The 71852-nt window shown below is 41.5% G+C and overlaps 3 protein-coding genes, 3 long non-coding RNA genes and 1 other non-coding gene across 9 annotated transcripts; 4 read left to right on the top strand and 3 right to left on the bottom strand.

Moving 5' to 3' along the window:
* Positions 1–9554: 9554 nt before the first annotated feature.
* LOC138925863 (uncharacterized) lies at positions 9555–10489 on the top strand. The gene is made up of 2 exons (XR_011442113.1): positions 9555–9953; positions 10017–10489. It is a non-coding gene; the product is annotated as an uncharacterized lncRNA (long non-coding RNA).
* Positions 10490–14465: 3976 nt separating this feature from the next.
* Positions 14466–16187, top strand: LOC108125326 (serine protease grass-like). The gene is made up of 4 exons (XM_017241457.3): positions 14466–15006; positions 15065–15287; positions 15348–15387; positions 15446–16187. The coding sequence occupies exons 1-4, from the start codon at positions 14689–14691 to the stop codon at positions 16074–16076; spliced, it is 1212 nt and encodes a 403-aa protein (XP_017096946.3). The 5' UTR covers positions 14466–14688; the 3' UTR covers positions 16077–16187.
* Positions 16188–19358: 3171 nt separating this feature from the next.
* LOC108125330 (uncharacterized) lies at positions 19359–21290 on the bottom strand. Of its 3 annotated transcripts, XR_011442111.1 has the most exons (8): positions 21276–21290; positions 20884–21071; positions 20665–20715; positions 20453–20615; positions 20209–20338; positions 20029–20153; positions 19679–19940; positions 19359–19605 (listed from the first exon to the last, which is right to left on the bottom strand). It is a non-coding gene; the product is annotated as an uncharacterized lncRNA (long non-coding RNA). The 3 variants fall into 3 exon arrangements; XR_011442112.1 differs by lacking the exon at positions 21276–21290 and having other exon boundaries at positions 19360–19605; positions 20453–20623; positions 20884–21013; XR_001773287.3 differs by lacking the exon at positions 21276–21290 and having other exon boundaries at positions 19361–19605; positions 20453–20560; positions 20884–21011.
* Positions 21291–23563: 2273 nt separating this feature from the next.
* Positions 23564–23635, bottom strand: TRNAP-AGG (transfer RNA proline (anticodon AGG)). Its single transcript has one exon. It is a non-coding gene; the product is annotated as a tRNA-Pro (tRNA).
* A 1652-nt stretch (positions 23636–25287) lies between these two features.
* On the bottom strand, positions 25288–28295 carry noc (no ocelli). The gene is made up of 2 exons (XM_017241725.3): positions 27790–28295; positions 25288–27633 (listed from the first exon to the last, which is right to left on the bottom strand). Exons 1-2 carry the CDS (start codon positions 27877–27879, stop codon positions 26095–26097), a joined length of 1629 nt encoding a protein of 542 aa, XP_017097214.2. The 5' UTR covers positions 27880–28295; the 3' UTR covers positions 25288–26094.
* A 12030-nt stretch (positions 28296–40325) lies between these two features.
* LOC138925780 (uncharacterized) lies at positions 40326–41118 on the top strand. Its single transcript, XR_011441992.1, has 2 exons — positions 40326–40436; positions 40499–41118. It is a non-coding gene; the product is annotated as an uncharacterized lncRNA (long non-coding RNA).
* Positions 41119–65996: 24878 nt separating this feature from the next.
* On the top strand, positions 65997–66651 carry LOC108125314 (succinate dehydrogenase assembly factor 4, mitochondrial). Its single transcript, XM_043211537.2, has one exon. It carries the CDS (start codon positions 66086–66088, stop codon positions 66443–66445), a length of 360 nt encoding a protein of 119 aa, XP_043067472.2. The 5' UTR covers positions 65997–66085; the 3' UTR covers positions 66446–66651.
* The last annotated feature ends 5201 nt before the right edge of the window (positions 66652–71852 follow it).

The following is a 71852-nucleotide window of genomic DNA, read 5'->3' on the forward strand; positions in this document are numbered from 1 at the left end:
GACGGTGGCAAGCAGGCAGGTCCTTATCTAAACGATGCATGAGACGACGACAACTGCGGTGTCATGGCCTTTGAAAGTGCATGGTGCCAAAATGGTCAGGAAGTCGTGCCATAAGCAGCCAAAGTCGTTTGCTAAAACGAGCGAAACATAGCCGGGCAAGGACGAAGGACGAAGGACGAGTGGAGCGGTGGCAGCCAGACTGCCGTAATAAAAACGCAAAGTCAGCAGGAAATTCGCACTGGGGTAGTTTTGGACACTTTTTAGCTGAGCACACAGGAAAAAGGAAAGTTTCAAAGACTATTTGGTTACAGTTTAAAGCTCTGATGAGAATGCTAGAGGGTAATGGTGCTTCCAAAGTTATTTAAATTTAAGCTTTAGCCCATAAAAAATATACTGAATGAAGCCCCTGAACTGTACAACATCCCAATAAGGTTATATCCACTTTTAAATAGAAACTGATTGGTTGATTAATAAGCGTTTGATTCGATAGAGGTATCATTGTGAAGAGAGGCCCCAAACATGGCGAGCTTAACTTTCGAAAGCCATATCCGATCCGTCGCTCCACATTATTGATGATGACACCCACTCAATTGGATCACCGACCAAAACGGCACTCCCCTCTCACTTCAGTCCACTCTACTCCACTCCGCCCAAGGTAATAAAATGTGCCCCACTGTGTGGCAGTGCTCGGCGTTCAAGACCGGCGCCCGTCATCAAATGTCGCGATCTGCGAGCCATGATCAACACAGAAGGAGCAAAAAAAAAAAAACAAAATAAATGCTGCTGTGCGTCGAAGGCGATGCTGAAAGTGGTTAGCCGGGTCGGTGGTGCGATGGTGCTTCGGTGCGGCTGGCTGTTTTGTGTTGGCTGTGAGTGCCTAAGTAGTAGTTGTCATTTGAGTGACTTTAATGGTCTGTTGAGACATAATCGCTGCCATTTTAAATGGAATTTTATTGCCACTTCACGAAATTTTTATTGCTGAACCAGCAAGCCAAGCCAAGCCCGGCCCGATCCAGACCAGACCAAAATAAAAACAAAATACGTTTATACAAAGACCAGAAAGAAAAAAAAAACAAAATATATATAAGAAAAAATACTAAATAATGCTGCATGCTGCGGTGGTGACGATGACGGGGTGCGGACTCTGTCGGTGGTGCCGCCGCAATGGCAACCAAATTGTTGCATTTAAAAGCAAATTGATGGCCGCAGAACTAAAGGAGGCCACACCACGGACAGTTGGCGGGTTGAGTTGCAGAAATTCAAGTTCCCCGCGCTCTGATTATGCGCTCCCCAACACAAAAAGAAATCTTTCTACCATAAACATGCAACCACCTTTAATTAATTTTTTAATAATAAAAAGACTTCATTAGATTTAACTTTAAAATTTTTCAATACTATATTATAATCATATTTATTTAAATTTTTAATTAAATTAAATGTCTTTCCCAGTGCATCAGAGATCGTGGCAAGGCCTAAACAACGACGTGTTGGTATAATTTTGTAGACTAGTTTATTGGACACATTAAATATGGCCCGATAATTAAGTCATAAATTAGATTGCAACCGCGACGACGACGTGAACGACATGGACGAGTGTCACCATATCAGGTTACGTGGCATCCACAGCAGGCGGCCTGCCACGGAGCGAGGGCCGGGGAATGCGTCTCATTTAAAATTGATGCCTAATCGAATTTCTTTATCGCGTGTGTATGTCTTGTCTGCATCTCCGGCTCCAGCTCCGACCACGTCTCCGTCTCCATCTACATCTCCGGGAGCAGAGGACCACGTCCCCACACCGTCTGTCTGGGTCTGAAAATTTATGGATTTGCATATTGCGACACTAAATGTTTTAAGGTCTCTGCTGTCGGTGGAGGCCGGCGGGCTACTCGGGAGGGAGAGTCGACGACGATCGTGTCAGGAAGCTAATGTTTAATGAATTCAATTTCTTTATGCGCTACTTGGTCGATTTGAAAGGCTAGTGGGTCCAGGGGCCGGGACTTGGGTAAAATCGAATGAAAAATGTTTATTTGTTGTCTCTTAATGTTGTTAAGAGTCTTAACTTAAGATCAGCTGGTAATGATTAGAATTTTTGCTATGGAAACCATAATTTTGTTGTTATTAGTTCAGAGTCAAATCAGAATCAGAACCAAAAAACATTTGTTTAGAGCTCTATATTTTCATCAAACATCGATATATTCTCATGTTTTAATAAAATGTGCATTTGTATCAATATATAGTTCTGACAATCTGAAATATTTCAGTTAGATTTTATTTCAATTTTGTTATTGATGGGAAACAAATTGCTCTAATTGCTATTACACCATTTTACTGTATTTTCAATCAATGAAGAAAATAAACCATTTTTTTAATGAATACAAATTGAACAACAAGTTCGAATGCAACATGATCAAAATTCAATGTAGAATTCAATTGAGTTTTTTATGGATGGAGTGATGGATTTTTTTAAGGTGGCGAATAGGCATATCATGTCGAATAAGCCCCACTTTTAAATTGAATACTGTTTCATCTTTTCTATATGGAAATCAATAATTATTTCCCTCAAAGATTTTCAGGTAATATATCCATCATATGGCACTTTAGCAGCTGCTGCTTGACCACAAGGGTCTTGAAAACGAGCCTCGGAATCGGGATTGACAGCTTTTCTGCGGTTCTGCCTGCCAAAACAAACACGATCGCCAAGACTCCTCAGCCTGGCACTATCACTTTTGCTGCCAGACCACGTCGGACGTAAGATGCCAGGTAATGGAGATCTCCTCTCGGTCAAGCCTCTCGTGGAGTGTGAAAGCCGCAGCCTTCAGAGACGCTCCCCTGCTACCCTGCCTCGCAAACTGGGCGACAGCTTGGAAAAATAAAACCTCGAGCTCGTAATTGAATATAAATTCAGGCCAACGGCCAAATGTTTTGCGGGAAGGCCCCCTCCCGGGAAGATGGGAACGAGATAGACTGGGTAGGCATGTAAATTCGAAATGCAAACAGCACATCCTTGCCATTCAATCACTCACCCAGACGACAGCAGCAGCTCCCTTGATGGATGACAATCAATCTCAAGTGTCAGGCAAATATCAGTTTGTTTTCACTGAAGCGCACCACGGAATCGTGCAACGTGGCTCCTGCCAACTGGCTTCTGCCTTTTCCCTCGAAAGTGAGTGAGTGACAACAGTCGAAATGAGTAAATGATCGAATGGCTGATGGATCGAAACCTTGACTGAGTGACTGTCTAAAAGAAAGGCGGGGACTTTTTCAGAAGGGAGTCTTTCACCAGTAATAGAAGAATAACGAAGAATATTAATTAATGCACAGTTCAGCTATGAATTTATGTTTTCATACGAGAATCAGTTAGTCATAAAAACATCAGACAGTATCGAAACTATAGTATCTATAGTTACTATGAAATCGAACCAAACCTTCCCCACGATGAGCACAAAGAGGTCGTTAAAATTGATATGGTACCTCCGTCATTTCATCGGAGACTTCCCATCTCATTAAAATTTGATAAACAAAAGGTACAGACCGCATCATCATCGTCATGAATGATGATCGTCGTTGTCATCGTTTTCGTCTCAGTATCTGTATCCGAGTATCTTGGAAACCAGGCATCCGAGCATCCAAGCATCGAAGCATCCAAGCCACAACATCAAGCTGCCGAATGATGTCCGTTGACAAGTCACGCCAAGAGTGTCGAGTTAGCGAACAGCTGCCGCAGCTCGACCCGTCGTCTCCCCCCACCAAGCTGCTGCACCCCTCTTGGACGATGCCCCCACTCAATCTGCAGTGCCATCACATCCTCCCGTCACTCAGCGCCATTGTTGTTGTCACTTCCATCATTGTCAGCCCCACCCCTCCCATGATTTTGTCATTGTCATTGCCCCCGCATCTCACCTCACCATCTTACCATCTTTTTTGTTTTTTTGTGAGACGGTAGCCAGCATCTCTAGATCAACATCAATTTATTAGTTTTATTTTGTTCGCAGCATCGGGCATTTATAATCAAGAACTTTTGTTCCCTTACTGTGGCCTGAGATTTTTGTTGTGTCACTTCCGTTGAAGACATTTGTCGTCAGCACGAGCGACAGGTTTCAGGCCTCAATGGCATATACACATGAAAAAATTGAGGGGTAATTAATAAAAAATATTTTATAAAAAGAGGTATAAGGTATAATATGTCCTTCAAGATTTCATAATATATATGCATCTTCTTAAAAAGGGATAATACCATTTCTTTCGGTGTACCTTTGCGCTTCCTTTTCTTGGGGAAGCACTACCTGCTGTGCCACAACCGATGTCTGATGAGTCTATTATCAAAGTCGGCCCTAACAGTTGTGTCAGCATTTATGGCCAACGACTCTTGTTTGAATAATTGGACATTACGCGGCCACAAGTTCCGAATGGAGCCCTAAATAGCAATTAGTCGGCGGTAATTTGAGTTGAGAACCGGAAGTTGTCCGGATAATTGGAATTAGTTTTTATAACCCATGAGCCATAATGACTGGGAAATTGAAAGAGACAGGAAGCCACTAAGGAATAAGAAAGAGTGGCGGCTCATCGATGGAAATGACTTGGCATCTTACAAATAATTGCTCATAAGACAGCCAATTATTATTACATTTTGAAGAAATTCTCAAGGAATTTCTAAGCATGATCACAAATATTAAATTGAAGTTTTCCTCACAAAAACACCCTCCTCATAAAGCATTCCTAAAAATCTTTTCAACTGGCTTCTCTTGGAAAACAAGATGAATTGCGATTACTTTCGCCGAGTCCTTTAAACTCGGTTGAGTTGAGACAACACCCAGCTGCATTGCAGACAGCCGGGCCATCAGTCAGTCAGTCAGACTGTTTAGACCCCCGGCTCGTCCGTCATTCAGTCAGTCAGTTTGTCATGCCTCCCGGGCTTCCCCCGGCTCTGGCTCTGGTGCTGGCCTGGTCCTCTCCATGTATTCTGTCAGCGGACGAGTGTGGTGGCCCGGGTGTGTGCTTGTGTGAAAGCTTTGAATTTATATGCCAGTGTCAGTTGTCAATCACATTTGCAAACTGTCACACATGCGAGCGGCAGCAAGCTGAGCGAGTGCGCACAGGAAACAGCACAGCGCCAACATATTAATCTTTGCCAACAAGAAGGATTCACTCGCCCCAGTGGGGCGTATGGACCGGAAGGGGCGTGTTGCCGCGAAAACAGGAAGAAGAAAGCGGCGAAAAGCGGCGCCCAACGTTGACAGGCATAAGTAATGTAAAAAAATTACTTTATAATGGAGTGCGAAAATGAAAATTGCTGCAACCACCGAAACCAAAAAAAAACCCTGGGTGGTGTGAGGGGCAGCTTTTTCCATGATTGCTACAAGCAATTTGAGGTAAGATAATCATGGGCGAGGGCCGCAAAGATTTGCACACTCACATATCATATGTACGATGGCAACATGTTGCTGCTGTTACTGCTGTTGTTTCATGTTGCTGGTGGCGTTGACTGTCGGGAGCAATACTTTGTCGCAGCTCTGACTGGCAACTGTCAACTGTTTTTTCAACAGCCGTGGTGTGTGTGAGAGCATTTCAAATGCGATGCGCTGACACCTCACACATACACATGCTCACTTGCGATTGCAATTGCCACGCCCCCGCCCTTGCAAACACACACTCGCACACACCCCCGCAGCTGACAGCCTTCTGACAGTTTTTGTTGTTCACGCGAGTAATTCATTTTATGCTACCGCTGCAAGGAGCACCAACTTCCCCACCAACTCTACATACATACATACATGTTGTTGCTGCTGCGGGTGCTGTTCCAGCTCCTGCTCCTGCTCCTGCTGTTGGTGCTGTTGCTGTTGCTGCTGTCACCTCGTTGCTTCATTTCACATCACAAAAATGCCAAGCAAAGCGACGCCCGTTGACATGTGAGAGACGACAGCTCCGCCAGGACATTCAGAGGGAGCAAGAAAGAAGAGGCCCATGGAACGTCCCAGTGACAAGTGACAGTTAAGTTGATGTTGCTCCTGGCCCTATTGCTGTTGCTGCTGCTGCTACCCAGCAACGTAATTCATTTTGCATGTGCGTGCAAAATTTTCAAGCGTATTTATTACGTAAATTAACAACAAATACAACAAGGATCGTGATGACTAGGAGCAACTACAACTACAACTACAACTACAACGACGACGACAGGATGTTCATGACGCAGCGGAAATAAATTTTGCGTGAACAATACAAAGCGTTACACTGCAGGTTAGGTAAGTTTTATATTCCCCGCCGAGCGATGGAAAGAGACAGCCCCAGACCCAGCCCGGAGCTGGCGAAATTAATGGCAGGCCAGAGCAGCTGACAGGCCAAGGAGACGAGAAAGAGTCAGGACAGCCACGCACACATGCTAATGAGACGCCAAAGTGGGCGGCAAAGTGGCCGGGGGAGTGGCAGGAAGGGAGCTTTGCTGACAGGAAGCGACTGTCAAAGCCGAAGGAAAGAAAGACAAGTCGGGACGCTCTACAAGGATCGCAGGATAATGAAAGATAATCGGGAGGAATTAGAAACATGCATGTTTTTGGGCAAAGTGTAATAGATACTTATTTTATTCTAATTCAATCTAATTCAATATCTTTCAAAGAAAAAGTCCCACCTCTTTCTCGCAGAAAGCTAAACCAAAATATTACAAACCATATTAATCATTGCGAGACAAGATTTTATAGCCCAACCGCTTCAGAGGCCGACAACCAACTAGTCCCCGGTGCTATCTGCCAAGAGACTGAAAAAGGCATTCAGTAAATGTATCAATTTACATGAAGCAACACTTAATTTGAAAATTATATGCAAAAGGAAGTGCAATAAATTTATGGCCATGTCGGCGACTCAAGAAAGAAACTGCATGGCGGAGATGTAGATGGAGTTCCACTTGGAGTTGGGTGTATAGATATGGCGATGGAGATGCCGAGTGGCCATAAACTTGTTTACCAATTGCTACCAAGCGATCCGGGCCAAAACCGGAGACCAAAGCCAGCCAAGAGTGCCTCGTAAATGTTTCTATCAACTTGAAATGCGCCTCGTAAAATTTGTGAAATGTTACCATATCGAATGCGTTCGTTTCAAGTCGACGACGCGATCCGTTTAATGTTACGCAAATTTATGTGATTTCCCCCAACACAACATTAATTGATTATAGTAGGCCCATACCATCCTGGGAGTGTGGTGGAACTGGTGGAAGTTGCTGTCGCGGTAAATCATGATTTGCATATTAATCGACTTCTGAGAGGAATGACTCCTAAAGAGTATTATATTAGCAATTGATTAAAATGTTATAATGAATCTGATTTGTTCCCCTCGACTGGACCTCAAACAACTTCCTCCCCGATGGACCAATAGCTGCAAATTTTTTTGGCCAACCTCAAACAATTTTGCGGCAAAACGATTTCCCCTCAATCCAGTCAGTCCTAGGCCAACTCCTGGCATCCTACCTGAGTAATAAAATATGCCTTTTTATACGATATATATATAGATTTTTTGCGTAGTCTGACATTCCCTCGGCGTCTGCTCTGCGGTTGTCCTTTTTGCCTTTTGGCCCGTTGCTTTGCCGGCCAGCAGTCCTGTCATCGTTACTGTCTGCTTTCGGCAGGGATTTGTAATATTATGCTGTCAAGTTGAACATGCCCACTGACAGTTACCAACTGTCTGCCGGCTCGGTTCCAGCTCGCTTGAGTTCAGAGAGCCGGGTTCTCGGGTTCGGTTGGACGCTTGACTTGAGTGTGTAAGCCGACAGTGGGTTACACCCCAGTTTGCCTGCTTCCTGCCCCCTGCTCCGTTTACGTTTACGTTTCCTTTCCCATTCCTGATCCCAATTCAATCCACAGGACTGCCCGCCATCGGGCGGTCTGCCAATTACACTTTTTGACGCCGAGCACAATGTGTGCGACGGCTGCTTGGGGTTAAGGCTGGCCAAGGGGCGTCGACATTATCCTGGCTGAGTTTCGGCTTGATGCTAACAAATAATGACACGGCAATTTGCAGATTTCGCAGCACGCCCCGCAGTAAGTATCTACCACTTGAGCCCACCAGTCGAGTTAACAAAGTCAATTCAAACTTTGTTTAGCTGTTGGGCGTAGCCACTTCTTCCCAACTGACTCCGAAACTCTCTGACTCTGACTTCCAGTTCCCAGTTTCCCAGGCCCCACCACTCTCAGCTGCTATCAGTGACAAGTCCAAGGTGGTTGATGCCTTAGCCGCCCTTCCCAAGGACCGCCTGCCAGTGTCAGTTGGCAGGAGGAGAGTCCTGCTGCGAGGAGCAAAATCAATTCGTCCACAATGTTTTTGGGTTAAAAAGCTTGACAGCCGCAGCTCGATCCTGGCAGCTGGTGGTCCTGCAAGTCCGGGCACATGAAGACCACATAAATATGAAGACCACATGAGTGGGGCGGCAGACGACCTCCTGCCAAGTAGCCTGTCAAATTTTGTCACAGGGCGGGGTGCTGGAACTTGCCACGCCGGCTGTAAGATTGATAACAGGGTTTTCTAGAGAATATCTTTCGTATTAATATCTTAAAATTGTATTATATAATTAAAAAAAATATGACAATGCAAAAAATAAACCATTTCATGCAACAGTTACAAGCCACAAAAAAGAGCAAGATGCTTATATAAACTTCTGTCAGAGAGATGCTTACACTAGAGTGGTCTTCATCGTTGGCGCTGCATAAATTAAATGTAATGTGACATTTTTACAAAATGCGCCCATTTCTCAAAAGTATTCGACTCTGACGGAGTGACAGCCAAGCGGACAGACAATCGCACAGGAAGGCAGCCAACGAAAGCGAAAGAGCCGAGGATCTGGCCGAAATGAGACGCATAAATTTTCATATATGCCAAGCGAAATATTTCGCCTTAAATTAGCCTCAATTAAATGTTAATGCATTTTGACATTTCTGCTGTCGCTCGCCCGATCCCCCTGTCCACTGGCCCAGTTCCAGCTTATCCCTCCCTGTCACACAGATCACAAGTCCGCCGAAGACACGACAACAGGCCCCAAAGAAGAGCGACAACAAAAACGAGAAATATGAATTATGATTTCGTATATATCTCGGAGTCGGAGTCGTCGCGGCCCGCGTGTATCTGTATCTGTATCTGGGCCTGTGGTGCTTCTGCCCGTGTATCTGTAAGATGCACAGAGCAATTAGCGTTGATGTAGCCGCAGCAGCTGCGCCTTCATTTATCTTCCCAGCTTTCGGCCCCTTCTACGGCTCCGACTTCGCACAGTTGCTTTAGTTTATATTTTATGGCTGACATTTTGTTGGCAAATATGTAAATGACTTAATGACTGAAAGCCAGCAGAAGGTGGTGCTGTTTCATTTTTTATTTTATACTTTTTTTTTATGTTTATATGGGCATATGTCTTCTTCGTTGGTTCTTTGGGAATTTTAAATTGAAAGATATAAAGTTGGAAGGGTTATGTGCAACTATTTTCTTTGGCTCCTGGCCCCTAAACTCTCATGCTCTTATCTGCCTCTGACAACTGTCCGACTGTCAATCCAACTGTCAGTCATTTTCAATCAAGAACACTACTTTATAAGTACACACAGTACACCACAGTCAGGCATTATCAGAGCATTTATGAATAAAATTAACCTTGTCACACGTGAACAAACTTTGCAGATTGCGTCAAATGTCGAGTGCTTGGATTATCTATCGCCGAAGTATCACCCCCTTTCACTCACCTGGCCGTAGAAATTCGTTTGCGCAAATATTTTGACACAAAAATGTCAAAATAACAAATCTGCAGACAAGAAAAAATTAAAAGCTGACAGTGACAAGTTCTACTTTAAAGGAACTATAGGGTCTTCAAAATCAAATATGGAAAAAAAGATAATTTAAAATGAATTGAAAAACAAGTAAATTTTAAAAATAAAACACGAAATACTTTCATAAACAAGACAATTAAGCGCACACTCTCCCGTAAAAATAAGGTCTATAAATATTTAAGCGCGTGTATATATTATATTTTTAATGTATTTATTTTGTGTGTATAGCTAAAGCCGATCATAAATTACCCAGGCAATTATAAAGAGCGTTCTTCTTCGTTCATCTGGTGGTGCCTGACATTTTGCACAATTGTGCTCGAAGCTTTTCCGCTTTTGAGATCCGCGGGAACCGTGGACCGACACCCAGCCCCTAGACAACCCATATGAAATGGAGCAGCCCGACAAGCTGAGAACTGAGAGCTGAGAGGTTATCAAAATGCAATAAATCAGTTTGGTTAATATATTTTATAGCGCGGCGACACCCAAACACAGTCAGTCCCACAGTGAGCTCTCCCTGGACTTATGAACAGACATTAAGCCTGTTAAACACCAGAAAAATGCGCATTATTTGGTGTAAATCAACTGGGTGCCACCATCCTGACGTGCAGATTTATATTCCCTCGTTTACACAGGCCAAAAAATAAAGCAAAAATTATATAAATAAATTATACAAATAAAAAGTGAAATCTGTAAACTGAAAATTACGGGTGAACTGAGATAGAGCGATACCCGGAATGCCGTAAATCTTTTTCAGTTATTGTATGTCGAAATCAAGAGGGACAGACATCAGACATCCGACATCAGACAGCAGAGTTTGCCATATAGCGGGATTTGTAATCAACTTTAGCCAGATACCCGAGTGTTGGAAAACAAATAGAGACACGGCGTGTTACACTTGATAAACAGCATAGAGCCAGGGGCGCATCTGAAGTGTACTCCAGTGGCTCAACTGGCCGAGCAACTTACTCATATCATATCGCCCGGAGAGCGCTGAATGTTTGGCAAATATTAGCACAGTTGTTCCACCAGAAGATGTGGAAAAAAAAAGGGTTTCGAAAGTGGTTGGCCAAGTGCCTGCCTCTGATTCTTATTTGCCAAGAGCCCAGTAGCGTTCGTAGGAGCATAATCCCCGGTATTTACACCTCACCTACACCCCCATCTGACAGATGATGTCCGCTGTAAATCAAACTTACTCTTATATATGGCGGATACTTGTGGCCTGCACTTTGTTTGTCCCCAACAAGTATTAGGGTCTCGGATCGTATATCACAGCGAGAGCTGATTAAAGCCCAACTACTTGTAGATTACAGAGTGGAAGACATCTTAAGTGAGCAAATGAAAAGCAGAAAGGGAACTGATTCGGTTTTGGTTTCCCTGTAAAAACAAGCTTAGGCCTCGACTAGTTATCAGATGAATATCAATCTAGATTTACGAACGTTATTCATAGTCTTTCACTAAGGTTATGTTAACTAATATGTACTTTTCCTGCTTAATATATTTACTTATCACTGGGTGTTGAAATAAGAAAAACCCCCTTTAAGATAGCGTCACTCAGTTACATCCGACTGCTTGATAACGAAAACTGCAGGCGCTCTAGTTCTTAAAGGATATACTACAGGTATTTACCTCCAACTTATATGGAGGCTTTAGGTTTGAAACAGTTCATTAGCGCCATTGATCTTGCCCCTAATTCCCAGACATATTGAAACTACCAAGTTCTTAAGTTTAAGACCAATAGTTAAGTGTGACAAATGGCCGTAGGGGCTTGTTGATAAATATTTCCATAATTAGATATTCATGATAGGTTTCCATTAAAAGCAATTGGCTTTATTTTTAAGTGCTTCTTGAATACACCATAATTGACGTATTATTTTTCGAAAAAAGTTCAATATTTAAACAGTTAATTGAAAGTAGCTGTAGCGAAATTCTATACCTTGGCCGGAGTGGGCCTTAGCTATTACCCAATTATTTTTTCCTTTCAGTCATTTCGTAATTTTTGATTGATCACCGACTTTATGGCACTTTTTTCGCTGCTGGCCGAGTGATAAATTTATACTCCACCACCCAACGGGGCCATCTTTATGGCGTTTTCTTTTCGGCCGTTGTTGTGTAACTGCGACCCACGCAGTTCGTGGGGCCATGGAGCTCCTTCTCGTGTATAATTTGCTGTCATAAATCGCTCGGCGGGGGGACGACGGCCATCTTTTATTGTTTGCCCAAACATTTTTCAATGTGTTGGCTCCCAGCTCCCATCTCCCAGCCAGCCGTTTGCGTGTCTCTCTGCCAGGCCATAAATCAAATTCTGACATCGCATTGTCATTTAATCAATAATTTATAAACAGTTTTTTTTTATGATTTGGTATTTTTGCAAGAAACGGCCCGCGAAACCCTGCACTTTTTGCGTGCGACGGTGGGGGCAGTGGGTGCGTGGGGAATGACAGGCTTTACCCCGAATCCCAATTGCATGGGAAACTAATTGAAATTTCTCAGCTGTGAATATTTCGTTTCTTGGCAATTATTGATTATTTAGGTTGCCAGAGGTCATTCATTTAAGGTTGACTTGCTACAACCTCGTTTATAAGTTGATACAGGTGGTATCTATATATTGACTTTAACCAAGCGAATCTTAATATAAGGCCAGTCCTTACATGGCCTAAGGAAAAGTGGAGTAACTAACCAAACAAACAAAAAAAGAAACCTGAACCCAGAATGTACCAACAAAATCGAAAAAATGAAATGTCAAAATCCCCCAAGCGCCCAAAAGCTCATCAGCTTGTACAAAACAGTTAACAGTGGACACTGACTGGCCGGCCGGCCACAGGCCTTTTTATTGGAAGGGGGGGACTAAGGTGGCTTAGGCGGGGCGGCCTTAGGGGAGGTGCTGACGGCGGCGGCACTTTTTGATTTCGCTTTGGGGCTGTCGCCGTTTCTGCTGCTGACCAAAGCGCAAAATCACTTTTGACGTTTTTATTCTTTGTGTCGGTTGGGATTTTACTTGACTTTTTTTCGATTTTTGTTTTTGTTCCCCCCTGTCCGGTCGTTTTTTTTTTTTTTGGAGCGCGCGCCTCGTTTCGTTTTCATTATCCGAAGCATCCAAATTCATTTCAAGTTTTGCCGCCGCCGTCGCCATCGAGTTGAGGCGTCTTCAGCTGTCCAACTGTTGGCTTTTCGCATCGGGCAGCGCGTTAAGTCCAACATAAGACGACCTAAGCGTTTAAAAGCCTAAACGAATGTGCATGGGCGACTGACTCAGTATTTGTATTTGTGTCCGACAGTCTTACTAAGCCACCAAGCACTGAGAAAAAACTTCATGAGACTGGAACTAAAATAATTAAGGTTTATTAGACAAAAACATCTAAAGTCTACCCTATTTTTAATTCTTATTTTTTAATGAAAATATGTAAAAAATTTTAATGAATTGTTTTCAGTGCTTGATGAAACGGCAAAACTACAAAATACATAATAATCATCATCATCAACATGAGTTGGTCGACCGTTCAGCTGTCAAGTCGGCTTTTATTTTGCGCTCAAAAACTTAGACCAACTTGACAGTTGGAAGACAGTAGTGTTTATAACATCGACGTCTGGCCCACAACCACTGAACAACTGAACCACCAGGCCATACCACGCTGCCACCCTTTCCCCTTTGATATTCCCCCAGTTGGACAGCAAAATGAGTGACAGGCGGCTCAGCAAAAGAGTTAATACTGTGATTAAACGGCCAAGAGAAGAGTGCCACTGTCAGAGCGGAGGACTGATCCAGGCTGCTCGACCAAATGGTGGGCGGCTTAACTGCCTGACAGTTCTGACTGACCGCCGACTTTTAGTAGGAGTATTCCAAAGTTTCTGTATCTTGTACATATCTGTTTAATATTTGGAGAAGCTCCTCTAACATTAAGAGCTAATTTAGAATCAATATGTCAGTAATTATGGAATGAAAAATTCACCAATCCCTTTCATTAAGACTAAAATGACTTATGCTTATAATCTTTTAAATTGCCAAGGCTTTAATTTCTGGTTTAAGTTATACAAACTGTGAGATAAAAGTGGCCAAGATCCGCAAACAGAATATTACCATCAGTGGTGATATATAATGGTGCATTATGGCCCGCACTTTCTAGTCTGATCTCGTTCCACACTGCCAGCTGATTATCTACAATCTCTCAGCGGCCAGTGTTCTACATTTTCCAGTCTGTGCTCGCTATCTAAATGACATGAGCAAGCAAACTAGCCAAATGACTACTAAATTTAGACAGATCCACTCTAATTCGAGAACGAAAGACCTTGTCATGGGGCGGCACGACAATCACGAGACCCACTAAAACGATTTATCTTGTTTTCCTGCGCAGTTTTCTCTCCCTAATTCCTCACAAATTTTGTTTATTATCTTTGCCTCGGAAGCTAAATAGCCTAATGCCAGTAATATTATTATTTTAATTTACACTATAGCTGCCATGTCATGTTTTTAAAGAAAACACAGTCATAGAATAGACCTTGCGATGTGACGACCGTTATCAGTCACATAAATACCACAGATTGTCTTGGTTTTTGTTTAAATTTTAAAATATATTTTCTAAATATTTCTGGCTATATTTAACAGTCAGAAAAATTCCTAAATTTAATTAACGCCCTTTCCTAGAACTCATATGACCTTATAAAGGTCTATGACCAAAGAAAACACACTCATAGACCTTGTGATGACGATAACGTCTATTATCAGTCATAAATGCCACAGATTTTCTTGGTTTTTTCTTATATTTTAAAATATATTTTTCTTAAATCGCACTTATTTTAAGAAGCAATTTTATAAGCATTATTTAAAAGCCAAAAAAATTCCTAAATTTTATCAAGGCTTTCCAAGAATTACTTTACCCTTATACACTTGAATCATTAACATTTTATGCTATCAGTAATGAGTGGGCAGTGGGATAATCCCCTGCTTAAAAACAAAGTCGATGTTCAGAACACTCAAAGCAGCGAAGAAAGAATGTTCGGTTTGCAGTTTCCGCTTCTGGTAATCTGCCTCATTCTGGGCCTAGCTGGGATTGCTCCTGTAGATTCAAAACGTTGCACGACCCATGACAACAAAGTTGGAAAATGCTTGAGACCTAGGGAATGTCCGGCTTTGGCACTCATTTTAAAAAAGATCAGGAGCGGAGAGCCACTGACCCAAAAGGAGGATTTTCTTAAAAAATCAGTTCATAGATGCGGCGTAGATGTAAGTAAACCTTCTGAGTTTTCCTTTAAATTCTTATACATACTCAATACCCAAATAGCGTAAAACCTTTTGCTGCGAAGATCCCCTTGACTCTGATGTATTTGACCTGCTTAAGAAAAACGACGACACCTGCGGACTTTTCACTGATGTAAAGGTTGTTCATGGCAGAAAAATTCGTATGGGCTCCCGACCCTGGTTATGCTTGCTACAGTACAACCTTACTGATCCTAAACTAGACTACAGAGAACAGTTCAAATGTGGTTGCACGCTGATTAGTTCAAGTAAGTTATATTGTATGTTTAATTTCAATATCTTTACAGATGCACTTATTTCTTAAACAGACTTTGTTTTGACGGCTGCGCACTGTATTCACGATAACCTGTAAGAACCAAATTAATAACTAAATTATAAAATCAACAACTAATACCTTTATTCCTAGTGCATCCGTCCGATTCGGAGAGCATAGCATTAGCAATTCGAAAGACTGTATGATGTTTGGCCAGGATCGGGTATGCATAGACGACCCTCTGAACATTCCGATCGAAAGGATGATCCCCCACGAAAATTACTTACGAGTAAAAATGAAAAACGACATTGCGTTAATCCAACTTAAGCACCCGGTCCAGTTCACCGATTTTATTAGACCCATATGCCTGCCACTGTATCCGGACGTCCAATTGCAGTGTCAGGCCGGAACACAGTTTGAGGTATGCGGCTGGGGGTTAACGGAGAACGGAACACTCTCCGATGTCCCTATGAAGACAATCCTTAATCGGGTGGAGGCGACTAAGTGCATCGACAACGGCTTCAGAATCGGAGACACCCAGTTCTGCATGGACGCCCAAGGAGCCGATAGCTGCCAAGGCGACTCTGGAGGTCCATTATCCTTCGTGGGTCAGTACAAAGGCAACCAGCGCCATGTGCAGGCCGGCATCGTCAGCTATGGAGATGAGAGTTGTGGAAACTTCTCGGTAGCGGTCTATACTGATGTGACTGAATATATGTCTTGGATAACCCGCATAATGTCAGAAGCTTATAATGTGACTGGAGGAGACAAGTGGAGTGTATGAACTTGCCTGTGGGTTGGCTCTGAAACAAACTAAGATTATACGTTGTTTCAACATTAAATAATAAAGAAAACAGTGTAAAAAAGAATTGCGCGTTTTATAAATAAATATATTTTATCAAGAAGCTGTCGCTATGTTATCTATTAAACTATATCCTCAGATTGCCTAGTTTATATTAACCATATACGATGTACTTTCAAGTATCATCTGTCAACAATAAATAGGGGGAATAGAAACCACCCAGAACTGTTAGTCAAACAAATTTTTAATTGCCCTTCGAAATAGATTATCACTTGAAACTTGTGAGGCTCGTAAAATTGTATAAAATATAATAAGCCGATGACAGTCGAGTTGAATCCAAAAGCTCTTGAACTCGCTGACTATGTGGCACATTAGGACCATAAATTTCCATTTTAATTGCCCTCCACTGAGATTAGACCAACATAATTGTCTCGTTATGAAATCAATTTCATTTCAGGCGCCCCAAAAAACGGCTGGCGGAAACAGAATAATCTCTCCTATTCTGTTTGTCTATTTGGGTTGTTGTGGTGCGACAAAGTGTCAGAAGCTAATAAACTATCTGGAGGTGACGAGATTTAGTGGATTGTCTAGCCTGTGTGTTGTCACTAATCTTAAAATATTATTCTTACAAAAAAATAATTCAGTCTGAACTTATAGACAAATCTATTTTATAAAAAAAATTTTGTTAAAATAAAGTAATTATTACAAGACAAAAATTTAAAAAAATTAAACTTGACCTTATAGAATGGTATTTTATTAACAAGATCGTATGTCATAAGCACACAACTGTTGGTCAATTTTTATAGCCACGATTGAGTGTATAATTTAAGAAAAACAAAAAAATACCTAAAATAAATAAATAAAGAGAAAAGAAAGTCAAAAGCAGCAAATTCCAGAGACCGGCAGACACAGAAACAATAGAATTTTAACAAGAAACAAAATTTATAGCCTCTTAAGTCATAAATATATTTTTAATTTCGGCCAATTCACATTTACAACGCAACCAAAACCTCAACAATCGGTCCGAGATCTTTTTACCCCTTTTTGATACCCTTTAGTAAGAGTATGATAAGACATTTTAATCTTAAAGAGAGTTTTGATTTTTATTTTAAAAAAATCGTTGGAAAAAGTTATAAAGATAGGTTGTACATGAATGTTACAACTTAATATATCATGTCCCTAATTGTGTTTATTACAGGGAAATTCAAATTCGTTGATAGTGATGTTTTTATGTATTTGTATATATTTTTTTTGTATAGTTTTTGGCCTGTTAGTAGTCTGAAAAAGGCCGGTTAGAGCAGCCAAGCAACAAAAGAAATGAAATACGGAAAGTCTTAAATTTACGTCGCGTTGACTGTTTATTTTCTTTTTGCCGCTTTCATGAATCTTAAAGTTTATTATTGTTGTCTGTTCTGTGGAGCTACCGCGGCTTGTGCCTTTTTCGCCACTAATTCTGGTAGCCAACACTCACAAGGTAGTAAAATGAAACAGTAGAAACCTGGCGCAAAGGGACAGCTAATTACAAGTGGCCCGACCTAGGCCATACAAGGTTAAAAAGGAATATTTTTAATTACCTCAGACTAAACTAACTAAAAATAGTTAAAGGGTAAAGGCATATTCCTGTTTGGATACTTTACCTTTGATTATAAATTAGCATTAACGCCACTTTTATTTGTATGGCTTATTTTTTTTATAAATATGCATGGAGTATTCGATGGCCCTTCTTCGCTTTTTATTAGTGTCTTAATGAACAAAAGCCAGAAAAGGTTTCTAAACGGCATGGAGGAGACAAATGTATCTCGTTTGAGCGCAAAACACAAATGTTTAAAACAATAATAAATTATGTTTGTTGTTGGAGCCGGTGATGTTGGTGCTGCTGTTGCTGCTGCTGCTGGCTCTCTTTTGCCTTTTATCGCTTGATAATCGCTGGTCATTAGTCATTTTGGCCTCAACCTCAAGTATTGTGTGTTTTCTATACAGCAAATGTATCTGTATCTTTGTATCTGCTGTCGGTTTCTCTCTGTCTGCCTGCCAGCCTGGGCCACGCCAAAAAGAGTAATGTGAGCAACAACACGGTGGCAGCAGCTGCTGTTCGCGTCCTCACTGTTGTTTTGTTGTTGTTTTTGTAGTTATTTTTTTGTTGTTGCTTTTTTTTTTATGTTGTTGTTGTTGGTGTTGTTGCTGGTGTTGTTTTGCCTCTTCATTTGGGTCCGAACACCATCAGCAGCCGCTTCGTTTAATAAATCGTGTACTGTCGCCTTTTATTGTTGCGGCAATGTTTCAAATTTTATTTATTTATCTGCTGCCGCTGAATTGGCTTAATAATGTGGCCAACATCGGCCAACAACAACAACAAACACTAACAGCAACAGAAACAGGAATCAACAGCAGCAGGTCAAGCCCATATTTAGAAACTTCTGACTATATCACACTTAACAGCCGGCTTTAGCCTATCGGTTATCTTGACAGCCCATGAAATATATATGCCCTGTTGGGGCATCAGTTCAAAGCTTATTTTCATGTGTACCCTATGCAGGGTATGAGAGTGCCAATGAAAACTGGCATAAAGAAATGTATAATTAAAATATCACATAAAAAAAATTCTTACTGTTTATTTTTAGTAAGAGGTTATCCTTAGCTTTGAATTTAATTTAATTTAATTTAACATATTTACTTTAGAAAATAAAAATTAAGTCATCCGAGAACTAAAAGACAGAATAATTTGTATATTATGCCCTAATGGCCTTTGACATTTTTCCACTCACTGACCTGTTTTATCAAATCGCCCACGCAATGCAAACATTTCTAACAAAACTTAAATAAAAAACCCTTCCGCTCTTTCGGTGTTCCTTTGTTTTTGGGTAATTTACAATCTAACGAAATCAAAGCCCGCCAGTGACCAGTGTCATATATATCACTGATTTATCTATCAATAATATATTACGCCAGGCTACCCAAGAAAAACCTATCGCTGGCGGTTGGCTTTGAAGTTCCCCCACATCTAAATCGACTTTGTGTCGGGAATTTTGGGTTTGTCGTCGATTTCAGCAGCATTTGGATACTTTACTGGGTGGCTTGTCGGGTGCAATAATAATCACAGCTGAAGTATTTATGCCCTGGTTTTGTTGGAAGGCCTTGCAGGGCCATAAATTCTTTAGGCGATTTAATACAAAAATATTTATTTTTTTAGCTCATCATATCAACTGTGCACTCCCACTTTTCCCCTTGTACTGTTTTGCAATTTAATGAAAAGGCATACATATTTTTTTTTTGTGTATGTTTATTTATGTTTACCAAGAATTTAATATTTTTTTAGTGGTTGTATCGTGTAAGTTCCAAACATTTACATATTTTTAAGAATAGTGTGTCGTGAGCATTTGTATTAAACAACACACAGATAGGCGTGTATTACTTCTGTGGTATGGACAGCAAATTTAACCAGAAGGTGGGGATATTTATTCACAAGTGACTCGTCATTCTTGACCTTAGTCGGCAGATTTTTTTTGTTTAACTGTAAAATAAAGTTTAATTATTATATATTAAAATATAATCAAGTATATAACTTGATTAAGTAAATCACTTACATTCAAATCTTTTATGAGTGCCAGTACTGTATGCTCTGTTCCTGTTTCCTGAACCTGATGAGTATCAGTTCTACATGCCCCTACATACCATATGTTCTCTCGATGGCTTCCCGACATATTTTATAGTGTTGCGTGTTCGTAAAAAAATCTTAATGCATTGAATATTGTAAAAATAATTTGTAGATTCAGTTAACACTCAGTTTTAAGTAACATAAAAAAAAACAAGATATTCTCAGAAGTGCCGTTCCTGGTAAGGTCAGTGCTTTGTGTGTTATAAAGAAAACAAAAATAATAAATAAAAAAATAATTTAATATAACCAATATATTTAATTTTGGTTAAACATACTTACCATTTTAAATGCATTAAATATAATAGAGTAATTCAAAAATAATTCGTAGTTCGATTTTCTCCCCAGAAACTGCGTTGAATATAAATACTACTACTAAATACTGCGTTGTTTATTTGTGTAGCTGCCTAAAAACCAAAATAAAAATTAATTTAATGTTTTGTTTTAAAGTAAAATACTCACTTTAAGAATATATTTTGAAACTAAGGCTCCTTGGACAGACTGATTTTTACCCCTGGTATAGACAACCCCTGGAACTCCGCTCCCGGTATATGCATACATACATAAAATGTCATGTTTTTTGAAATTTTTCCTAAAACAAAAAAAAAAATGTTTAAAACATTAAAATAACTAAATAAATGTATGTCAAATATTTAAAATAATTTTTGGGTATATTTTTTAATAAAATTATTTATTAATTAATTACCCTCTTATAAGAAACGAAGCTTAAACTGCAAACATCCCCAGTGACCGACTTGACATGACAATGACTCCTTGGTTGGTTTTCTGGAATTTGATTGATTGTTCTCCTTTTCTTTTTTATTAATTTTTTTTTTTTGTAATTTTTTTTTATATATAAAAGTAAAAAACTGAAAATCTGTTAAAATAAAATTAAATATTCGATCATAGAGTACTTACCATTTCAAATACAAAATTATTAATTTGTACAATAAATAGTTTTATAAAAATCTGAAATGTAGGAAAAAAAAATATTGTTAAAAAAAAATATTGTTAAAAAAAAATATTGTTAAAAAAAAATATTGTTAAAATAAAAATATTTTTGAAAAAAATATTGTTAAAATAAAAATATTTTTGAAAAAAATATTAAATAATAGAAACAGGAGAAGTAGTACTTACTGGTGTAAGGCTTGTGTTAGACTGAATGTTATACAAAAAGGTTCATGGGGCTACAACTTGACAGCGATTGAAATATTTTCCACAGACTACTTGTAAGCAGAATAGGATCACCTTTTAAATTTACAAAAATGTATTCAGCCACTATTCGTCCGATTTTTGATAAAATGTCCATAAGCCTGGATCAAAATCTAAGTCCAAAATATATTTTTAGATTTTTAAGCGGAATACTTATGAATATGATTTATATTATATTAACAGAAATGTGAAAAAGTGTCAAAATATATTTATTAAAAGCTTAAACCAAAAGATATAGCTAAGAAATCCTATAGCCAAACACTGGTTTTAACTATTTTTATTGAAATGAGAGCTGAATACCAACAAAAGGAACCAACATGATAGAATATTTTCCGTCCCAGCATGTTCATGTTTTCGCTGCCTAACCCAGGAAAGAAAACAAAATAAATGGCTACCGAGTGCCCGCTGACAGTTGTCGTTGTGTCAGCAACAAATGTCATTTTCAAAAACATTTTACACAAAATCTTAAAAAGGGGGGATGGCTCTCGAGTGCGATGGAGATGCAAAATTGGTAACCGAAAGTGGGAAGAAAAGAGGCGATCCCTAACCGACCGCCCATAATATTGTAAGATAATATGGAATGTGAATGGGATGTGTGATTTTTGTTGGTGTATGTCGTTTTGTGAGCGGTGGAGCCCAGAGGGAAAGTGTCAAACGCAACATTATGAAAATGACACGAGGAAGCCATAAATATTCAAACAAAGCAGGCTAACAGCAGCAACAAAGTCACAACACAGCATGGGAGATGGAGAGATGGGACCAGGCCTTCTCGGACTCGCAGCGGGGGCGTAAATTTCACAGGGCAAAAAAAAAAGAAAAAAGAAAAACAAGCCTATGGAAAATTATTAAGGAGTTGTCAGTTGACATTGGGCACACACAGACACACACACTTGGGAACAACTAAAAGATACAAATGTATCCGCTAGTCACTTACGAGCAGTCGGCCCCCGCTGGATGTCACATCTGTGTCAGTTTACGCATGATTGACGCCCCAAATGGGTGTGTCGACCCAGGAGAACGGCAACCCGAGCTGAGAATACGAAAAATTGTAATGACTTTCGGTGTAATTTATAACAAAACTGTTAATTAGCTGCGACGACAACACTGACATCAGTCAGCTGCTGTTGTTGTTTAATTTATGGCTGACATGCGAGCGGGTCTTGCCACCTATTAGATGGCAAACCGTTTAGGGATGGAATGTGGCAACAAGTTCTTTATGTTCTTTTTCTTGAATGTATGGCCAAATAGTCTAAATATAAATGTAAAAATAGCTGGTCTTAACTTTACGCTCTGGAGTCTGGCTTGGCAGCTGTTTCAATCATTGTTAATCTGGAAATACTTATTACTTGCTAGAGGCATTATCAGTTTATATAATGGTGGAGCGCTCATACTCTAACCCTCGAGACCCACTCGCTAATCTCAAACGACACCCCATAAATCACCAGTAGGTCTGCAAATAAATCATCAAACCTTAAACGTCAACTTGTCTGTGCATTGCCATATCAATTCACGAGGCGAAATCACGGCAAAACACCAGCTGTCGACATTGTATTGGGCCACAAATAATTCTCAAGCAATCTCAGTCGACAATTTATGTATTATTTATAGATGATTGCCTAGTCTTGCGGAAACGCGAATGGAAAAAAAAATACGATGCTAAAAATTGTGATCCATTAATGTTAGTAAAAACTATAAAAACAGTATTATTGAATGGTATATTGATCACAAATATTATTTTCTTATAAAGTTTTTTAAGGCAAGTCCACATTCCAAACATATTTCTATTTTGATCATAAATTTTTCCATAAGCTATTCGTGTCGTTTAATCCCTAACATATCACACTCGACTTGGCCAATAAAATTGCTTTTATTACTTTATAGCAATGACTATACGACAACTTGTCAGTGCTAAGGTGCCAATAAATAAGAAACCGCCCGAAAATACCAAATGAAAAAGCAAAATCATAGCCAATAAAAATCACATCATCAAATGCCGAAGAATTAAACACCCTAGCTTATTTATAGAACATATTTAAGTCGCATATGACTCAACTTTAATGGTACATCCTTCAATAAAAATCAAATCCAATTAACAAATATATAAAAATGTAACTTGCTGGTATTGTAAACTGAAGCTGAATCACGTTGCCTGGGCACTAAGATTTTAAGTCCCTACGTGTCCAAGAACTGCCAAGTGTACAAGAGTATTTTAGCGGCCCCTTCAAGAAAATCACAACCTTTGATTAGACTTAATTTTCATGAGCCCATAAATTGGGGTTTAGACAGGGGCAACGCCGAAAGTCATAGGATACCATAAAAGTTTTTGCAAACATAAACCTTGTCATATATATTTATATTTATGGTTTTAAACAGTCCGATTATTGCAGGGTATTAATAATTATGAGTCAACTTCTGAAAGCTCGTGTGGCTGACCTAAAGTGAACCAATAAATTTTTTATAAAGAATTGTATTTAATTTTTAAAAAGTACAGTTTTAATTATATTTTTCAGAATTTGTGTGACTTTTTTAATTGATAATAAAATAGGAAAAAAATAATGTCATTATTTAATAATAAAAATAAATAAAATAAAAAAGTACTTCACTTGGGCTCGTCCGGGATTTGAACCCGGGACCTCCCGCACCCTAAGCGGAAATCATACCCCTAGACCAACGAGCCGGTTGAACGACGACCGTCAAAGTGGAAACTTCAGCACGATGCAAGATCTCTTCGTCGTTGGATCCAGCAGGCCCCATTCCGTCGGCCCCCCGACGACCAAGCCCCACAATCAGAGCTTGTCTATTTATAACGAAAAGTTGCTGAGTTTGTTGTTGCTTCGGTATTCAGTTTTCGGTTTTTTGGTTTTGGTTTTCTGCTGCTGTGGCCGCTTTTGATGTTGTTTGGTTGCTTTGTTGCTGCTGGAGACGTCGTGCGAGTGTTGACATCAAAACAAATTGTTTAACATGGACAGCTCGGCAGAGAAAGAAATATGATGCATGTAAATAAATTCAATTTGGTACAACAAAAGCACAAATCAGACAATCAGATCAGCATAGTCTTTCAACGAAGTGGTGGTGGGGGGAAATGAAAAGTGTGATTAATAAATCGGAATATGATATGTGTGATGTTGATGAAAAAAATAATAAAATTCTAAAATCGACTGAGTGTTGCTCTTTATGAAGGTTTTTTCATAGTAAATTAATTTCCATTAAAAATTGAATATTCTCCCTTTGAATCGAAATCATCGCCATGCACTTTGCCACTTCATTTGCCAACATGATGGCCAAGTATTGATAAATCTAACGCTTTCGATTCTCCCCCCTTTCCGAAGCACAAAACACAAAATGCTCCCGCATGGGTAAATGGGGCCAAGTGATTTTTGTGTTCACATCGAATCAAAATCAAATCAGAAATCAGAAATATCATTCAAGTGGGTTAGAGACGGAATGGAAACAGTCGTTGAAAGAATCTGATGGAAATTGAAACAATTGAAAGAGCGTTGTCGTTGAGCATTTGACAGCTGAATGCGATAATTTCAAATCAAATCAATTGAATATTGTCACAATTAATTTATTTATGAGATACACTCGAAATATCGATATTGCTTTTGTCCCGCCTGACGGTTGCCCAAGTTTGAGTTGTTGAGTTGGTTTCACATTTTGATATTTTCAAAGCATATATTGTCTCTGAATAATGTCTGTCATTCGCTTTATCAGCGCTTTTTTTTATTATATGCACAGATACATATAGATGCATTGCTTATTCGAGTCGCCCATTGAATTCCAATTGAGTTTGACTTTATACTTTGTTTGTACAAATGTGATTTTTATTGATTTTTAATTTTGTGCTTGGGTGTTTTACGACTGTCGCCAGTTGTTTTTTTTTTTTTAGGTTTTCTCAATCAAGTCTTTCCTGCTCCCCCTCCCCAAGGCGCATTCATGAAATTCAAATTCGGGCTTGATTTGATTCGGGTGACTGCAAGATGTTGAATATTATATTATTTTTCTGAAAGCCCCCACCAAAAATGTACGATCTATTACGATGCTGTTCTTGGAACCCCCATAGCCGCAATTCCCTTGAAGAGCTTTAATGACACTGATAACGCTCCAGGAATTTGCCACTCGAGCTTATGTAAATATAATTGAAAATCGAGCTGAGCACACTATCAGCAGCGTTTATGGCCCACAGGGTACTTAGCGAGCAAGTACCAGTCAGTAATAATGGCTGTTCTTTTTTTCCAAAGCCCCATCTCAGCTGCAAGAAGCTGAGTTCAAAAGTAAAAGATTTGTGATTTATATTTTCAGAATGTTTTCTTCTTGTATATTTTTCAGTTTTATACGAATTGGTTGATATTCTGTGACTTCTTGTGTAGATCGTGTTGTGGCTTTGCGTACATCAAGGAGTAAATAGCAAATCTATTTTTATGTTTAAAGAATTTACACACAATACATAATTATATGAAATATTCATTTTTATTTTCTGTTGTTTTTTTCATGTTTTTCTTGCATTTTTTTTTTTGTTTGTTTGCGATTGGTTGTTATTACATATATTTTTTATGCTTACATATAAGATGACTTAAAGAACAGTATTTCAATTGTTGGATGTATGCTTGTAGATAAGATTAATAATAGTTTGTAGAACTTAAGTCGAAGCGAACTAAAACTAAAACAAGGTTTAAACATCTCAGCAATGGGTTTTTTCATTAACAAAAATTGGAAGTCATAGAATGTGTGTTTTGGGCTAAGACTTTAAAACTTTGGTTGAACTTTGAGAACAAATTAAATGAGCGAACTTCCTCGGTTCGATGCAGTGTATCCTTCTGATTTGATTACCGTAGACATTTAATGGTGAGAGAAGTTATCCTGCTATTTGCTGTTGCTACTTTTAGGTGGCTGAATATTATTGGTTTGTCAAACTTAAGTGTAACTAGCGCTCTTTAAACTACAGTTTAGTATCACAGAATAGCACAAAAGCCAGAGATGTCAGCCTTTGCAATCATGTTTGTTTTTCTTTGAAATTATCTCAAACTCGTGTCTGGTTTTAAGTAAAATATTGGGCTTCTTCCACACCACTTCCATATCCTCTGTTCTGGTTTTGCGATTCTAGTCCTTTTTGGTATTTCTACTGGCGACCACTCCTTACTGATGCGCGGCTCCCATCCTCTGGCCGTACATGGCATATGGCGAGTAGTAGGGGCCGAGGGCGGCCGCTGCCGCCGCCGCAGCCGGGTTGAAGGCTCCTGCGGCACCGAACGGCGACGGACCTCCGGCCAGAGCACCTGGCGGTGGCTTGGCGTATGGGTGGTAGCGAGCTGCCGCCGCCGCTGCCGACATGGGGCTCAGGGGTGGCGTGGGATAACCGGCCCGCAGAGCGGATGGCGGAAACAGTGTTCCCAGCAGCGACTGAGCCTGCGACTGCGCAAGGGCAGCGGCCGCGGCGGCTGGGTCCGACAGATTTCCGGTGTGGGTGCGCAGGTGGGTGAAGAGCTCATCGGAGGTCTGGAACCGCTTGCCGCAGTAGGCATCGCCCACCACCCAGCTGCAGACGTAGGGGGCCGAGCGGGCGGCCGCTGCGTTGGCAGCTGCAGCCGCCGCCGCCTGCGAGTAAGGATGGGCTGGCGGAAGTCCGGCGGCACTGGCCATCGCCAGGCCGTACTTCTGGTGCTCGCACTGGGTGCAGCCGGCGGGGCAGGGGGCACCCATAAGCATCTGTTGCGTGTGCGCCGAGTAGGGGCAGCCGGGGCAATAGGGATCTTTGCATACCGGAACAATGGCCTCTCCTCCGGCCGGGGTCTTAATCCTCTGGTAGCTGATGTACGGGTTGGGCTGGCCAGCTGGTCCTCCGCCCGGAGCTCCGCCGGGATAGCCACCGTTGGCAGCGGCAGCCAGCATGGCAGCGTGGTGGTGCGAGAATCCTCCAGCGAAGGGCGGCCGGAAAGCTGGATTCGCGTGTTGCTCCATTCCGGGCGGGCAGCACAGGGCGGAGAGGGGATTCAGTCCATATGGACCGGCAGCCTTGTAAGCGGCCGCAGCCGCAGCAGCAGCCGCCGCCATGCTGCTCATCTCCTTGGGGTGCTGGGCAGTTCCGTTGGCGTTGTTTAGCACCTCCATGCCCGACCGGACAATGGGGCTGGCGCCGCGCTGCGAAGATCCCGACGGGGAGACAGTCTTCCGACTGGCCGAATCGTGGCCCATGGCCTCCGACTTGCCGCCCTCCGTGGGCGTGGCGTTTGACTTGCTGCGGGATGGCACTCGCTCCTGGGCGGACGAAGAGCTCTTGGAGCTGGGGCGTGTGGGCTCTGCATCCAAGGACGAGCTGCTCTTGAAAGTGTTCTGGTTCTGGTGGCTCAGCACATTTGTCTCGTAGGGCTTGAAGGCCAGTTTGATTTCACTGGTTGTGGTGGTACTGTGGTTGCTGCCCATGGAGGAGCTGTTTCCGGTGACTGTGGCGCTGATCGGGGTGCTCGATTTGGGCGACTTGGCCTGGCCGGAGGGCGACTTGGCCGCTGAGATCTCGGCACTGCTGGAGGAACTCGACGAGTTCGAAGACGAGGAGCAGGCGCCGGGCTTTGTCTTATTTTTGTCCATGGCCATCAGAGGCTTGACGGCCGAGGAGTCAGCTCCGATTTGGGAGCAGGTCTGTGCGAGAAGAGCCAAAGGACTCTTTTTGGCATCCATCTGTGGTAGAAAATAAAAATAAAAGATACTTAGTTAGAAACTTGTTTCTGAATTTATATTTTTCTACAAATCTGCACTCGAAAGAATCGGATTTTCAATTTTCAGATTTTCAGAAGAAATAAAATATTTTCCTATTTTTTCTCAAAAAATACTAACCGTTGTCGGCAATGGAGCCAGATAATCCGGTTGAAGGTACTGGTTGTTACCGATGGTAACAACGCCGCCGCCGCCTTCCAAAACAACCATTTTAGCTGCTTGGAGTTGGTTTGGGATCGCAATTAGGGTAATCCACAGAAAGTGCGAGACAAAGCTACAAAATTAATTTGTAGCTTCGCTTCGGCGCCGATGAAGAAGGTAATCCACAAAAATGCGACGGCAATTGTAATCCAAAATGATTGAAGTTCACACTTTTAGTTTTGAGCAGAGGCTAGTTCGGCTCTGGCTCTGAATCACTTTTTGTTATTTTGGCCAAAAACGGTGCTTGGACTTGGTTTTCACTTTTCACTCGACGAACGAAACGAAACGCTCTCGATCAGCGACAACAGTTGACTGACTGCTTTCCACTGGGTTTGCTTTCAAGACACTCCGGGGTGGCTTCAGTGTATTTTTTCCGAACACGTCCGAACGCTCTGAAGTCTGAAATCGAATTGAATCCGTCGGATGCGACAATGAGCGTAGCTACTGTCGGAGTGAAGCCGTCAGATACTCAGATACTCTCTCTCTCGGCTCTCTCGCTCTCAGAACTGGTTAGCAGCGCTGCACACTCTCGTATGGCGTGAAGGTCAGAGCAGCGGCGACTGCTGTGTGCGAGCGAGAGGCCATGCCTGTAATTTTCAAATATGGCGTACTTTTTGCCAATCACACAATCGCATGCGCCCTGCAATGGCAGGCGGACAGGTTCCGGTGCTCTCGCTGCACCACGGCAACACTCGTTTCGAGAGCAACAGTTGAGCGGCGAGAGCGCCGCTCTGTGGGGCGATGAATGGCTGCGACATCGGCAGCGACTGTGGCAGAGAGTGCGTGACATATGTACGTGTGAAGATAAAATTAATACGCGTTTTTTTTTTATAGTGGTATCCCCGAGAGGCCTAATCCACTATACTAAACTACGATAAATTTTTAGATTTTTTTATTCTTGTATTGTTAAAATTTGGGCATCCTAGTTAGTACTAATTTATGAAAAATGCAAATGATCTTAAATATATTTAATGCAGTGGGGAAAAGAGTATTCCATTAATGTTTTTGATTTCATTTGTTTTATTTTAACTAGTTTTTCAGGCAAACAACGAAATTTTGTTATTGGAAAAAATTATGGACAAAAATTGGGAGCCAATAATTTTATCTTCGCACATATGTATGTCACGAGCTCCCTCAGTCACTCACGCTCCCCAGCTCTCTTTGATGCCTGATGGGGCTGTCAACAGCAGCAGCGACAGCAGAAACGCGGGTCGGGGGTCGGCGGCGAGGTCTCATTGTCTTCGGACTGAGATTTGTTCCTCGAACTCTCGAAGCAAACCACTCAACACTTAAACACACTCTTCAGCCATTTCCATCGCCTCGCTTCGCTCGTTTTAATGTCATATAAAAATTAATTTGTTTGTCGCTTGTTCGCTCGCCTTCTCTTTCGGTCTCCCTGTCTCTTTCTCGGTCGACCACCCACCCACCCATACACAGCGGCGCTGCGGCCTTTGTTTAGCGTTTTTCGATTAACTTCTGCGGTTGGTTTTCCTTCGTTTTTTTTTCTGTTTTGTTTTGTGGCTCCTGTTACGCTGTTTAAGTGGAAATCGTTGTTTTGTTGTCGCGTCGAAAAGTTTTTCCAAGCAATTTTTCCACTTTTTGTTGGGGATGTGTGTGGCTTAATTAATCTACACGTATCAAACAAATGCCCGCATGAGGAGGGGCAGGTGGCCACTTTGTGTGCGAGTAGCGGCATGTTGCACTTTAAAAGTTGGTAATAGTTTAATGGTTTGTTTAATTCCGCTGCATTTTTAATCGGCCTGGAATGGGATTGTGTTTTCCAGTTCACACGTCATTTGTTTATTCGCTTGTACTCTGGCACGGAGCGAATTAATTATTAATATTGGTATCCAGGAATTAAGGGAGTTTCTGGTGCAGTTTTAATAATATAATTACATTTATTACAATATTTGAAAAGGATATTAGTTACAAAATTATGAAATTTCTTTCTTAATCATCAGAAATACCGTTCAAAATACCGTTCTTAAAAGTTTTTTTTTATTATCAATCATTCAAAAGTTACATTTAAAATCTGTCCGGAATTATGAACAATAATTAAATTTTTTAATGATACATTAGCTTAATGGAATATTGAGTTATATGTTATAATGTACAAATATGATTTTTGCTTGTCCTACGAACTACTTTTAACTTTAATTTTTGTTAAAGCCTTGACGTTTCAATTAGAATTTTATGGTGAACCCTTTAGTGGGCGTGGATAAATCTAGAAATGCAGCGTTCTAAAAAGTAACCTATAAAATAAACAAACTTCTTGAAGAGATAAAATACTGGTGACGAATGCGTATGCCACGCAGAATATATGGTATTTGATTGAAAATAACTTTGGATACATTATATGCTAATTATTATGATCTAGCAAGAAAGATTTAAGGACCTCTTTAAAACGTTAAGGAATAGGTTGTCCTTTTTGTAGATTAAACTAGAAACCACCTAAAATAAGTCTTTAAAATCTTCAAAAAATCCCTAAGCTCCAGCATTAACCCAGTATTAAAGGTACTTTGAAAAAGTTTTGGAATATCTACCCGTTAAAGATGTTACCTAATCACCAGGGCCAGACGTATTACTCAGCAAAGCCCCTGTCAAGTAAATTAAAATCTGTGTAAATATGGGCTATAAGCCGGACCCGAGAAGCGACAATTTTAATCCTGAAACCAGAGTATTTAGACATACACTTCCATAAGAGTTATTCTCCGCTTAAATCTCGGCTTAGAAATACCTGGTAGTCCTCCGGGCAGGTAGTAGGAAATGACTCGACCTTCGGTGAATATGATGGATTTATTAGGTAAGAGCGTGCTGCTATACTTTACGATCCGGCTTAGACATAATTTGCGGTTTTGCGTGCAAAGTAAAACGGCTACAAAAAGTACACAAAGTGTTGCCAAAATAAATATGTATATAAGAACGGTCGTATTTATGTTAAGGTACAGTCGAGTTAGAGAGTTTACGCACACGTTCGTAAGCATTTTCCTTTATTATTTGTTATTTTTTATGGCCACTTTGTCAGCGTCATAAATTTGGTGCTTCTGCATGTGAATTATTTACTAGCAAATCGCGGGAGTGGGCTGAAATGGAAGCAACCTCCAACCGGTGGCTGGGGGGCGTCATATAAATAATACAAAAATATTATAAATTACAAGAAGCCAAAGAAAATGGTACGCGGAAGTGTGGAACACCTTGATACCGTGACTAAAGCGATTTGCTTCTCAGGCAATGCTCGCCCTGGAGCTATTTACATTTGATTACTTAATTTTCACAAGAGGATATTTGGATTTTGGGATTATGATCGCATTACATTGTATTTAAAATGAAGGAAAATCGTAAAAAAAACAGCTGAAATTCAAAAAAATTTGTAATGGAGCTTATAGTCCTGATATCCTGGGACTGAGAAAGCACTGAGCAATATTCAGATGTAGTGGGGGAGGGAATTTGTAGCCGCGAAAACATTTATATGAGGAATATAAAAAGGAAGTGCCCCGGAGCCAGGCCAGGGGAAACAAGAACAACACGAGCGGGCGAGCGAGGAGGGGCAGCACATAAAATTAACCACATATTTCTTCATTTTTATGGCATTTATTATCACAGAAATGTTTGTGTGATAAAAGCGAAGCAGCGCCAAGGCGAACGACGATGAACGACGACGATGGCGGCGCAGTCATAAAAATGCAGCCATTTACCTTTTGATTTATGCACAACAGTGGGGAGTGGGAGTGGGTGTGGGTGGGGGCAGAGCACCATGAAGTGGCGATGGGCGGGCGGTGGATGATGCCTGTGGCAGTAGTAGGGGGCACGCATGCACAACACAACTACCCGGCAAAAGGAGCGAAAAATAATGCAATAAATTTGACATTATCTCCGGCAATATGAAGGTATATATATCCGTGAAGTGGGTGCCCAGGGTAGTAGGGGGGCTCTGCCCTGGGAAGGGAAAGTCGTTTAACTGTCTGCGGATTTTCAGTTGACTTACGCACAAGAAAGAACCCCCAACCGAAGGACGATAATTGCTTTATTTCGGATGCCTTTTTGTTTTGGGCCGCCTTGGCAGTAAAAAATAATCAGGACGGCTATACATTACAGGGTCTTAAGAGCAACAAAATTTTAATATTAAAATAAAAGAATGTTTTTCTTCAACAAAAAGGTAAGTATTTATGAAAAGTTTCACGCTTGACCTGACAAACTTCCGAAAGTCATGCATTTTTTTAATAAAACCCGTTTTCTACATGTTTTGCCATAATTACTTCCGATTTGAATGCGTCTACGTGCCGTGCAGCACAACAATAACTCACTTCCGAAATGGGGAGGGCCAAAATGCCATTTAAAAAATTGAAAAACAAACTGCAATAAATTCAATAGAACCGTATGAAAGTGAACTAAGCAGGCACACAGCAACGGATCCCTAAAAAATAAACTGAAATCCTCAAAGGGGATGCAGGATGGAGGGTGTCCCGCTGTGTCTACCCAACTGAATCCGAGTCCGAGCTCCGCCTGCCGCCTGTCGATAATTTATCGACAACGATTTATCTCGTAATAGTTGCCCAAAAAAACGCAAAAAAAATAATGGTGACATTGAAATTTTACGGTAATGCACCAAAAAAAGGGATTCGTTTTTGCCAACTGCGGGCATCCCCTGTGCGGCATTGCTGGTTGGATTAATAAAGCAAATTAATCGTTTTCAATGCCTCTCCTGGGGGGGAAAAAAGATACGGGAACATAGGTCTCGGCAAAAATGGTACTACCTACAAGTTGACACGTGCAGGATTCTAAAATGATAAATTGATGGCATCAATTTTTATTGCCATTTTGGGTATTAAGTATTAATTGTATACAACTTCCGCTTCAACCAACAGATAAGATCATGGTGATATATGGCGGCTATTGATAAGGACTTAATCCGACAAATAAATCAAATGAAATCATGTTGAAAGATTTGGCAAACAAACAGGAGGCCGATATCAATTTATTTAATATATTAGCACTTCAAGGGAAAATCGATTTAAAGAAAACCAACTACTTTAAGCTGAACTTTCTTCCCAGAACCCCTTTTATGTTTCTTTCAAGCCTCATCTGTTCTGAAAATAATTTCAATTTCCTTAGTCCCTGCAGTAGGAAACTGCAATCAAGACTGGATCTGTCACGGCCAAATAAATGACGCGTGACTGCGGATCTGAGACTGAAGTAGTACAGGGGATAGTAGATCCGGATCGGGAGTCGACTCGAGACGAGACAGAGGAGTATTCTCGTCCGGCTGTCAGACACAGCGTGATGCAAAAAATCAACAACTGCGACGGCTGGGCGAACAAAGGACAATGCCAAGGACGAGACCTCGAAATGGTCTTTGATAAATGCGTCATAAAATGAGCAATTATCACGTGCGTCCAGCACAGCTGAGCGGCAATTAAAAACCAAACACAGACAGCGCGGAACAGAGCATCAATAAAATTATTTGTCAAAATGTCAGGACGGGCACGCCAGGAGGGGAGGACTGTATGTGTGATGCGATGCTGCAGGATGTGATGGGATGGTATGGGATAGAGGGGAGTGACTGAAGGACAATGGCCGGACTGTCTCCGGTATATACGCAGAAGTGTCAACTTTGGTGGCTGGCAATGAATGACGGACCATAAATCAAGGACAATGGCCTGCTGGGCTGGGATCGATCTGTCCTCGTTTTCGTTCTCGTCCCGGTCCCGGTATCTGTCTCGTCCTCGGATGTCCTTGATTGACCGCACACCCTGCGTCTTGCCGGTCTGAAAAATTAGCAAGTAAATCAATAAACATGGCCAGACTCTCGCAGGCTCGTTAAACTGCGCTGTTCCTTTGGAGACCATAAAAATTCAACGTTGTCGATAGATTTTCCATGATATATAGGGCCATAATTTATGTTCTCTTTATCAAGCCAAACACACATGGGACAGGGCGAAGGAAGGTGGGACATGGAAACTGAGGGGGAAACACCTTATGGATGGCTATATCCTGTGTACGCCAGGAAGCGCCGGTCGCACTCTCTGTTGCCGCATCGGGACTTGGCTCAGTTGTTGTTTTGGTTCTGGTCGGGGCTCCTCTCTGCTCTGCTCTGTTATGTTCTGATTGAATAGGGAAGGTCATAAAGATTTTTATGTTTGGCCATAAATATTTTGTTTGTTGTTCAGCTCATGCTGCTGTGAGCCATTGGAACTGCTCTCCAGAGTTCGTTCTATCGTTCTATTTGATTATGATATATGGAAACTGTCGTGAATATGGTGAATATTTTCGAATAAAGTAATGTATGGCAATGAATTTAACTAATATGGGATTGTGTTAAACGATAATAGTGGCTTATTACAGGAGGAAATAATTAAAACCCCTCTATTCCCTCATTTCAAGTCAATTATTTTGGTTATAAAGGTACTTTCAATGCTCAACGTTACGCCTAAATTTCCGTACGAGTTTATTTACACAAATTCAAAAATCGGACTTGAAGAAACACCAAAGTCGGCACTTTTTGTGTCCTCTTTTGCGCTCTGCCGAGAATGACGAGCTGACAGCAAAATTCACACTTCATTTGAGGCACCTCACGCTCGGAGCTCGATTCGAGGGCCCAACCCCTGCCCCAGACCCAGCTAGGGCCACAATCCAGGCCCGAAACCCAAGCAAGCCGAGACGAGTGCTAATGTTGCGCATAATAATTTTGTACTAAATTAAATAGTGCGTGGGTCGGCGACGTCTGTCAGACAGTTCGAGGGTGTTGGTGAGTATCTGTGTGTCTGTCGGATGGCGGACTGTGACTTCACGTCTGGCCAACGTGTTGCTTCATAACGTTTTGTTCTTCTTTCTTGGCCCTCTTTTTTTTGTGTTGCCGCCACTCGAGCCTCAAAGGATATAATTTAGTTTTTATTGCACCATGTTTTTGCTCCTCGCTTTCCAGTCTCCAGTATCTGTTCACGTTCAGAGGATTCATCAGCTATGCATGGCATGTTTGTACTTACAAGGGTCCTTTACGATTGCCGGGCTAGTCAGCCCGGTCGCTTCCTTTGCGTTAACTACTCATTCGCATTTCGTTCGCTTCTTGCCACTTTCAGTGGTAATTTATTGATGGAACCGATTCATCGTTATGTGTCGGATAAACAGCGAATTTATCACACTTTGTTTAATTATTTTCACCTGCAGCGGTCTCCTTGAAGTAGCTTTTAAATCACAGACATACCTATTTTATTGTTTTCCTACAATGAGTTACTCGGTGAGTTCTATTTGTACTTGAAATAATCACAATCGATTTAATGCATGAATTTATTATGAATTTCCTTGAGAACAGACCCCATCTACCCCATCGAAGCCATTGATCCATTTGAATCAACATCCTAACCCTTGTGTAATCGCCTTTCTAGCAGGCCCTCGCATTAAACCCTTTTTACACATGCCCCGCTCTGGGCCACTCCTTCCCATAACATAATCCAGTTTCTTGTAGGTCGCTGACATTATTTCTGCTTACTTTGGCAATCTAAGCCAGAAGCGATGGCGAGTGGGGCACGGATGGGTCGGTGGGCTGGTAAAGTCACCCGAGTGAGACATTCCCTCCTGGGCCGGGGCAGGCCAAAGTGAAAGCATCTCGTTTTCATTTCATTTAAAATGCTGTCATCACCTAACCCTCCACCGACATGACTTCTACGTCTCCGTCGCGCTTCTGAGTACCAGCTATGTCTTGTCTTTTCTGCCAGGCCCACTCCCACTCCCAGACCACTGGCCGGGATGTCTTCATGTCCTTTTTTATGGCACTTTCAACGCGTCATTGAGTAAGCCGCGGCGCGCACTCATCAGCATCAGTGGAACGGAATGAGTTGGAATGAAGTGGGGTATCCCTGTGTTTTCGAATCGTTTTGAGTATCTGTGTTTGAGTGTCACTGCCAGTGTGTGAGTGTAATGAAAGTGCTGCCACAACTGGCAAGCATTCAAGCTGAAAATGAAGACGTCTAGAATGGGACTAAGGTGTTTATGTATTATATTATTCGTGCTCAGTAATACCCTTTAAAAAGAAGAATTCTATTTTTTCTGGGACTTGGAAATCATTAATTTAATTCCTTAAATTCTTATTTCTATCCCTTATTTTGGTTTGTCATTCTGAGGACTATATTCCCAAAAAGACTACAGGGTATTCAAATAAATGGACTATAACTTCTAAACCTGTCAAGAATGCTCCTTAGATGGTTGGGGGGACTATTTTGTTCTGCCGTGGAGTGCGTTTATAATCAAATTAGAAACGAAGCGTAAGATCAAAGGCGAGACGACGTCGCTCATTTAAGTCGGGGCGCAAAGCGGAAAAAGTAGGCGCGACATAATACCCAAAATGTCGAAAACACACACTGCGGCCTGGAATCATCGACTGGGGGATGATGATCATAAGGTCGCGGCGGTTGGCCTGCCACAAAAGATGACGAGGGCCCGTGTCCATAGTATTTGACAACCTGAAGTGGAAATGACTGTGCAGCGAAGACCAAAGGAACGCTCGATCCGGTCCAGAATCGTCGGAGACCCTGAAGAAGACGTCTCATTAATGACAACAAGGAGCCGCGCGCAGAAGGAAAGGTGTATTATGCACTCAACTTGAAACCTGCCTCTCTGTCAATTCCCACTCAAGTGTTTTTCTTTTTCCAGTGCCAGTGCTTGCCTCCGGTTCCTCGAAAGGATCCGTGTGGCGTTCGTTTGGTCGTTGGGCACCATTCGAATAATTGAAAAAGTGGTCTGGCGAGAGGGAAAACTCAAACCGAATCCCCTTGCCGGGCAATGATTTTCATGTTGAATCACTGACGACGACAGGTTAAATGTTTTCATTATGAGCCAAGCCGAGCCGAGCCGCGAACTGATGTCAGTTTCCCCCCATAATTGGAGCTGCACTCAAGGGCTCTCCATCCTCTATCCTCCATCCTTCGCATCCATCCTCATCGCTCGTTTTAATGAAAAAGTAAATTGAGTTCTCGGTAGTCTGTCGGTGCGGTGCGGCTGGTGATGCCGATTCTGGGGCTGCTGCTGGTGGCTCGTCTTCGTCTGGTTCAAGTGCTGATGCCTCATGAGACACGCTCAATTAGTTCCTCGAATTTCTAACAAAGATCCCAGCCCTAAGAAAATTAAATGGTTCTCACAACTTCCGTCAACACTTGGCCTAGCCTAGCTCGGCACATAAATTACGCACTCGAGCCAATTGCTAGAGAATAGATCCAAAACTTATAGGAAACTATTGAGTATTATTTATGTGTTTCTTCTCCTTAAAAAAGTAAGTATTTAATATTTAGAAATAAAAATCTAAAGCCTAAAGAAACATCTGCGTATATTATGCAAATTATATCTTGGCTTCTTAAAAACTTTCCCAGGAAATACCTCTAATTTTTTCCACCTCAGCTCTGGCAAACTCAACCCGATCTCCTGGGGAGGCCATAAAACCAAATTAACATCAACGAATTTCAAGTTGTCTCAGGCTAATTAGCTGATGTCATTCGAGAGTAACAAATGTTACAAATTTTGAAATATTAGAGGCCAACTGCCAGCCGCCAGCATAAAAAGGGGTTACATCCGGGGGAAAACTAACACAAACCAAGCGAACCCGAAGGCGAGCAAACAGAAAAGGAACTTTTATTAATGTCTCAAATTACGTACAAATAAATGTTGGTAATTTTGTGGGTAATCAGTCAATTTCAGGCAAACAAAAGCATATCCAAAACCAAACGGGGGTTAACTTCCTGTATTTCCGAAATGGAGAGTCGGGGGTGATATGGCAGTTGACAAGATTCATGGGCCTGGGATTATGCAGGAAGTTTGTTTAACGCACGATTGCCCTGCCAGCAGCTTGGTTTCTCGGCCAGTGGTTTCTTTCAGTGCATAGTTTAACCCTTTTTTCCCAGCTCCCTTTTGGGGTATCGGTTTTCGGGTTAGTTTAATGTTGCCAATAAATTATTTTATCTTAAATATATTCATGAAAGCGTTTAGCTTTGACCTTTCCATTCAAAAAGGAACCGAGCACATGTAGCGTGAAAAGAAAAACAAAACAGTATTTCCAGTCAAGTGCTCTACTTGAAATAGATATCTGCCGGGAAGAGAGTTCTAATTTCAAATTGATGACTTTGGGGGTCAAGTGGATTGGGTTTTTAAATGCCTGCTGTCAATAGTCCCCTAATATATTGAAAGGGAATTTCCGGTGCTCTTTAAAGTAGTCCTTTTTTAAGGAAAACAAATTTTAAAAACCTTTCCATTACCAGGATTCAGTATAACATTGTTTCCAAGCTTTATTACTGAATAGGGTATGTGCCTTTTGGAGGGCTACCGATTCTGCAACATCATAAACTTTATTTGTGCATCCCCCCACTGCCATTTCTCTCCCTTAGAGGAGCGCCAAAAGGACCCCATAAATTTCGCATTTAATAGCATCCGCCTGTCATTGCAATCTAAATAAATTGTTAAATTTATTTACGACAGAATGTCGGCACAAGGGGTGGCGGTGGGCGGACTGGGTCATGGGCCTGGTATGTGAGTGCGGCTAGAAAATATGAAAATTAACTGCCGACTAAAGCCAAATCCAGCAGCCACAGCCCCAACCACCTACCACCACCCACCACCCTCTGCTCGGGGCAAAACAATTGCGCTACATTTGCCATATGTGTGTGTGTAATTTTCACTTCATGTTTGGCCGCAAAAACGCAGAGTCTGCCATAAAATGCACACACACACCCAGGCACATCGGGCGATGGCAATATCCTGGACCCTGGTGGCCCAGGGTGGGACGGACAATAAGGTGAAAGGGGCCACTAAATGCCACTAAATGAATTTATTTGCCAAACAGAGACGGCTGCAAAGCGCCCGAAAGAGAGGACCAGCTCGAAACGTGAACACTTTGTGAGTAAATAAAGCCCAAAATGAGATTTATGCAACATGACCGACAACAGACAAAAGCGAGCGGACCAAGTGCTGAAGTGCCGAACGCCCCTCCTCTAGGCCAAGCCACAGACCCCACAAACCCTTCCCTGCCCCCGGTTAGTGGGTTAGTTTCTAGTGGCCACCCACTTTGTGGGCCTTGTGGAATGGCAATCACCGGAGCCTGGCCAGGACTTGCATCGCCATCTGACTTTTTTTTTGCTGGCAAACCTCCTGTTTTTGCCACTCGGTGTGTGCGTGTCTTTTAACCCAACTAATTTCTGAAAGAGAAAATGTAATGGAGTTTTGAGTGCCATAGACAGTGTCAGGAACTGCAATTACCCTAAAAAGTATCCTACAAACTGCAAGGGAAATAAATACTAGTACTCTTTACTTACTAATTGCTTGCTTAGTCCCTAAAGGTAAAAAATCTTTGACTTCCCTGGTGTATTTCTATACCCATTAGTTTCTAGAACCAAGATCCTACATTTTTAATTGGAATATATTACAAATTAATACAACCATTTGCTACCCTTGCTAAAACCTGAATGCTCACATTCACTTCCATATTGGGCATCCTTCTTTCGGCCAGACTGCAGTCATTTATTCCGGACAAAATTGTCACATAAATTTTAGAGCGTCCGAGGCATGTCGAGCGTACTTCATTTTGTATTTTATGATATTTTTTCCCTCTTGGCTAAACTGGTTAAAAGGAAATTTATGATCGCAGTCGAGGACAACAATGCTGCTAGTTTATTCTAGGTAACCAGGGGTAACTAGGGGGCTTGGTCCAGATTTCCTGGACAGATCCCAAAACGTAGGTGAGCTCCGAACTGTTGTCTCCTGTCATAACTGGAGTGATGCACACGCATTAATAAAGACCCGAGAAAATACATCCATACATATATACTACATTGTATAAGAAATAAGGAAAATTTGAGAAACAGACCAGGGAGCTGGAAGCTGGGGAGTGGCCAAGATGTAACGAGAAAACAGGCAGCAGCCAACAACAGTTGACAACTGTCAGATCCAGAATGGGACAGAAAACAGGGTACAGGGAGCAGGAAACAACTGCCAGTGCCACTGTCACTGTTGCTTATTGTTTGGCTTTTGTTTTCGTAGCCCTTTTGTTCAACCTTCTCCCCCAGCTTGCCCGCAATGCAATTTTATATTTCGAGATGCCCTACAGTAGCCTGGATGTAATATAACCTCCAGTGGGTTTCGCCCGAAATATTGGTTGGCTTATATTACGAATATGACACCTAAAAAAACTCAGTTTCCCTCAAAGGATTCTATTAACCCTCTTAGACAAACAAAAAAATTATAGAACTTCCTTTTTAAAAAAATGTAATATTAAAAATTCTTAGTACTTTAAACTTTAAAAAAAAAAATACTTCTACTTTCTTTTAGGATTTCTAACACAGAGTATACTTTTGTCGCATTTTGTAATACCTTGTATATTTTGAACTGTTTGCTGTTGACATTAGCAGAAGCTTAGTCCTTGCTGTCTCTGGGCTGTCAGAAGTGTCCTGTCAGTGTTGCCACGTCACATTCAGGCAACCACAACAACGATGACTTCTCAACTGAAATGCAAAAGGCAAAATGTGAAATCTGAAATATTATTCTGTAATTGTATGCCGTGTGAAGATTTGAGCGCCTTTCATTTCGTAAATGTAAATAACGAGCTGGCCATAAATAAAATTAACCCACATTAAACACGGACAATTAATTACAGGCAAATGGCATCAAGCTGGTAAGCTGGTAAACTGGCAAACTGGTCCACCGGTCACTGGTCAGTCAACATTTCACAGCAAATTAACACCACAAATCTGTGATGTGCTGCGATGGTCATTCCCATCATCCACCCGAATCGTTAGACCCGCAGAACCGACCGAATGAGACCCAAACTCCAAGCCAAACCGTGGCTGACAGCTTAACTGACCATTAATTTACATTTAAATGGGAAATGGGTGAGGTGAGGAAGTTCGAGCAAGCCTGGCCTGGCCGGCCAAGCAACGACAAATTTTCTCCTCTTATACTATACCTTTATATACCTCGACTCACAGATTTTTCATCTCAAAACTTTTCCCACACACACTACTGGCCTTACAATTTTTGGTTGAATATTATGAGGAGGTGGACCAGAGGGAAAACTAACAAAAAATTTGCATATTTCCGACATATTTCCTTGCAGATTGTGTAACAAATTTTTAGTTTATGGCCAGTAACCAACAATTTTCACAGTTGATTTATTTTTTATACATCTCCTATGGAAACAATGAAATATTTTCAAGAAATGCGAAATATGCTTGAATGCATGGTGGAACTTAATATATAATAACATCAAAAAAATACTTCAAATGTTTCATTTTAAAAAAAAACTTTACTTTTTCATTACTTGATTATTATAATAATTTTTGGAAACCCTAGCTACTCTAGTATTTCGTCAATGCAAATGTGTATCCTTTCAGACTAAAATTTATGGGAATGCTAAGAATGATATATGCACGTCTTCCTGTGGGACAACTTTTTATTATTCAACATAAAATTCCGCATCAGGCTCTCCGTCTGTCTCCATAAATGGCAATAATTGTTATTTCAAAATTTATGACAGCAAAATAAATTCCGGATCCCAGTGACATGTGAGGCAGGGCAGGGGGATTCCGACAATGGCGAAAAAGGGTTACAATCTGGCAAAATTTCATAGTTCATTATCGAATTTGTTATGCATAGTTTTTCAAGTGCCAGCAAAAAGAGATTGCAACCCCCTTTCGATGAGGAAGGAGATCTTGAGTTGCATTCCTTTGGGTTGGGTGCAATAGTAGTTCCCAGGCCGTTGATAAGTACATAGGTTTCCCTCATTTGTTGCCTTTTGTTTGTCTGGGGCTCTTTGGTTCTTGTCATTGTCTTTTTTTTTCTTTTCTGGCAGACCCTCCATCTCCGGCCACCCTTTTGTTTGCCACAAGACCACATTTAACTCTTTTTTGTGAGGCGCATAATTTATGCTGTCATCTTGTGCATATTTAACTCAATTACTTCCGCGCATCGAGACTACCGAGTTGATAGGGGCCATGGGCCCATCAACGCTGCACTACCACCACCATCACCATCACAACCATGCCACCATGCCTCCATCATCATCATCTTGTCGGGGCCTAATTCATTTTGTTACTTTATGCGATACTTAATGGCTCTCCCATTCTCAATTTCTTCTGCTGCTTTCTGGGGCTAGCCCGCGGCTCATTAAAAGAAATTACTTTATTGGCGAAATTTACATACAAAGTATTATGGTGGCCATGTCTGCAGATGTCAAGTCATTAAGTTTCCTCTTGTTCTCCTTGCTCGCTGGCTTGCCTTACTCCGTTCGACCATTCATTCATTCATTATGCAAAAGAGTCACTTAGGTGAACAGCGTTACATATAGCTACATACATATACCCGTCAGATACTTATCATTATCGTTATCGGAAGCGGACTTAAGCGAAGATGGAAACACTATAATAGTTCTGCCGGCGTTGAAAATAAATTGGAAGCAGTCATAAATTATATTTAATATGTCTGGGTCAGAGTGGAACTTCTCAGATAAGTAGACTATTTTATTTTCATAAAGTGAAGTAAAATAAGCATCTAATAAGTCTTAATACCTTGTGGGAAATTAAATGCCTCACCCCTTTCAAATAACGTCACGTTTCACTTATTTTATTACAATGCATTTAACTGACTGCCTTTCCAAATCCCCGGCTGTGTTCACGCATCTTGAATCAAAAACTTGCTGGCCCCAAACACAATTTATCACCATAAACGCGGCAATTTATTTGATTAAAGCAATTTGTAAAATTTTAATGTTCTTCAGAATGAAATAAATCTTCAAACTGTGGGATTCGTTCTGGGCTTCGGTTTGATTCGAACCGATGGGCGGCAGCCACAGGCAAAACGGGGGCACGTCCACTGAAATAAATTAGGCACAGCTGCTACTGGATATCTGTGGGGGCTGGAATGGAGGAGGTCCCGCCGTATCCCAAGAACACGCATATATATCTCCACCCCACTTCCGTCCGGACGGAACGGACGTGCGTCTAACTTAGCAACGCTTAAGGGGATCGGTGGGAACACATAAACATAAATAAGTAAGACAAATAAACTCTCTTGACACGAGCATTTAGCAGTCGAATGGAGAAATGTGCTGCCAATGACAAAGTTCAATTGCTGAGTATGACCCCATTATCGGGGGGGTTAAGTGAAAGGAGGAGATGGCCTTCAATCTTAGGGTATCTTAGGGTGGTATTTGAAAAATAAAATAAAATAACTTGAGGATAGTTATGGTAGTCCCAATGAAAATCTCTGATAGTTCTTACTTATAATATTATTTTAAAAAAGGAAAAGGTTCTACGAATCTTACCTGGGTAAGATATTTTGTATTCCAACTTCCTTTCAACCTGACAGAACTACCCGTAGTCGGAGTACTCCTGTTTCTTGGTTCGCTTGTCGCTGTCAATTGCCGTTTATTTGTTGTGATTTGTGTGTGGGTGGTAGTACGAATCTTCTGGGGGGAGTCAAGTGACAGCTTATCAAATACAAATTGACAGTTGACACGTCACCCCCAACCCCATTCCCAACGCCCAACCCCAACGCCAGCCCGCCGAAAAGGCACCTTCATTACAAGGCAATGACAGTTGGTTTTCCGTGCGGGCCTTGGTTTGTGCCTTCGAGCACATTATACCATACCTTGGCTTCCTCGATAGCCGAATGACGGTTTTCAGCCTTCACCCCTTCGGGGCTTGCGAGCAGGTGTTGAACTCGCTTCCTGATTTGCATTGCCCGGTCATGATTCCACCTTTCACAAACTTTTATGTAGTCGTCGTCGCTGGCGTCATCAACATTCGCTGTCCGCAAGTAGTTCCTTCCGCAACACGGACACCGCCACCTCCATGAAAACCAATTAATTTCTATGAATTGTAAAAGTTCAAACTTTGGACAGCCGCCCTTGATACGAGCCTTTGCGTGCTGTTGGCGCTGAAAAGGATTGTCGGCATTATATAGCAGTTGCAGATATGCATCGGGAACCCTTTGAGCAAATAAAGTGTATCCCCTAAACCCCTCGGATTCGTTTTCTGAGCATGACAACATCAATAACCATTTCGCTATGCCTTGTCGCCTATTAAGGGTATAAGCCGAAGAAACAAAATACTGACAGACAGCCACACGAAAATTATGACTTTTGTCCCGGCATTTTTGCATTCATATGCCGGCGTATAATTTCACAATTAATTATGAAATATGCCATATAAAAAATTGGAGGAAAACGAAAAAAAAAAAAGCCAGGCTAGGAACCAGTTAACCGGAGCCAGGAAACAAAGTGAAAAAGAGTGGCTCAACAGAAGGGGGCCCACTGTGCCTATGACTAAACAAAACGATACGAAATGACACGCTGTCAACGTGGGGTCGGAGCTAGCAAATTATAATAATAATAACAGTAGGAACAGTAGCTGCCGACCGGGCCTGGGCCCGGGCTGGCCGTCAAGTAGACGACAATGCGACAAAGTGCCGGGTCTCGGCCCCAGTTCCGATCCGGAGACCAGAGCTGGGTGGCTTCAGATGGCTGTGCCGGGGCATGTCAGTTATGCGCATTGTTAGGTCTACTGGCAAAACGAGTCAAACGACGATTAACGCTTGGCTGAATTGACTCGAAAACTGCCGGTCATAAATTATCCAACAAAAAATGAAAAGCTTCTAATTTGGGTTAGTTTCGGCCAGGTCCAAGACTCTCAGTCCGAGGCGGCCTGGGTGGCAAAAGGAGGGCTTAAGCCCCCGCTTCGTAATGCACCACTCTGAACGGCCAGTTGCATGTCATGCAATGCGTCACGTTGCACAGGTTGCCACTTTTTGTACGGGGCATTATTATTAACTAGTTAGCGACATGCAACTTGTTGGAACCGAGCCGCCCAATTTCAAATGCCCGCCGACTGAGCTTTCAAAAAAAAAAGAATGGAAAACCAACAACTGAAATAACAAATAACTGGTTGGTTGGCAGTACCTACCATACGTCAATTGGCAGGGTCCATGGGGGGTTGTGCATGTCACCGGGCATTTATGATTAAGTGAGGTACATATTAATATTATCGTGCGACTCACCTGGTCTCTTTCAATGGTGAATTTTCTGCCAGACAGTTTGTATGCTAATTTGCGGGCTTAGGCCGCCTCACAATGGCCAAACAAACAAACACCCATAGCTATACTATATGTGTGTGGTATATAGCATAGCACTCCTTGGCAGTAGTACTCCATACCAGAATGGTTTATTTTACTGTTATTTTAATTTATGGCAATTTTATGCGAGTGCACAGCGTAGTTGGGAAGTTGAAAGCGAACACATAATAATAAAAGCGGAAACTATTGTATTAAGTGTTTGATTTATGGTTTAACTCAATTGTTTTATTTATGAGCCATTTCAGGTTCAGAACCTATTGTTCGGCCGGCCTGGGTATGGGGTATGGGTGATGATTTCAATTTCTATGCCAGGGTCAGCCAAGTATTTCGCCATGGCTGTGTTGGCTGGAATGCCAGCTCTTGGCCAGAGTGAATTGAACACATTTTCAGCATTCCGCCTCTTTTTAAATCACTTAATTACCCACCAAAAATTCAATCGTATTCATGCTCGGTCTGTCTATTTGGTAATCCAAAATTAAACGCACATTTTATGTGCATTTAGAGCTGACTTGGCACAACACTAATTGCACCGCACGACCGCAAACCACATTTGCCTACAAAAGCAAAAAAAAAAAAAATACTTTAATCAACCTGGTAATGGGGGTACGTGATCAGGTGGGAATTAAATTAGTCTGATATATTAAGTAGTCTGTAGCTATCTTATAATAGTCTACATATGTTTCTCTCTCCTGAGAGCTCTATTGAAAGAACCCCCCTTACAGACTCGCACTAATTACATTCTATAGACATCATTCATCATTCCTTGTAATTTTCTCACACTTTAAATTGACACATCCTATCTGATGGATTAGATCCTGATGACTCTGCACTTATATTATATAGTAGATCCCCGTCTTTATATTTTTCTAGGCTCACACTTTTGATGCGTGTAGAGATAAGTCCTAAAGACAAAATAGCCACGTAAGTGTATTTGGCGGAATGGAAAGCAATTATTCAATGTCAAGGCGAGACACGCACAAAAACATTTAATCAATTAATTATTCATCTATATGTGTTAACAAAAAAAATAAAAATTACAAGGAAAAGTATAAAATTCTTAAAGGGAAATATGCTCACTTCTCTAAGCTTAATTCTATTTAAGGAAAATGATACCTATACTTAATAAAAGCCACCCATTAAGATAACTATTCCTAACTAAACAAAGCTATATTCAGTTTCTAATTTTAAGGCTATTTCTTGAAGCCTCCCTAAAAGCTTATATACCCGATATATACTCTTTCTTGAAAGCCAAGTGAGAGTGCACAAAATATTATAAATTTCATTCCTGGACGAGATGAATTGGGAGGCAGGAGCGACCAGCACACAAATATGTGGCAACGTCATCAAAGTAATCAGGCGACGACGACGACTGTCTGTGTCAGTGGCAAGGGCGATAATGGCTGGAGAAAGGGCCAGGGCCGGGGCAAGGACAGGGGGAGAGCCCCAAATGATTGCCTCCATGACGTGGCAAGAGACAAGTTGGTGGGGTGCAGGGGCTCGTCCGGGGGGGAGGCACAACGCACAACCCGGACCAACATCAGCGACATCATTTATCATCAACCTGCCTGTCACTCAACGTACTCCCCGACTCCGGGGTGAAAGAAAAAAAATGTACTACCACCGCATGCAAAGGACTCTGATGAGTTGCCTGTCTTTGGCTGTGTGTGTGTGTGTTGGTGCGTTATCCTTGGGTGTGCTGTCAAAAAATTATTATGCCTATTAATTTTACCCATGCGGGCGTTTCCATCCTACCCCCCCATTCAGTCCTTGCCGCGCTATTTGGTGGTAAATTACACAACAAAAAAAGAGAGGGAAAATAATTTTTGATGTTTGGCTTTTGGCAGCGCCAAGTGGGCGTGGCTGTCTGTGTCTGTGTGTGTTTGGGCCAGTGTGTCGCTTAAGACATATTTTGCCTCATTCATTTGGCAGTAATTTATCCTGTCATGCTGTCATTATGCCAGCCAACAAAAAAGCGGCGAAAAATAACAACAAAGAGTGGAAGTTTCGGGCCAGAGGAAAAAAATTATTTATTGAAAATGATTATGCGCGGGGAATCGAGAAAACGCTCCACAATCGGTAGGAGCGGGGGCGGGATGATAGGAGGGGGGACTTGGCCGTGGCGGAATTGGATGGCCTGGCCGGGGTAGTTTAATTTTTGTTAATGATCCGCTGACGTCCTCGGACCGGGACGCATCGATCAAAAATCATTATGACTTATTTGAAAAGGCAAAAAAGTGATTACACTGAGAGAATTTTAATAAAAGATATATATTTTTTCTAAATTTATAGTGCCTTCACTACAAATATTTACTACAAATATTTCACTACTCAGTGTTCAATATATAAATTACAGGGTATCGAAGGCTACTCTTCAAGTTGCCCAAAACTGATGTGTTTTCAATAACTAATCAATCTTGGCTTTGCCTTGATGGCCAAAATGCACGCGATGACTTATTTCGGTTAGTGTTAGAGCCCCTGCCCCACTGGATGGAGAACTTTTTCGGCGATTGGTGGGTGATTCTGGGGTTTCGGGCCCAAAGAACACAGAGCACACACAGCAAAGCAAGTGCCAACTTTTTTGCTGTCGCCCATCAATCAGCCGAAATGGATGGTGGGGTATAACGGTAGAAACGTAAGCTCATGTCAGTCAGTCAGTCACCGAAAAAGGCCAGAGGACGGGGCACAGACGATGGCCTGCCGGAGCAGGAGACGAAAGAAAGATGATGGCAGGAGGAGGGCTAGGTTTGATCAGTTTGAACTTTTGGCGTTGACAGCCGGAATACAAAATGCGGGCGAAATACGTCGATACGAATCAAGCAAAAAGTTTCCTGCAAGAGGGTTAGCTCAGGGAATAGAAATATGAATAAGCACTATCCTAGAATGGATTTGAAAGCAGTAGGGAGTTTTAAAGAAATGCCTTCTTCTAGTTTTGATTAGGAATTATTTTTATAATATTGATATATCTATAATATTTAATATAACCAGGCTTAATATAAATGATAAGAAAATATATTGAGTAAAATCAAGTTAAGTTATCTTAGATATTAAAAAATATCCTTAATATGTAGGTACACCACGTGGTATGGATATCTATCGCTTCACTGTAGGGTATATAAATATTACTCCTGTCTGTGATTCTACCAGGCTGCTCTGGCACTATAAATGCCAGACAATAAATAACCACAACTTAAGCATATTGCGGTTGAAAGCCACCTTACTCTTACTCCCCCAGCCAGCCAGCCAGTCCCACTCTTTCCCACTGGCTGAGCTTAGCTTGAGCTACTCCAGCATGGCGGGCATATTTCATTTTCATGCTCCCAATTGTTTTGCCCTTGACAAATGGCCAAGAGTGAGAGCGGAGTGGAGCCGGGCCAAAAGAGTGTGTGTGTGTGCACAAGGCAAGTCATCAAAATAACAAATAACGACGACTACGAATATTGATTGCATGTCATTAATTTTCATTTCAAATTACTTTGCCACTATATCATGGTGTATATGCCGGAGAATATACCCCTCCAGAGTCGGCCAAATTGAACCAAAGTTTCACAAAACAAGGAAAAGTGGGGCTAAAAATTAGAAATTTTTTTAAGAATATTCTTTAAATGCTTTCCATAAAATATAGGAAAGATTTAATGGTGAGACGAGATGTTTTAGTTAGAAAGGATACTAAAGCGGCTTATAAAGCCAATCCTTGGCGGGATTTCTTTCCACAAGTCCAGGTCCAATTTGGAGGTCCAGTTTTGAGTCTCAATCCCAACTGGGGCTCCGGGCGGGACCATGCTTGCAATGTCATTCATACATTCTGCAGGCATTCTATCTTCCCTGCGCTGACTCTGTCCCTGGACATCCATCTCTCTCCTGTTGCCTTTCAGCCATCCATCAGCCGATACTGCTCCTGCTGCAGCTTTGCTTGCCAGTTGGCAGTACGTCAGTCAGTCAGTCACTCATTCACTCGATGCACTGAGAGAAAGTCATTCCTCTTAAACAATATGATGCAGAAATGTGTAAGTCTAAAATAGATCATTTCTAATCTCATAAAAGTTGTGAAAGCTCTTTAATATAATGAATAATTTATCAAAATTTCTTTGGAGGATAGCAGCTTTTGCATCCTTTCCTGCAGTTCCTGATGCTGCTTCTGTTTCATGTCAGGGACTTGGAGAGGAGCAACGTAAAAGTCCAACCTTGATTACAGTATAAACCAGCGACCAATGCGTACCTTGCTGGTCCCCACCCCGCCTTTTCCTTCACCTTTCCACTCCCCCTCGCCGACCAATTCAGTCTTCCCCCTGCTCCCGTCTGTCTGCCTTGTTTTGAAATGCACGCGAGATTAACTCTTGGCTCTGACATTAACGAATGAGAGCCAACAGCGTCTGACAGTCAAATGTCAGTTAGCTGCAGCTCTTTACCGCTTTCTGCCCTTTACCCAGCCTCAGCCTCAGCCCCAGCCTGTGGTCCTGCAGTTGCCACTTGGAGTTGTTCAAAAGTTTCCAAACTATGATTTCAAAAAAGTTTTGCTTTTACAATGTACTAATTGCAAGTCTTAATCTATTTTAATTGCATGTTCAATTTTATTTTTAGCTAACCAAAAATCATGTTGTTTTCATTAAAAGTAGTATTTAGTAGTATTAGATTACACAAATTCTAAAAAGTGTGTAGAAACTTGGTTTGGACCAAAACTTATTTGTCGGTGCCCTTATGGGTAATTTCTATCAGCTACACTAGAAGCGACGATCCTTCCTGCCCCTTTCAATTGATATGACAAACTTTTAAGGCACATTTAAGTAAACATTTAAGACATTTTAAAATGTACTTCAAAGAGATATACAATTCTCCACCGATGACTATATTTATGTCGAAAATTATCCAATTCTCAAGCGGAATACCTTAAACTATTTGTAGATCGATTCTCCATAAATCTGCATCAAAATCTGGGAACAAAATATTTTTTAGATTTTTCGTCAATTTTTCTGATGGGTCCCTTATGAAAATTTGAAAAATGCATCGAAGGACAATATGGACCCCAGAGATGGCTATACCTTTGTCGATATCTTTGTCCGATTCTTAAGCTGTGTACCTCAAACGGTTTGTAGATCAATTCTCCATAAATCTGCATCAAAATCTGGGAACAAAATATTTTTTAGATTTTTCGTCAATTTTTCTAGTCCCCTTCGAAAATTTAAAAAATGCATCGAAGGACAATATGGACCCCAGAGATGGCTATATCTTTGTCGATATCTTTGTCCGATTCTTAAGCTGTGTACCTCAAACGGTTTGTAGATCAATTCTCCATAAATCTGCATCAAAATCTGAGAACATAATATTTTTTAGATTTTTCGTCAATTTTTCTGATGGGTCCACTTTGAAAATTTAAAAAATGCATCAAAGGACAATATGGACCCCAGAAATGGCTATATCTTTGTCGATAATCATCCGATTTTCAAGCGGAGTACCTCAAACGATTTTTAGATCGATTCTCCATATATCTGCCTCAAAAACTGGGAACAAAATATTTTTTAGATTTTTCGTCAATTTTTCTAGTCCCCTTCGAAAATTTAAAAAATGCATCGAAGGACAATATGGATCCCAGAGATGGCTATATCTTTGTCGAAAATTATCCGATTCTCAAGCGGAATACCTTAAACGATTTGTAGATCGATTCTCCATATATCTGCATCAAAAACTGGGAACAAAATATTTTTTAGATTTTTCGTCAATTTTTCTGATCGAAAAATTCCCTTCGAAAATTTAAAAAATGCATCGAAGGACAATATGGACCCCTCCTATGACTATATCTTTGTCGAAAATTATCCGATTCTCAAGCGGAATACCTCAAACGATTTGTAGATCGATTCTCCATAAATCTGCATCAAAATCTGGGAACAAAATATTTTTTAGATTTTTCGTCAATTTTTCTGATGGGCACCTATGAAAATTCGAAAAATGCATCGAAGGACAATTTGGACCCCAGAGATGGCTATATCTTTGTCGATAATCATCCGATTCTCAAGCGGAGTACCTCAAACGATTTGTAGATCAATTTTGCATGAATCTGCATCAAAATCTGAGAACATCATATTTTTTAGATTTTTCGTCAATTTTTCTTATGGGTCCCCTTCGAAAATTTAAAAAATGCATCGAAGGACAATATGGACCCCTCCGATGACTATATCTTTGTCGAAAATTATCCGATTCTCAAGCGGAATACCTCAAACGATTTGTAGATCAATTTTGCATGAATCTGCATCAAAATCTGAGAACATAATATTTTTGAGATTTTTCGTCAATTTTTCTTATGGGTCCCCTTCGAAAATTTAAAAAATGCATCGAAGGACAATATGGACCCCTCCGATGACTATATCTTTGTCGAAAATTATCCGATTCTCAAGCGGAATACCTCAAACGATTTGTAGATCGATTCTCCATAAATCTGCATCAAAATCTGGGAACAAAATATTTTTTAGATTTATCGTCAATTTTTCTGATGGGTCCCCTTCGAAAATTTAAAAAATGCATCGAAGGACAATATGGACCCCTCCGATGACTATATCTTTGTCGAAAATTATCCGATTCTCAAGCGGAATACCTCAAACGATTTGAAGATCAATTTTGCATGAATCTGCATCAAAATCTGAGAACATAATATTTTTTACATTTTTCGTCAATTTTTCTGATGGGTCCCCTTCGAAAATTCGAAGTTTATCAGTTCATTTTACTGAAAGAACAGCACATAGGTGAGATAAAAACTTCCAAGACACATTTCAATCAGTATTTCAGCAATTTTCTATCGTAGAAGTATAAAATCTACAAGATTGCACACCAAATAAACCTAAGATTTCATTCCCAAATACTTTCTCATGAATGTAAAATCATCAAACCGTACCTTACCGACTTCTTGTTTGCTTGACAATGCGGGAAAATAAAAGAAAAACACCTTCCGTACTTCAATAAGAAGTTCAACTTGTTTACATTTCACTGGAAGATGCTAGGAGCCAGAGAAATCCCATTTAGTATGCCATTGGGCACGCACAGTGGTCATTATCCATTGTTGGTAACATTGTCCCACACACAACCCAGAACAGAAATCGAAAAAATAAAAGTGCCGCAAAAATTATGAAGAAATTTGGCCGAGTGAAAATATTTGCACATTTCTGCCGGCCCTAATATACCCGAGGAGTATGGGAGTATGTACATGAATGAATTGGGTTTTTTGCTTGCCAATAGTGGCGGTCCTTTGAAGTTGTCCCTCGTTTCGGGCCGTCTTTGGTTTCTTTGGAACCCCTGCTGCTGGACTGGGCTACCTTCTTGTTGACAAACGCTCAAGGTTTTTGTCAATTTATTGGTATTGGCTAATTCTTAGACACACGAACAGCGGAGAGTTCCAGGAAGTTCAGAGATCAAATCGGAAGTGACATTTTGATGCTGATCATGAGAACTTCTCACATAGACAACGGGTGCAAAAAACGTATAAGTCCCCCGCCAGGGGTTAATACAAATTTAATAGGCAACAGATTTGATCGGATAAGTGAGGATATCATCGAGTCCTGCGCAAGGGTTGCTCACAATCCCCGACCGTCGCTCCCGGTATCTATGTATCTATTGGATGACACTTGAAGAGCCGTTGAGGGTAAGGACCAGCGGCTCAGTCAGTCAACTGAGGCATTACGGCATTGTTAAGGGATTTATTACATCACTAGAGGGCAGATGGAAAGGGGCAAATATTTTCATGTCTAGAGTTTAATTGTTTTCACAGTTGCAATTCAGTGGAGAAGAAAGGTTGTCAGTCATTGAAAACCAAGCTCTCAAGTGCCGTCAAATTCCGGATACGTTTCTACCCTTATCAAGACCGGGTATGTGTGTGCGAGAGTGTTGGCATTACCCGTCAAGGGGTGCGCAAACCAAATCGGGTTCTTTACCGGATTCTGAATGGGCTCTACTCAATGCCTTTGCTTTCTTTGCAATTTTTAAACTTGACACAATGTTGCCTCAAACCAAATAAAAAAAAATGGGAAAGGGGAATGGGACAAAGGCAGTATGTACCCTCATGAGTGCCCAGATAATGCCGCCGCAACCCCCATTCCCCAGTGCACACTCCTTTTGAAGTGAGTGTATATCATTAACTCAAGGGCTGCAGGCAGGCACTTGCAGATTTTTGATTGCATTTGTTGCTGGCAACAAGCAAAAAATGAAAAGAAATCCCATTTGAAGCCCTTTTTCGAGAGTCGTCAAGAGTGTGTGAGTACGGATATTGCTTAAAAGCAAAAATGCGCCTTACATTTTCTTCCAAAGCGGTTTAATTTTAAACATTCCTTACGGATGTATCCAAACAACATGAAAGAAATTCAATGGATATTAAAAACGTCGAAGGAAAAGTTTAAGAACATTAAATTGAATAACCAACTGGTATACTTTTATCCCCCAACAGTGTTGTCCAGATGCTTTTATCCCCTTACTTATACTCAATTAGACGGTTCGATTATTCGTTAGGAAGTCCAATTAGTGAAAACCCCAAAATATATTCACTTCATAACAACCACCAGTTTTGGGCTGGAAAAAGCCAGTGATGTGGAAATGATGTGATTGACATGAAATGGCAGCCCGTCGCAAATCGTTGATTACTATACGATGATGATGCACTGACTGTTGAAATGAATCTTTTAGGCGCGTTCCGAGTGTCAGTTCGAGTTTCCCCCAAAACGAGTTTTCATTTTTATGGCGAAGAGAAATACGGCCGTGGTAACTTTAATTGATTGGAAGGTAACAAGGCTCTGTTCACAGGTGATAAATTCAATGATTATCAACACTTAAGACTTCTGTCGGTGCATCCTAATTAAAAATGCATCGGAAAACCCTCGGAACAGCCCTAAACAAAAACCCCAAAGAGTGTCGGACAAGTTCAAAGAGCGGCAAAGAGTTTACTAATCACAGCCCATTGGCATTAGTTTCTTGTTGGTAGGTTAGGTTGTTGGTTGGCTCGGATGCCCTGCAATAATCGTAAACTATTTAAAACACTATGAAAACGTTGGCACTCTTTATGGGGGTCTCGTTCCGTTTGGGCTCTCACCGCGTCCATGAAAATAAATGAGATATCCATGGAAATGGTTAGGACATATAAAGTATTCGAATTTTAAAAACAATATTTCTAATTTTTGATTAATTTTATTTTAAAAGACAGGGTTATATTTCAATACTCAGGTTTATTAGGAACAGTAAAGTTTTCATTTTTAAGGAATACTCCTATTACTTAAGTTTAAAGCAATTAAAAAGCCACAACAATGCTTTAAGGTATTTTTTTTTTATACTTCAGGGTATCATCTAGTCTGTACCCTTTGCAGACACGTTTCTTTAACGAGCCCGTTTCTTTTTTATGGTCTTTTGATATATGAAATGATCAGACAGCGGCCACTTTGTCGGCATCATTTACCTTTCCTCGTGCGTCTCATTTGGTTACTTTCGTTTCGAGTCTTTGTTTATATTTTGCATATAAACCATAAATAAAAGTTGGCTTTGTTTTTGCTTTATGCGCGATGAAAATTACTAACCATAATTATACCCTTGCAGAGGGTATTATAATTTTGTCCAAAAGTGTGCAACGCAGTGAAGGAGACATCTCCGACCCTATAAAGTATATATATTCTTGATCAGGATCACCTCCTGAGTTGATATGAGCATGTCCGTCTGTCCGTCTGTCCGTCTGTCCGTCTGTCTGTCCGTCTGTCTGTCCGTCTGTCTGTCTGTCCGTTTCTACGCGAACTAGTCTCTCAGTTTTGAAGCTATCGTCTTGAAACTTTGCACACACCCTTCTTTCCTTTGCACGCAGTATATAAGTCGGAACGACCGGGATCGGCCGACTATATCCTATAGCTGCCATATAACTGATTGATCGGAAATGGTATAACTTTGGTGTTTTGAGAGTTAGAGAGTTCAAATTTGACATTTTTGGCAAAATAAAACGACATGTCAAATTTCATAAGGATCGGCCGACTATATCCTATAGCTGCCATATAACTGATTGATCGGAAATGACCCAACTTTCGTGTTTTTGAAGATAGAAAGCTGGAATTTGCAACAGATTATATCTTTGGTCAGTTAATCCGACCTACGAAATTTCATTAGGATCGGCCGACTATATCGTATAGCTGCCATATAACTGATTGATCGGAAATGACCCAACTTTCGTGTTTTTGAAGATAGAACGCTGAAATTTGCTACAGATTATATCTTTGGTCAGTTAATCCGACCTACGAAATTTCATTAGGATCGGCCGACTATATCCTATAGCTGCCATATAACTGAACGATTGGAAATGGTATTTGGTAGAAATATCAACTTTCGTATTTTTGAAGATAAAAGCTTGGGACTTTTTTTTAGATTTTTTATTGTAATTAATTGGTTTTATTATGATGTAATCATAAGGATCGGCCAACTATATCTGATGTTTGCGATATATATCCAGTTTTAACTGCAAGGGTATATAAACTTCGGCTCCGCCCGAAGTTAGCTTTCCTTTCTTGTTTTTTTTTAATATTTTGTAATTGTATAATTTTATGGGCATTTGCATTGGCACTATTGTTTTCACCTTTTCGGTTTGGTTTTTGCCTTTTAAATTGGATAAATTATTCATGAGGCGTATGACTGATATTTGATTGCCCATTTTATATTTATATACCGAAATTTACATGAATGTGTCATTTTGAAATGAATGTATATATAATTTCGATGAGTGGATGGCCCCCGATTTCCGAGGTGGCGAAGAATGTAAGGTGTGTTTGGACCTGCTGATTGAGTCGTGGGTTGAATAGCTCCAAAGGAAAATTTCCCAATCAAAGATCTTGTATTTAAAATTTTGTTTTTGCAAAATATATTTCTCCCTTGGTTTAAACTATGGGAGAAAGATCATTAGGAATGATCATAAATATTATTTTAGGAGACAATTTGATTCTAAGAACATCAGCAAAACGCCTCAAGGCCAGTGCAACCATTGTCCATAGGCATTGTTTCAAATTGTGAATTGGCTTAGGGGCATTTCTTCGATGACTGTTGTCTTTTTGGCCGTGTCCTTTCATTTTTGGGTCTGTTTCGTTTGACCAAAGCCGCACAGACACACGCCTGGCTGGGAGAGACAGTCGGGGCCGAGAGAGTCCTTTGAAGTATCGCCGTATTATGCAGAAGGAATGTGTGTCACACATCGTCTAAAATAACCAAAAAGGAAATGACTCTGGCTGAGCTGAGCCGAGATTCAAGCCGAGTTCCGAGACATGACATGACAAAAGCAAAAAGCCGGGAAGACGAAATGAATCGAATGATGGGCAAGTCAACTCAGCTCAGCTCAAGTCAGGCGGACTTCAAAGTCGGTGTGGCTCAGCTCTTCGTTAACACTACCCCCTGCTCTTTTTTTCCAGTCCCTGTCACGATCCACACACAGTAGCTGTCAAAGATATTTGTATTTCATTTTGACTGACTGTCTGACGACTGACTTGAGCAGGAGATTCAAACGAAATTGGAAGCCAAAAAACAAATACAGTAGCTGCCTAAATAAACGCCGAACAGGAGACCAACCAATCAGGTAAACCCCAAAAGGCACTGAAGAAAAACCTATTAGACTTTTATAAACTACCAAAGATAAGTCTTTAAAAAAAAAGTAGGGAATTTGTTTTTAAATTCATAACATTTATGACAATATTTGAAATCAATTGGTTATTTCTCTCAGTGCATATACTTGAGAGCTGGTGATTTAAAATAAATATTGGTAGCTGTCACATTGACAGCAGGCCAAATGTGATTGTTCCCTGATTGTTGACATTTTCGTGTGCTACCGTTCTTGGCAGCCTCCACCGGGCAACGCATTGGCAGCCTCTGCATTCGGAATAAGCTCAAAGGGATCCAAAAGATATTAAATTGTCTGCGATGCTGCTGCTCTGTGGCATCGTTCTTGTCGCATTAATAAGTCTTCGAATCTGTGGCTCATTCCCTTCCTTTTTTTTCTTTTCAATTTCCAAAGCGAAACAAACAAAAAACGAGAACGAGGGGAGCTCAACTCAACAATGAAAAATTTCAAGCTGTTTTTAAATGTTTTATTGGCTTTTTAATAATGTTTGCACATCAAACGGGGCCGACGCGTCGGCTCTGGGCTGCGACTCAGGCCCCGATTTCGAGGTGGGGTCTTAGGGCTCCTGTTCGATGTTACGCCGGCTCAGCTGGGAGATACAAAAAGGAAGATATAAATCCTCAAGTGACATGCTGGCGAGCTCCTTTGTGCGAGCGCCCCGTTCAAAAGGATTATAGTCGGCTTGATTTATGTGACAAACGCCCGTTATAAATTATTTTAAATTAGTCGCGAATTATGAGCGCCAGTTCTAAGTTGTTTATTTCCCATGTATGAGTATTCGAACTTTTAGTAAAACTTTTAAGATTTCTTTGTTGAATCAAGTACACCGATAAAAAGTCTTAAAATCTCTTCCTCAGTAACCTTTTACTGCATTACTTGAATTGCTTAAGCCCCGGGGACCGACACCCTTAACATTACATAGATAAGTGCAAAATGTTGCCAGCAACTATCCTGCCTCGTCCTTCTCGTCCTGTTGCCACTGCGTGCTGCGAGTGCCAAGTGTAATAGAAATAGTTATTAAGGACAGTCGACGACAGCTGGCTTGGCTTGGCTGGCGACTATCTGGGGAGTTTATGACAACGACGGGACCCAGGACATAATATGAGAGATAACTGCTGCGGCGAAACTTGCAACAATTTATGGGCCGAGTCACATATGATCCATGAAACGTCATAAAACTGCAATTGCGGCCAAAAATTATCGAACATTTAGCAAAAGCGTTGGGGCTTAGCCATGGGTGGTTAGTTTTTACGATTCCATCCACATAGCGGACCATATTGTCGGAGGGAGACGGAGCATGGACCTTTTGTTTTTTACGACCGTCGGCAGGAGACATTCTCTCTCGTTAGGGCAATTCACACGTACCGCACTAAAGGCACTGATACATATAAGGATTCACTCGCATGTGGACTTTTTCATCCCATCGAGACTTTCATAGGGGATACCCGGGCCGTGGTCAGACCTCTGGGAGAGGGTCACGTTTTGAGGATGGTCGTAAATTTGCTGACTCGTTTTTATTTCATTTGGCTACGACGAGTCTTTCGTTTTTGGGTTTATTAGTTGACACAAAAGTCGCTGTCAATCTTAAGTAGTTGAATAAACAGGAAACGAATTATGACAGAGCATTAAATGACCGCAGGGTGGTTCCTGAACTGGGTACTAGGTAGCTGGGTGAAAAGATAAATACATAAGTGCATAGATACATAGATACTTAGATACGGGAAGAGGGCACATTTCCGATTTCTCGAAACGAGAAAAACAATGAGGATCACTTCCGCTCACTTGAACAATGACTATTCAGATCAATAGATCTTTAGAAAGTAGTTCCTAAGGGCAGTTTTTATTTTTATACAATTAGCCAGCTGAATTTCTAATCGAAAAAGGCAGACCATTATTGCCCCCATTGCCCCTACTAACTATTTAGAGAAGACACCTTGATACTTCTGTTTGTCATCAATTCGGCTTATAATATTTTCTGTTAGTCTATTTAATAATAGTTGGTTGTATATTATAAATAATATCACCTGCCTCTTGGAATTGCCAGAAGTTTCTTAGGTCGTAAGTTGGCTGACCCGGGGTCACTCCCACATCCCACATGTAACACATGTAAATGGCACAAAGTGAACTGAAAATGGTTAGCGCTGGCCCACGCTAACTATCAGTTAACTAAGTGGAAGCTTCGGTTAACGAGCTGCCAGTCAAAGTCATTCAGTCCGTCGGGCAGCCAGTCATGTGTGAAAAGTCAGTTGTTGCCACCATGGGGCGGCGCGGCGCAACGTGGGGATAGGTAAGAGGTGCCGGGCTGCAAATGAGAGGAACGAACCGGTTCGAGGTTGGCGCCTTTGCATTGAAATTAATTTAGCTAGCTTTCAATTATGTGCCACAAACATTCATGAAAGCGGTATAATACGGGAAAGAAAATGGGGAGCCAGTACAGTGAAGCTTGGAACTTGATAGACCTCACCAATACCCATCAGACGAAATCCCTTTTAAGTAGAGACCACTGCGGGTCTGAAACTGAGATACGATTCGGTGGTGCTGCTGCTGCTTGACATGACAAGCCTGACAGGCCCGAACAACATATTGACATTTTTGCTATATATTCCACGCGGCAGGGGGCGCCACAAGACCCATGGGGACGGGCATTGGGGGAAAGCTCCTCATCCAGAACCTGGGGCCACGACATCATGTGCGAGTGTTTATGTCGGCGTGTCAATTTTCGTTGTTGACGTGTTGCCGCCTTGTAGAAATCTCCGTAGTGCCCCACCCTCAGTACAACCTTCTAGCCCCCAACAACCACCCACTTCCACTTCTTATGTGGTGATAACGCCACCACCACCACCAACAACAACAACAACAACAACTCTGACTTGGCCGTCGCCGATGTCGTATTATTATTAAATTTTACTTTCGCCACTCAATATGGGAAATGTCATCTGTTTATGATGGCTTTTTGACATGTCTCGTTATTGAATATGTTGTTCGTTTTATTCGGTTCAGTTTTGTTCCTTCGTGGGTGCCTTCCCATGGCTATACCCTTACAGGAAGTATCAGTTTTTATTCAAAAAATTTCCATTTGATAATGGTTTATGAATAAAAAGGTTATATCCCTATTGCTGAGCAGAAAAATAATATTTGCTAGTCTTTAACGTCTTAAGAGTGTTTAGAACTTCGGTCTCTGTTTTTAAGGAATATTTTTTTGTTCTTCAGTTTGGAGCCGTTGATGTCTGCCTTGTTGGCACGGACAACTTTTGATAGATTTTCAATTTTGCGGTTTTTCGTTTTCCCCAACTTGTTTCTTTCACATCAAACATATCTCTAGCAGCATAGAGAACCTTAAAACCCCTAAACAACATTCGTACATGCATTCACGATTTATTGGATTTTTCCTTTCATCTTTTCAGACTCATGAAATAATTTTAAATTTATTATTTAATTATAATAGAGTTTCCAAACGACAGCCAGGTGTTGTCTATGTCTCTATAGGCCACCTTTCTCAATCCAATTGAATGTCATATCAATCATGAAGGAAACAAGTTATATGTATCTTTGTGGCCCCTATTGTCCCACACTCCGACAAAGATCAAGCACAAGTGGGCGCTTAGCCCGGGATGTATGTACCACGACGGGATCCAATAAAAAAGAATGAAAAAAAGGTCAAGTGACTGACAGTAGCCAGGCAGCAACAGCAGCAGCTACTTACTGTCAAGATGTGTCATAAACACATCAAGTTTACTGTCGAAACAAATAAAAATATAAACTTTGACACACACTCGCAGAAGGCACTCAGAGGCGGATAGAAAATCAAAGCGATTCGGAAAAGTAGGGAAACTGCTTTCTGGTTTCCATCTCTCTGGTCTCTAGTCTATGTCTCAGGGGGGTAGTCATAACGAATACATTTTATTTCCACAAAATTGCACTAAAATTGTCGTAAAAAGAAAACAAAAGTTGAGTGCGCCTGTTTCGAAACCCAAATCAATTCTGGTAGCTGACGGAATGTGACAATTACGGAAGACGACGAGTCGTAAAAAATTAGAATGCTGAGACGACTGAGGCGACTGGGAAGGGAAAGCCAAATGACTCGCCACTAAAACTTGTCGTAGAGTCATTAAGGTGAAACACTATAGAGGCACTGGCGATGAATTCCCTTAAGTACCTGATGTCGAAAGGTCGTTAAATTATCTCACTATAAAATTTAAATGACTTAAATGGTGTCCCATTTCCACACACACCCCAATAATAAATAACAGCTCCACACAATAAAACCTTAAAACTTTTTTATGTTTCAGAGATTATTTTCGACATTTTTAATGGCATTGAAATCAATTTTTGTATCGTTAATCTTGTAAATTATGCATGTCGCCTGTCGGATGCCGTCATTCCGGTGAGTCTTTTTGGAGCTGCCAATGGGCCACTACCTTCTACATGGATGGGTAGGTGTCTTTCCTTGGGCCATGGAACTTGAGATGTTTTCGAAACTAGGTTGTTACAAACTTGATATATAAATGTCCAATGTTAGTTTAAAGATTTATGTGAGACACCTGCAAAAATACGATTATTATTATTTAATCTTAAAAGGAAAAACTAAACTACAAACAGAATAAATACGTTGTCATGTGTAAGAATGACGGATGACAACTTCAATTAGGACACGAAAAACTCTTTCGTAAATTAAAAAAAAAAATTCGCAAAAACCACAAAATCCGCACTCGTAACAGGAACGAATCCTATCCCACCGTGGGCAAAAATTCTTTCAACCCTCCCACCGACATTTCCCAGGGAAACCTCGTCTGACACATGTAAATGCGTGCTGACAGGCCGAAAGGAAAAAGAATAAGTACAAAGGCAGTATGAAATAAAAGAAAACTGTCAACAAAATTAATGTCATGCGTGTTCAGTGCAATGAAAAATTATGGCCTGGCTTTATGTCAATAACAAAGAGGACGACCAGACATCCAGACGGACGTCGAAATCCAAGTGTGCAAAAACCATGGAGGCCATATACATACATACTACATAGCCCAGGCCAGACCTGGCCAGAGCAGGACTGAGGCGACAGGCAGACAATGATTGATTTGACAGGACAACAATGAACGAGGAGCTTGGCCTATGCAAAAAAAAACATCGACCCACAACAAGTGCAAATGGTTGTCAATTCCGATGGCGACGCCTAGGGTTACATGCCACTAATGAAGGCAAATAATATTAATACTCGGGGAGTGAGCACAGAGCAGTGAACACTGAGCGTGTGGTCCTTTTTCTTATGGAATATTATTTTCCAACCATTTGTCAACATTTGTCAAATTTGACAGCATACGCCCGCTAACATTTGCCCCTTTTGGCTGTGTTACTGCCAACTCCCTCAGCCCTGCAGCTCTTGTTCATTCCATCCATTTATCCATTCATCCATCTATCCACCCCAGTGACATTGACAGCTCTCGGGGTGCCTTTTTCCGTTGTGATGCCTTCAGGCCCCCTTTTACGCGAAATTAATAACATCTACAAACAAAAACAACTGAGCCAAAGTACTTATCATCACCCGGAAACCGAACAACCCAACAACCGAAAAAAAGGGGTTGGCCAAAGGGCTAAAAAAGTTAACCTGCCTGTTTTGAAAAGCCAGGCAGGTTTTTGAAGTTTTTGGTTTAGCAAATGAGATTACAAATGACTAATTGGGATTTTAAAAAGATAAAAAGAAGAAGCTCCTATTCAACCTTGTTAATTAAGTTTCCAGAGAGATCCATCCCAGACATCATAGATCTCGACTTATACCTACAGTTTCTTCACCCAAGAATATAAAAACTTATTTCAAAAAGAAATCAAACCAAAACTGTCAACACCTTGGAGGCAAAAAAGGTATGAGTAGGGTGTTCTCTAATATCTAACCCAAACCTATAATAATTTCAAACTCCTGTGTCGATATGACCAGGAAAGCCACACATCAAACTCACAGCGGTATCAAATTTCGAGCAGATTTCGATTTGATTTTATACGCCGCCAGTTGAGGACTATAAGGACCATACACCCGCCCTATCCTTGACATATCCGATATACCCATTCCCAGTATGATTCTCAAAGCCCCGGGCCAGTGGAAATGAGGGAAAAGGGGTGGCTTTTGCGGCGGCCGTGAATAAAGCGATTTGTCTTCTTTGTTGTTTACGTTTGGTGTTATAAATTCTCGTTCCGGGGACTTGGGCCGCAGCCGTACGTGCTACGGTCGCACATCGTATATGGAATTGCCTAAAAATTATTTGTGCATAACAGGGGATAATCATAAATCTGGCTAATTGCACTTTATTGGGGTCGCTCCCTGACTGCCTGACTGCCAAGACCAAAGCGGTCCTTCCAGCTCCTGTCCCGGCTGACTGGTGGTGGCTGGACCATAGTACTCTCCGGGCCTTAACGCCCTAGGGGTAAAATTGAATTTGACATGCCGCTCACAGGCATTAAATCTGGAAATTCTCCACACTGCCGGAAATGGCAACATATAAATTTACAGCTTTCTGACGATCCTGTGACATTTGATATGGCTAATGGTGTTATGACATTCACTATGCGCCTTTCGTTTATGGCTTTTGATTTACATTTTGAGAGAAAGGTTAAAGGTTAGTTTATTTCAGCCATAAATAAGGGGATTTTGTACCTTTAGGAATACTGTTTTAAAAAGTAGCTAAAAATTAAATAAAAGTAAATTTAAGTAGAATAGACTTTATACTTTAAAACCATAATCCTCAAATACCCCAAACTCTGAGTTATGATAGTACCCTGACCTATTGGCAGTAAATACTAATTTCCATTAACCTCTCACACATCAGGCCATAATCATAATCATCAGTATCGGCCACATCTTTATTAATCTCATCATGATGATCCGGCAAGATATTAAAAAGAACACGTCTTTCTTTCACGTTCATACAGATGAGAAATGAGAATTATGGCCGACACATAATTAGGTGAGCCTGCTCAAGGAGGTGATCAACATGAATATACAATCGGCCAGTTTGGGCCAGAATGAGAGCCAAAGAAGCGGCTCCTTCCTTCTCCAGATGCAGCAGGTTGGCGCAACCATACCGCAACCACCAGATTTTTAATGAATTTGGAGGGAAACTCGGATACGTTGAGGAAGAAGGTCGAGGAGCCGCGGCATCGGCACAGATCTTGTGCGGAGGTAACGTGGCTTTTGATCTTTGCTGCGTTTGTTTGTATACAATTTGATGGCTCGTGTTGATGGATCGTAAACGTGAAATGATGTTCGCGCTGTTGCCCGAATGCTCCTTCTCGAATGTTGCCGCTGCCCCATGCCCCATCCCCGTTGCCCGATGATGACGATGATCAACGCAACGATGACGGCACAGTGTGTCTTTGATCATTTGCCGCGCCAGTTGGCAGTCAAAATGTTAATTTATATGTTCTGCTCCCGCCTACAATCGACAAAAGACAAAAGGCTACCTACCACCAGAAGCGGCAGCAGCACTAACAACTTTACAAACATGTTTGAGATTTTTATTACTGTGTGAAAATGTTCGATTCTTCCGTAAAATCCGGCAAAGCAGGATCAAACAAATTTATGGGTGGGCGCAGCCAGATCTGGCAGGCCAGATCACTCGGTGCGGGAAAACTTTTCATTGTGATTGATGGATGGATGGATGCCTATGCCACAAAAACAACAGAGTCGGTAGCCAGTAGCCAAAGCCAAAGCCGGAGCGGGAGCGGGAGCAGCATTCCCAGAGGGATTTTGATTATAGACAAGTTGTCGGTGGATTTTTATTATTGGGGAAATCGATCAAACCACTTGACGGCTGATCAAAGACAGCCCACGGCCAGCCTACATTTTTCGATTATTCTCGATGTTTAATGTGCGTATTTTTTATACGATTTAATTATGCTGAATTTCGATTTTGTTTGCTATTTAGTTTTCCAGAAAAATAACTCTTCTTTGCCAAATAATTATTTGCCTCAAAAATCAAACAATTAAGCCCCTAGATGCTTGCGTAAAGAATCTAGATACCATACTATTCCTCACTCATTTGGAAAATAGAATATCTATAACCTTGGGACTTATGGGACTTTATGTTTAAAAATTCTTGATTAATGGCCACATGTTAGCCACAATATGTAATAAAGGATAACTTTCCCACATCAACCAAGATCCACCATCCAGCACAACAACGGCCTGACTCCGAAGCGTCTGATGACGAGGGGTAAGCCCCAGTTGGCTGGACCGAATGTCTGGCGGTTGTCTTGGCCACATATTCTCCGGCCAGTCCATTGGCCAGAAAAAAACATTTGTCTCGCTTAATTTAAACAGATTTGCGAGATTATTGTCATGCCGACGTTGAGGCAGCAATTTCAATTCGACCGCAGCCGGAGAACGAAGACAACCCGCCGAGCCGGCTGACAGATGAAGACGGCGAGCGGAGGCGAATTAAGAGAATCGGATTCTCCAGCTGGGGGAGGAGGCCCCCAAACTCCGGCAGGGACCGGACGGAGGATGCATTGGGAGAGAAAGTCAATGGGCAAAAAACCAGAGCAAGCCGACCGCGGTGATGCAAGGCAAATCTCCTGACAGCCGCCTGCCGGCAACTTTTAATGTTTTCCTTTCCGAGTGGGATGTTTGGATTGCAGAGCAAATTTGCAGAGAACGTTATGCAAGTGACAGGCGACAGATCCGCGGGGGGATCCAAAGAATGCGACTGCCTCTTTTGCCGCTGCGGATGATGATTCCTGCACAAGCCATATTTAAAACGCTTTGAAGTTACACCGCGGCACAGCCGAGGCAACCAATGGGAAGAGGTGTCTGGGGCGCGAATCCAACTCATGTCGGGCTTGACGCGATCGGAGCATGCTCTGATCCCAGATGAAGCCTTTCAGATCAAGCCATGCAATCTGACGGATGCAGATATGGAGCTGGGAGCTGGTGATGCCTGCTCACTTTTAATTGTTAGTGAATGGCAAAGAGATTGGATTGGTGCAGAGAAAGAAATCCCTATACTCACATTTTAATGCTTATATACCTTAATAAAATATTTTCTCTCAGTGCACACACTCACTTGACAGCCTGAACGGCTAACTGCCTTGGACAGCTACTCGTTTCCGGAAGTTTATCTCCGTTGCAGTTCAACAGCAGCTGCTCGAAAGTCATTAGACTCCGTCAGCCTTGTCAGTCAGCCACCGCTTTGGTACGGCTTCGAGCCGAGACTTTGAGACTCCATTCCCGAGACAGACATTTGATCCGGGCTGTCAGCCGGAGTCATGTCAAATTGTGTTTGGACAGCTTGTTGGTATTGTCAGCTGGAGTGGATCTAATGCAATGCGAAATGAGACAGCCTTCGGTGAGATCGATCTGATTTGGCCCAATGGGAGAAGGTCTCTGGACAGATCATGACTTAATGATGGGGTTAGCCCAATTTAGAGGCCATCAAACCATCTTTCAAAAATAAATCATTACACAGTATTCTCCCACACACTCCATATTTTATTTAAAAACATTCGAAATTCATCTTGAGGGAAATGCTTCGAACCAGTAAATCCTTGGCCTTGTTATTGAGGGGGAGTTGTGCCAGGACCATTTCCACTAGTGACATTCGCTTTAGGCCAGAAGAGCCAAAGGAAGAGCCGGAAATGCCACCAAACCCTCAAAAGAGACCTATGGTGAGTTCTCGATACCTGGAGTTCCGGGAAAAACTGAGACGCCACTCGGGTCCAGACCTTGTGCCCGAGGTGCCACCCAACCCGGCCCACGAAATGGAGCCACTGCAGCCGTGGCCCAACAGCGTGAACCCGCACACGGGGGAAGTTGGCGGTCCGGCGGGTCCAGAACCCACGCGTTACGGCGACTGGGAGCGTAAGGGACGAGTCACGGACTTCTAACACTTCTAGAGGAAAATCAAATCTTCACCTTTACGCTTGTGTTTGGACTGATTCTGATTTATTAACCATGTTAACAACAGAAGCCCTCACAATTTGTTACACTCTCGGCCACGGTAGCAGGGCCTGGAAACCAGATCAAGATGAAGCAAATCAAGATTCCAGCAGAGCGCTTCTGCGAAGGCATTACATAAATTTCTATTGTGTGATTTCTTTGTGGTTTCTGTGGAGAGGATTTATGTTGGCCCTGCCATCAAATAAAAATTGATAGCCCTTTCTCTAGCTCCTCGAAGGGGTTCCCAGAATAGAGAGTGCCGGCTGGAATCCCTTGACTTCCATTATTAATGGTTCTCGGGCGGAGAATCGTGCCCAAGTTGAAATTACTTTGGGCGGGTTGGGGGCCTCCTCGGCCCAATCGTTTCGATTCGTTTGAAATTAAGGCGACAGTTTACGTGATTTTTATTAGAAAAACTTCTGTTCAGTTTGTATCTGCTTCTAATTTTGTAGCCAGAGTGCGTGTGTCTGAGGAAGGCACATAAAGGGGTTTTTAAAAGCCATAAATTTCACTGTTAAGGCCCGGAAAACGTTTTTGTGGTTTTAGAAATTTGTTGGAAATGTTCGAAAAAGATTTGCAGCTGTTTTTGTGTGCCTATTTGTTGACATTTCTGTGGGCTTTAGAGTGGATTTGTTACTGAACACAAATAGAAATTGTTGAAATAACAGAAATCTTTTAATAATAATTATAGTATAGGGTATCAAGTAGTATGCTTCCTAATCTATACTCGAACATGATCACATAGCTTAAGAATTTCATTTCAATCCATCTGTCAATAGCTCGGCATTCCTTTACAGAGCAATCTATTTGCACCTTTAATCGAATGCCGCCGTCGGCAAAACGCCAAATCAAAGATCAATCACAATTCGACAAACTAAAACGATATAAAAAGCAAAAACAATGTGAAACAAATGGATGGAAACACTTGATGGTACATAGCTCCAAAGATAAATTCCGCATAAATTCCAGGAAATCCACAAAATGCTTTAATGTGCCCACCATTTGAAATCCCCAACGAAATTACACGCCAACTGATGCTCAACAAATCCCGAAAAAAAAACGAAAAAATTCAAACATCGACAACTTGCTCAACGTTTAACAGACGTGAGAAGCGACGACTTCCTCCGTAGTCATCCATCAAATGCGATTTTCCGACTTAGCCGGGCCACCATCCACAATTATTTCGTCTATTTTATTTTTAAACGAAATTAACGTGTTGCCTGCCGTTGTTAATGTATTTTTATTACGTGAAAAGTAAGGAAAACACACGCAGATTCAGACCAATGTTCCCAAGATCATTTTATAACCCGAACGACTACCAATACCGAGACCGATACCGAACGGAATCGATCCGTATACCCTTATCCATTGCGCCGCTCTGCTCTGCTCTGCGTCGCAAAGTAGTAGGCGCTGATTGATAGAACAAAGTGAAAATCAAATAAAAAACAAAACATAAAATCTGGGCACGAAACCCATTCCCCCTTGACCGAACCACATTGCGGCGCGAGATCAAAGACCGCCCCTCGATCTGTAATGACAGCTTTGATCATTGTTTTGCCTTTGATTTTTTCCGGTTACGTTTCTTTCTCCCAGTCGCCGTCGTGGTTCCCCTCTTTCGGGTTTTTTTTTCGGCTACTAGCTGGTCCAATGCATATGATCATCAGTCTTGTTCCGAGAGTACTCAGAACTGGTGGGGAATGGGTGGGAACGGGTCCGTTTACGATCGATTTCGCACCTACTTGAGAGATTTCGCTTCTGCTGAAACAAAATTGTACTGAAATTTTTACAACAATGTTTTAAGAAGAATAATATTTAGGTATTATTTAAAATTCTTTAAAAATAAAATATAGAAAATTAATATTTTCATGAAGCATATAGTAAAGAATACAAATATTAAGTATACGCAAGGGATCATTTGGTAGAAGTTTCATATTTGTTTTTAAATGCCTTACAGGATACTTTTGCATAAATATGTTGGCTTCTAAATTGTCTTGGAATTTACCTTTAAAAAATATAAACATTTTTACCTAGTCATTTACTAACCATATCTCACCGAATTTCGAAACAAAACCCCTAAGAGAATATAAGAAAAATGGGTCCACGACCAAGGTAAGCAGCCGGAGTGGGTTTTGGGTGGAAATCGACAAAATATACGACCAACTATTATGTTATTGTGTGAACGTGCACTGATTTCGCCAGCCGGGCTTTTGTTCACGTGCAATATTTTGTTGGGCACCCCGACCCCCAAAACAGGGGAGTCCTTCGTCCTGCCAAACGGGGTTCGCCTGCCGAGCTGGCATCTTATCGAAGCGTATAACATATATCATTGACACTTTGACATTGCCCGTTTGGCGGAGGGAGGGAAGCTGGGAAAGGGAAGAGAAAGGTGGCAAGGTCCTGGGCCATGACCAACAGGATTTTAGTACTTTTCAAAATGGCACTTAATCATGGCAGCCGCCTGGCGCAGGAAAATGCGGAAACTGGCAACACACACACACCGGCAGTCGGCAACTGGCAACAACAACAGGGGCAGGAACAAGGACACACACCAAGACGTAATCGCATGTGTTCACGCTTGAAAGGATAACGACGACATGGTTGGGAATCGGTACTGGAACTCCCGCTGACTTTCCCCCAGCACCTCCTCCCCTTTCCCGTCCCAACCAAAGCGAAACAAGATTAATGACTTGGCAAAGGAACTCTCTGCGCGAAAGTGTGCGTCTATGTGTGCGAGTTGGCTGCTCCTTTCTGGCATTCGATAAATTGTTTGCTACTTGGACTGTCATTAGTCGAAAAGTTTGTTTGTTATTGTGTTAAGTGTTATTTGTGTGCTCACGTCCAAGTGTCAGGCTCTTTGGCATTTCGCTCCCTGCCTGCCCCAGTCCCAAGATCCTACCCATCGTTTATCACTTTCGTTCTCTCGTCCCAATCCTGGATAATATTCGCATGTCATAGATGACTCACACCTTCCATCGCCCTAAGCCACTGCCAGTGATGACCGCAAAAAAAGCGTGGAAAAAAAATTAGTGATGCTGTGGAAAAATAAAGAATGGCTGGAATTTCCTTAATGATTGCCGAGTGACTTGAGAAAATTTTTCTGGATTTATTGTTTCCAAATCCTGGCTGAAGACCAGTCAGAGATGGCTCTTAAAGTGGTTGTTGGGAAAAAACTAAAATATTTAATAATTTTGTAGAGTTCCTTTGAAAGGATATATCCTTAACCATCGGAAACCCACTTATAAATTCATTAGCATATAATTCTGAAGTGCGGCTGGGAAAAAGAGAAAAGTCTTTGGCGTGAAAAGAAAAATAACGAGGGCAGACATAAACAGGAAACAGAACGCGATGGCCGCAATATACAACAATTTACAACCTAAATCAAATGCAGTTGAATGACCAACACAGACGCCATAAATCACTGGCCACCGAGCTCCAGTTGAGACGCCAGACGATAGCTCGAGTTGCTGGCCAATATTTTAGAGAGGAAACTGGGGAAAATCGCCCAAAACGCCGGGAAAAGCAACTAGGGGGAAATGCGGTGAAACCCAAAACGAAACGGAACCAGCTACAGGGCTACAACCGGGGACTGGGCAAAGTGAAAAGGGAAAAAGATTTGGAGAAAAGGGCAAATGCAATATGTTATCAAATAAAAATGTTACAAGCGACGACAGAGGATTGGCGGTCGCCGGAGGTCTGCGGCGGAGGCGAACAACAAACCCCGAAAGGAAAGAAATGTGTTGCACAAATTTATTAGAAACCTTAACTAACGAGCAATATCCTTAGTGGATGGCAGACGACCGGGATCAGAATTGGTATCGGGGTCGGGGTGGCTGCTGCCAGGATGGAATGAAATCCAAGTGATGTGTCAAATGTTAAGACATTACAAAGCACTAAAAGGCACAAGGACGAGTCCCGGCGCGCCGGAGAGTTCTAGAGCCGAGAAGAGTGGGGTGTCGAGCAACAGGAAAACAAATCGAACGTGTGCCTAATGCCATCAATCTTTTGTTTTTATTGCCAGCCCAGGCCCCGGCCAAGGTCCCTGTCCATGTTGAGCATTTCCAGCGAATCCAGGATATGCAGGGCGCAGGGACATGTGTGCGACTGTCAGGCAGTCAGACAGTCGGGACTTGTGTGCCCGACATTAACTCGACAGGATAACAAATCTGTTAAATGTGACAAACGAGCCAAGAGTGCCAGTTAGTGTGTGGGTTGGCCCCTAGTCGTCTTTGACAGAACTCCAAGGAAAGGCAAAAGGCCAGAGCCCAGAGTCAAGTTCTACAGAACCGAGAGAAAGAGAGAGAGAGTGAAGAGAAAACCTTCACCTTCCCACAGCGTCCTGCCATGTCCTGTGGTGTTTCCATTGACCTTTTTCCCGCTGGGCATCCCTCATCCGATCTGATCTCCTCAATTGTATTCAGAGCTGCGTAGGCGGTGACCCGGCAAGCGCTGTCACTGCCTAACGATGATTTCATGGTGGTCAAAATGCAATAAATTTTTATTGTCACCTATTATTGAAGAAGTTCGGTCCTACTATATACAATCAGGCCAACCGAGAGAATCAGGAAATTTATGAGCAAGTCCTTGGTCCTGCTGCATGCCGTAGCAATTCCATTCCTGTCAACTCATTGTGAATGCATGTCACACAGGTCCTGTTTCAGGTCCTGGTCTTGACCTGACAAAGACATCCCACAGCGTTTATCTGGGACTCATGACAGTTTTATTAACATGTTTACGAACTCTGGAGACCCTGACTTGGATTTTATGAAGGTTATTGGTTCGAAGTCGCATAATGACAGAAACATTACTGCTACTCTTTTAAGGGACATTCCAGATGGAACCACAAAAACAGATGGTTTTCATCCTTATATGTATCATTATTTTTGGATATTATACAATTATAATTTATTAAATTATTGACTCGAATAGAACAGCATATAAACTGCCATAAATATAGAAAATGGTTTCCTCGGTTTTAAGCTAAATCCGCCTTGACTAATTCCGCCCCGGGCTATGGAAATTAATAAAGCAGATTATTTAAGTTTTATTTATGTTATAATTTCCACATCTCCAATCTCATAATCCTCTCAAAACCCAAAACGCCTCTTAGGCAGACTAATTTATTTGAAAATGCTTCACACTAAACGCCATAATTTATGCTGGTGGCGGCATTTCCATTTCCATTTCCATGCCCGGTCCAACCTCCTTCACATCGTTGCACATTTTAATTCTTTTCGCTTTGACTGGGTGATGGCTCATAAACAATATTAAATCTCACAGCCTTACAGCCTCCGCGGTGCGTCTTCTTTCCTGTCTTCCATCGAGTCGAGAACAGTGGGGCCTGACGAAGAAAGAAAT

Source organism: Drosophila bipectinata, chromosome 2L (assembly GCF_030179905.1).
Source record: "Drosophila bipectinata strain 14024-0381.07 chromosome 2L, DbipHiC1v2, whole genome shotgun sequence".
NCBI classification, from domain to species: Eukaryota; Metazoa; Arthropoda; class Insecta; order Diptera; family Drosophilidae; genus Drosophila; species Drosophila bipectinata.

Excerpts from the sequence above, each read along its gene's own strand:
- noc (XM_017241725.3), bottom strand. The coding sequence starts at position 27,879 with ATGGTTGTTTTGGAAGGCGGCGGCGGCGTTGTTACCATCGGTAACAAC. Across the intron at positions 27,634-27,789 it reads TGGCTCCATTGCCGACAACG|ATGGATGCCAAAAAGAGTCC; the intron begins GTTAGTATTTTT and ends TTTCTACCACAG.
- LOC108125326 (XM_017241457.3), top strand. The coding sequence starts at position 14,689 with ATGCTATCAGTAATGAGTGGGCAGTGGGATAATCCCCTGCTTAAAAAC. Across the intron at positions 15,007-15,064 it reads TTCATAGATGCGGCGTAGAT|CGTAAAACCTTTTGCTGCGA; the intron begins GTAAGTAAACCT and ends ATACCCAAATAG. Across the intron at positions 15,288-15,347 it reads TTGCACGCTGATTAGTTCAA|ACTTTGTTTTGACGGCTGCG; the intron begins GTAAGTTATATT and ends TTTCTTAAACAG.
- LOC108125314 (XM_043211537.2), top strand. The coding sequence starts at position 66,086 with ATGCTTCGAACCAGTAAATCCTTGGCCTTGTTATTGAGGGGGAGTTGT.